Raw genomic sequence first — 72089 nt, 5'->3', positions numbered from 1 at the left:
CAAAATTTAATTTAAAAGAACACATGGTAGCTCGGAAAAGGTTCAAACCTTTGTACAAAATTTTTGTACAGTGGAACCTCTAGGTTTTCCGAGTAGCAACCAACACACCTTAATCTGACTAACCAAGTGAAAGCTACTATCTTCTGATAGTTAGTTAGTACCTAATTGGTTAGTGAAAAACCTGATTTGAAAAATTCTACACGCTTGAAAAGTAAAACTTGATTAACTTTAAATTTATACTTTTCAAAATTCAACTTGTCTCCCCCAAGTCAACTTGACTATTTTTTAACTTGGTGTTAAAAAATTATACTTTTATCTTTGAATTTTGAACCAAACTTAGATATTTTTCAAAATTAGCTGTCTTTTTAATTTGATTACTTTTTACAGTAACTCTACACTATAATTGTTTATCCTTGCTTATTTTTTTTATGAATGCCAAAGGGGGAGGGTTAGGTGGTTAAGTTAGCTAAACCAAACCAAATTGAAAACACTAAAACTAACTTTAAAACTGATGTACCTGTTTTATTTATTTTTGCGTCCTTTCACTAACTTAACCAGGTTGTCATTCCATCAAAAAGGGGGAGATTGTTGGTGCGGGTAGCACTAACAGTCTAACCTAGGTTTTGATGAATGACAAATAGGTTAAGTTAGTTTTGTTGTTATCTGACACTTTGATCGAGTGTGCAGGAGAAGTCCAGACAGGTCGATGGGCTGACCGGATGTCTGGCACGAAGTCCAGCTAGGTCGACGGGCTGACCGGATAGCTGGCGAGAAGTCCAAGAAGGTCGACGGACTGACCGGATGCTTGGCAAGAAGTCCAGCTAGGTCGACGGGCTGACAGGATAGCTGGCAAGAAGTCCAGACGGGTCGAAGGGCTGACCGGACGTCTGGCAAGTAAGTGAGGTAAGTCACTGGAGGGGAGTGACTGCGAGGACACGTTCCCGGGAAGGGAACATTAGGCGTCGATCCGTCTTAGATCCATTTCGGATGTCTAAGTCGAGATCGTGACTAGATTCCAGTCTCGGAAAGACGGAATCTAAGTCATACTATTTGTACTAATTCATACTATTATAAAATGTGCTAACAATCTATTTTGCAGGATATATATTGCCTCAGACTAACTTTGTTTTGCAGGAAAAGGGAGTTTTCTGGAACAAGGTGGTCCGGGCGCCCGGAGGGAATCCGGGTACCCGGAGTTCCGGGCGCCCGGAAGCAAATTATATCCAGGCCAAGTCGTCGCCACGTGGAGCATCTCGATTTGAGCAGCTACGTCACATTCCAGGCGCCCGGAAGGGATCCAGGCGCCCGGAGCAACATATAAAAGAAGCCCCAGACAGGACCTTCAGATGATCTGTTTCACATCTGAGAACTCTGAGATTACTCGCTCTGTTGCTCTACGCTCCAACGACGCTCACAAAGCTCCGACGACACGATCCTGCTCTTTTAAATTCCTTGTCTGTCAGTACAGCTTTGTTTTTCTTTTCATTAGCATCTTTCTGTACTTAAATTGTAATTATCCGAATTGCTAGTGAATTGCCCAACGAAAGTACTCAAGGAGTACGGACCTTCGAGTAGGAATCGTCACAAGCTCCGAACGAAGTAAAAAAATACTGTGTCTACTTTACTTTTCCGCTGCGCTTATACTCGATATTTTCGAATTAATATTCACCCCCCCCCCCTCTATCGAACGATCACGGTCCTACAGAAGGGATTTAAAAGAGAAATTTTATTTTTTAAAATTTCCGGAAACAAATTAGGAAGTTTTAATTTGTTGATTGAAACTTGTCTAATTTGCTTCTTTTTGATGTGACCGGCCATTAAGGTTTTAATTGGGAAATTTTATTTTATTAAATCATGTCAAGGAAATTTAGGAAATTTTAATGTAATTAAATTTCCTAATTTACCAAGGCTAAGGAATATAAAAGAAGGGGTGGGGGTGCCTTCATGGGGACAACCTCTATTATTTTTCTCCCTCTCTTATTCCTTGGTGTGGCCGGCCATCATCCTCTCCCTCTCTTCCTCTTTGTGGTGGCCGAAACTCTCTAAGGCTTGGAGCTCTTGTGGCGGTCGGATACTACTTGGAGAAGAAGAAGAAGAATGAGAGAAAGCTTGCATCCCTTGGAGCTTGGTTGGTGTTTTTCTTCTTCCTTGGTGAAGCTTTCTTGTTTTGGCCGAACCTAGCTAGGAGGAGAAGAAGGTGCTTGGTGGTTTCTCATCTCGGAAGATCGTTGCCCACACAACGTCCGAGGTTAGAAGAGGAATACGGTAGAAGATCAAGAGGTCTTTCTAGAAGGTATAACTAGTAATTTTTCCTTTCCGCATCATGCTAGTTATTTATGGAAATAATACCAAATACAAGAGGCTTACGATTCTAGTATTTCGAATATGTTTTTCGAAGTTGTGTTCTTTTGTTTTATTTTTCCTTGTGATTTGATTGTTCCTTTCGGTTAACCTAAAGTTATTTTAGGAAATTAAATATTAGCTCTCCATAAAAGGTTTTGTCTAGTCGGTGGTGGTTGCTCCCATATCTAAGAAGGTCATGTGCCTCGCCACGTCAGTACTGGGAACCAATTATGGAAATTAATATTTAATGGAATTAATAACTTAAGGTGATTTGGGTCAAACGTGTTAAGTTCCGCAGGAGATCCAAGTCAAAACCTAAAAGAACAAATAAATTAAGTTTTGGATCAAACGTGTTAAGTTCTACAGACGATCCAAAATTTAATTTAAAAGAACACATGGTAGCTAGGAAAAGGTTCAGACCTTTGTACAAAATTTTTGTACAGTGGAACTTCTAGGTTTTCCGAGTAGCAACCAACAATTGGTATCAGAGCTAGGGTTTTGCCTCTGTGTATTTGGTATTAGTTTAATTATGCACATGTCATACATAATTTAGGCAGGTTAATAGTAGGATGCGCTAACTTTATGGATACAAGATCCAACTATTATGGCTTTTAGTTATTATGTGTGTGATTGGACCCTTGGACATGTCAAGGGCATTTATATGTGTGTGCATGATTGTATTAAAAAAATACAGCAAGAGCTGTATTTAGTTTTATTAGGATTTCATTTTTGATTTAGATACATGTACATTCCTTTTATGGAATATAGGATCAAAAATGTAAAATTCTATTTATGTCACGGATCAAATCTTGCAAAGCGTGGAACCTTCTAAGGACCAGAGGCGCAGCGGAACTAGGAGGAAGATGGATGCGACAGCTAGACTCGGTGGCGGTGGCCAAATTTGGCAGCAGCTTGGGATGACAACACACGGAGGACAACTATAGATAAAAGCCATAATAGTTGAAAATTAGATTTTTTATTTATTGCTTTTATATTGTGCTATGTGTGCATGTTTAGTAGGCTAGCATAGTTAAAATTCCTCATTTATAAATAACTAAGTGGGAGAGGGATTTTTAAGTAAATCTCATGGTCTCCATTACTGGTTTGTAAGTGATGTAAACAAGTTTGCGCGTTGGCTCTGAGTGCCTTCCTCCATATCGGATGAGCTTGTTTGTGGATCACTAGAACAGACTTCCATTTTGGATGACTATAGGAAGTTAATTAAGAGCGTGTGATCCTCCCCATCGGAAGAGGCATAATCTTATTAATGGACTTAGTGTCAAGTAATGGTATACACTTAGACACATCTAATAGTATCCTCCCCATCAGAGTCACTGCTATTATTTGTGTGACCGAAGAATACCAACTATTAATTTTATTTGTCAAAAAGTTAGGTTGACAAGATAATAAAATTAATAGGTTAAACCCTCCTTTTACAAATGCTGAATTTGTATACGTCCACACTATCGTGGCATACAATATTCACGGTGTTTTGAGATATTGGTTAATTTAAAATAGTATTGTTTGAGAAATCAATATTATTCTAAATTTAGAGTTCTGACCAAAAGTTATTTGTGATTCTTAGGATGACTTTCAACCCACTGTCCACCATACTTTAACAAAATAGACTTACTGGACCTAATTATATAGATTGGAAAAGGAACCTGGACATTGTTCTTACTGCTGAAAGCTATAAATTTGTACTGACTGAGTCTTACCCTGAAGCACCTACTGGTGAATCTACCCAAGAGGAGATTGAATATCATAGGAAATGGGTAAAAGTAGATGAGATGGCGCGGTGTTACATTTTGGCTTCAATGTCAAATGTATTGCAACATCAGCATCAAGATTTACCAACAGCCTATGATATTATGAACAATCTCAAGGAATTCTTTGGTCATCAGGATAGGGCTTCTAGGCAAGAAGCCATGAGAAAGATAATGACAGCCACCATGCAAGAGGGTACTCCTGTGAGGGATCATATCCTAAAGATGATGGCTTATCTGAACGAGATACAGATCCTTGGAGGAGAAATTGATGGGGAAACCCAGATCGATATGATCCTCCAAACGCTACCTAGAAGTTTTGAGCGATTTGAATTATAATATGAATAAAGGATTTATTCATTAGCGGAACTACCGGCGAACTTCAAGAAGGATTATTTCGTCACAATTCTCAAATTCACTATGTTGAAAATGGTTCTACTTCTAAACCGAGAGGAAAGAAGAAGAAGAAACAAGTCGGCTCAGGAAAGAAAGTGAATAAATCTCAGTCTGATTTAAAGTGGAGTGAAGAAGTCAAGGGCAAGTGCTTCATCTGCAAGCGCTGTGGCATTGGAAGGAGGACTGCATCCTCGTAGGAATCAGAACAACAAGGTATATCTCAAGCTCTAGTTGTTGAAACATGTTTAGCGTGTTATCTACCAAATACGGTGTGTAGATATGGGAGCCATCGATCATGTCTGCAATTCCTCATGGGTTCCAGGAAATCGACGACTAACCGAAGGAGAGATTACTGTCACATGGGCAATGCTACTAAGGTGGCGGGTGTTGCGAGACGTCTACTTATCTTTTAGTAGAAATAGAAATTTGGTTTTAAGAAATTGTCTTTATGTACCCAGTTTTAGAAAGAATTTAATTTCAGTTTCTAAACTGTTTTTAGATGGATATTCAGTTTCTTTCAGTAACGATGTAGTTATTAAAAGAAATAAAGTGATTATCTGTTCTGGTGCATTAGTTGACAATTTGTATACGTTAAATCCAATTTCATCCACAAAGCAAAACATGGAAATTTATAATTCATCTTCTAACTCTAATAAGAGAAAAGAACCTTCGGAAATGAACCAAGCATATCTTTGGCATCTAAGGCTTGGTCATATTAACTTAAGTAGGATTCAGAGGCTTATAGCCGATGGACTTTTGAGTTCATTAGAGTTGGAAAATTTTCCAACTTGTGAATCTTGCTTGGAAGGTAAAATGACCAAGAGGCCGTTCAAGGCCAAGGGGTATAGAGCCAAAGAAGTGTTAGAATTGGTTCATTCTGATTTGTGTGGTCCTATGTCACATGCAAGAGGAGGTTTTGAATATTTTGTCTTTTATAGACGATTATTCAAGATACGGATACATTTACCTAATCCGCCGCCAATGCTTTGATAAGTTCAAAGAATACAAGGTGATGTGGAGAAACGACTAGGTAAAAGTATCAAGACACTACTGGTCTGATCGTGGTGGCGAATACCTCTTAGGAGAGTTTAGGAATTACTTATCGAGGTCGGGATTCAATCCCAATTGTTTGCTTGTAATGGTGTGGCAGAACGAAGGAATAGGACTCTTATGAAGATGGTTAGATCGATGATGAGTTATTCAGAATTACCAAATTCATTTTGGGGATATGCTCTGGAAACAGCAGTGTAGGTTCTGAACTTAGTACCTTCTAAATTAGTTTCTTCTACTCCCACAGAATTGTAGAATGGGCGAAAACCCAATCTAAGACATATTCGGATTTGGGGTAGTCCAGCACATGTGCTGAAACCAGATGCTGATAAGTTAGAATCTCGTACAGAAGTTCGCGTATTTGTGGGATATCCCAAAGGAATGAAAGGAGGTTTATTTTATAGTCCTAAAGACCAGAAGGTCATTGTTAACACCAATGCCCAGTTTTTAGAAGAAGACTATATAATGAATCACAAGCCCAGTAGTAAAGTTGTTTTAAAAGAACTAAAAGAGGGCACGTCCACTTTAGTACCAACAGTACAAGATGAAGTACCACAAGAGACTGCAACACGTGTCACACATGATACACAACCACAGACAGTGCCTCGTCGTAGTGGGAGGGTTGTGAGGCAACCTGAGAGATTCATGTTTTTGGGAGAGTCTTCGGACTTGATCCCGAGTAAACATGAACCTGATCCCCGGACATATGACGAAGCACTCCAAGATATAGATGCAGCATCTTGGCAAAAGGTGATGAATTCTGAAATAGAGTCTATGTACTCTAATAAGGTCCGGGAGCTTGTAGAACCACCTGATGGCGTAAAAGCCGTTGGATGCAAGTGGATCTACAAAAGGAAAAGAGGGACAGACGGGAAGGTAGAAACCTTCAAAGCTAGGCTTGTTGCGAAAGGGTACACTTAGAAAGATGGAATCGATTATGAGGAAACCTTTTCACCGATAATCATGCTTAAGTCTATCCGGATACTCTTATCCATTGCTGCTCATATGGATTATGAGATTTGGCAAATGGATGTCAAGACAGCTTTCCTTAATGGAAGTCTTGAAGAGAACATCCATATAAAGCAACCAGAAGGGTTTATTGAAATAGGAAAAGAGCATCTAGTGTGCAAACTCAATCGGTCCATTTATGGACTGAAGCAAGATTCAAGATCTTGGAACATCCGGTTTAATGAAGTAATCCAGTCATATGAATTTATTCAAAGTCCGGATGAGTCTTGTGTATATAAGAAGTGTAACAGAAACGTGGTGGTATTTCTTGTACTATACGTAGATGATATTTTGTTAATTGGCAACAATGTCAAGGTATTATCAGACGTAAGGGTATGGTTGTCTAAATAATTTGATATGAAGGACTTAGGAGAGTGTGCACACATTCTTGGGATCAAAGTAATAAGGGATCGCAAGAAAAGAATGTTGTGTCTGTCCCAAGCTTCATATATAGATACAATCCTTGCTCGTTTTAGCATGCAGGATTCCAAGAAAGGTTTCTTACCTTTTAGGCATAGAATAGCTCTATCTAAAGAGATGTCTCCAAAGACATCAAAGGAGATAGAAGACATGAAAGCAGTTCCTTATGCTTCGGTTGTAGAAAGCCTTATGTATGCAATGCTATGTACGAGACCTGATATCTGTTTTGTCATGGGCATGGTCAGCAGATATCAGAGTAACCCTGGACTGCGGTAAAGCATATATTAAAGTACCTGAGAAGGACTAGAGATTATATGCTAGTTTACCAAGAAGATGATTTGCTCCCTGTGGGTTATACGGATTCAGATTTCCAATCAGATAGGGACAGTAGGAAGTCTACATCAGGTTATGTGTTTACTTTAGAAGGTGGAGCAATTTCATGGAGGAGTGTTAAGCAGAAATGAGTGTCGGACTCAACCATGGAAGCTGAGTATGTAGCAGCCTCTGAGGCAGCTAAAGAAGCAGTACGCCTCAGGAACTTTCTAATGGACTTAGATGTGATTCCTGGTTTGCCCAAAATCATCACAATTTATTGTGATAATAGCGGTGCAGTTACAAATTCGAAGGAACCATGAGCTCATAAGGCAAGTAAACATATAGAGCGCAAGTACCACCTGATACGAGATATCGTGAAGCGAGGAGAAGTTGTCATCGCCAAGATTGCATCAGCGGATAACCTGGCAGATCCTTTCACTAAGGCCCTTCCGGCAAAAGCTTTCGATCGGCATGTAGAGGGAATGAGAATCAGATGTATGATAGAAGATATGGCAGCTTAGTCATTAGTATAAGTGGGAGATTGTTGGAGTGTATACTGAAAGCCTAAGCTTTGTAAACATTCATTATGAATAAAGAATCACATTTGGTCAAATTGTCTACATTTAGTTGTAGTTGTTCAATTAATTTATATTGTAGATAACATAGTATGTGGTGCCACATGCAGAAGATGATGTTATCAGTACCTTATAAATTATAAACAGTTGCTCACGACCAAAATGGAAAGGAACAAACCATTAGAAGGTCGTAGTGTAATTAGGTATCAGTTTATCTTGACTGTATAATTACACTAGTATACTTAGAGTGTATTGAGTAGGACCATTTGAGGTCGTTTCTTTTATACTGACTTTATAAAGGAACAAAGACCTCAGTTATTATGGAAGTATGTGCTCTTAATCCTAATATAATAACAAGCACATATATTTGATATTTATTTCTTTAATTTATCAATGGGTGAGATATAGTTCGATGAATCAATAAGCCCGATAAGTTGGGAAATGATATCACTTATAGTGTGTGTTGTTGATTATAGAAGGAAACTGTGTCCTAGAGATACTAGGTTGATAATGTCCTCAAGAGGAGCTCATAAGGATTGTCATGTTAAACCCTGCAGGTGGACTTAGTCCGACATGACGATAAGGTTGAGTGGTACTACTCTTGGACTAAGAAATTAATTAAATGAGTTGTCAGTAACTCACTTAATTAGTGGACATTCGATATCTTAAACATAGGGAGACTAACACACTCATAATAAGGAGCCCAAAAATGTAATTTGGAATTGGTGCGGTAGTTTCAATAATAGTTCTTTAGTGGAATGAATTATTATTGATAAAATTAAGTTGTGTGTTCGGGGCGAACACGGGATGCTTAATTTTATCGGGAGACCAAAACCAATTCCTCCTCTCGGTCCCTATCGTAGCCTTTTATTTATAGAGTACTATACTCACCTTCTATACCCACCTAAAGGGGGTCGTCCAAGCTAGCTTAGAATCAAGCTAGGGTCGGCGTAAGCATGGTTTGGGGTGGTCGGCCCTAGCTTGAACCCAAGCTAGAGGGGGCCGACCATAATTAAATTAAAAAGAATTTTAATTTTTATTATGTGGAAGATAAAATTTATTAAAGAGAATTAAAATTAAAATATCTCTCTTAAAAGGATCTACAAAAGATTAAGAGAAAGAGATTAGATCTCTTTCCTTATTTGTAGATTGGAGAGATATTTTATTTTCTCTTTGAAAATTATTCACATGTTTGAAATTTTAAAATTATAGAAATTTTTTTTATCAACCATGAAGGGATTTAAAAGAGAAATTTTATTTTTTAAAATTTCTGGAAACAAATTAGGAAGTTTTAATTTGTTGATTGAAACCTGTCTAATTTGCTTCTTTTTGATGTGGCCGGCCATTAAGGTTTTAATTGGGAAATTTTATTTTATTAAATCATGTCAAGGAAATTAAGGAAATTTTATTGTAATTAAATTTCCTAATTTACCAAGGCTAAGGAATATAAAAGAAGGGGTGGGGGTGCCTTCATGGGGACAACCTCTATTATTTTTCTCCCTCTCTTATTTCTTGGTGTGGCCGGCCATCATCCTCTCCCTATCTTCCTCTTTGTGGTGGCCGAAACTCTCTAAGGCTTGGAGCTCTTGTGGCGGTCGGATACTACTTGGAGAAGAAGAAGAAGAAGGAGAGAAAGCTTGCATCCCTTGGAGCTTGGTTGGTGTTTTTCTTCTTCCTTGGTGAAGCTTTCTTGTTTTGGCCAAACCTAGCTAGGAGGAGAAGAAGGTGCTTGGTGGTTTCTCATCTCGGAAGATCGTTTCCACACAACGTCCGAGGTTAGAAGAGGAATACGGTAGAAGATCAATAGGTTTTTCTAGAAGGTATAACTAGTAATTTTTCCTTTCCGCATCATGCTAGTTATTTATGGAAATAATACCAAATACAAGAGGCTTACGATTCTAGTATTTTGAATATGTTTTTCGAAGTTGTGTTCTTTTGTTTTATTTTTCCTTGTGATTTGATTGTTCCTTTCGGTTAACCTAAAGTTATTTTAGGAAATTAAATATTAGCTTTCCATAAACGGTTTTGTCTAGTCGGTGGTGGTTGCTCCCATATCCAAGAAGGTCATGTGCCTCGCCACGTCAGTACTGGGAACCAATTATGGAAATTAATATTTAATGGAATTAATAACTTAAGGTGATTTGGGTCAAACGTGTTAAGTTCCACAGGAGATCCAAGTCAAAACCTAAAAGAACAAATAAATTAAGTTTTGGATCAAACGTGTTAAGTTCCGCAGGCGATCCAAAATTTAATTTAAAAGAACACATAGTAGCTAGGAAAAGGTTCAGACCTTTGTACAAAATTTTTATACAGTGGAACCTCTAGGTTTTCCGAGTAGCAACCAACAGCCCCAGTATCGAATAAGACAGTTGTACTTTGCTGCAAAATACTAATCTGACCTGAAACAACTGTCGAGGCATTTGCTACGTCCTCTCTGGTCAGTGAGTAGATCCGTGCATTTGTCATAGCTGAGGGGGCTTCTAGTCGTCCCTGGCTGATGTGGGGACCATCTAAAGCGGCCTGCATCTGATGCAACTGTGCTGGCTTGGCTTCGTACTGGATCGGCTGTGGTGGAGGAAAGCTAATCTTGTTCGGGCATTGCTTAGCCATATGCCCTTCCTGTCCACACTCAAAGCATCCTCGTGTGCCCTTACGACAAACTCCAGGGTGGAATTTCCCACAAGTAGCACATTTGGGATAACTAGGCTGTTTGCCCCTGGTTTGCGCTTGTTGCCGGAGTTCCCTTCCGAGAGCCGGGAGCCGTGGCCCCGTGTTTCAGTACCGAACCTCCTCGGTGATTAGAGGACTACTTACTAGTTCTTCTGTGGTTTGTGGCCTATGAACGCCACTGGCTACATTCAGTGCTATGTCCGGCCTCAGCATCTTAAGCATCAGTTGGACCCTTTCTTTTTCGGTGTTGACTAGTTCGGGACACAGACGAGCCAGCCTGTTGAATTTCTTCACGGCCTCCTCAACTGAAAGACTGCCCTGGCGAAATTCAGTGAACTCGTCATAGTGACGGTTCGTGATCCGCATGTGAAAGAACTCCTCAAAGAATTCTGTCATCTGGTCCACTGGGCGCTTCACTTTAATTCTCCCACCACATACGTCGCCCCCTTAGGCAGAATGAGGCACACTTCACCTTCTCGTGTTCGGGCCAAGCTCCATCGTGCTCTCCAGTGTTTTGAACCAGGCTTGAGCATCCCATGGTTCACCGGGCGCTCGGAAGTTCTCGCTTGACTCTCGCCACCGATCGATAGGCTTCTCTCTTTGCTACTGCCGCAGTCGGATCGTGGAACCTCTAAGACTACTGTGTTGCTATGTTTGGTTCCGGGGTATTCTGCCGATTAGCCTTTAAGGTGGCTATCTCCTGTTGTTGCTGTAACTGAGCCACTAATGCTGTAAGGTCTGGGGGAGGCATTGAACTGCCTGCCTCGTGCTGGGGCTCAGTAGCTGGTGCCCTTCTAGCTGGGCGTCCTCGTGCCATTTCTAGAGACATAGAGGACATACATAACTAATACAATCATAATTGCATAACTATTGTTATCATGTCAGGTACTATCATAAATAAACATGCTTTATTGATCTCTAAACATGAAAACAAGGAACATAATTAAAGTGAGAGAGGTTCTTACTTGGAAGCTGCAGGTTCAATGCTGATGTGTGTGGAGGAAGTATGAACACTGCTCTGATACCACTCTGTAATGACCCGCCTCCTACTGACTAGGCTGCGAGGCCGGACCGTCACATTATGCTGTGCTAAACTATTCCATGACCATCACTAAGTCTAGGTGCAGAAGCTGTACTAATTAAAATCTTTGCTAACTGCTACTAAAATATAGAATCTATACTCAAATCACGATTTCTATCATCAACCATATGCTAAGGGTGTAATCTAAGATATACTTGTCATATATTACATCCCATATGGTCAAGGAAATCCAAATAGAGGTTTGCAACTGATATCAGGCCTCCCAATCGATCGGTGGATCGATTGGAGTGGTCTGATCGATCCAGTGATCGATTCAGCTCGCTATTGTGCACGGGGAAACCTCTGGATCGATCAGCTGATCGATCCAGGCTTGTCAATCGATCCAGGGATCGATTCCAAAGCTCTCTGTTCGCGAGGCTAATTCCCTGATCGATCCAGCGATCGATCCCAGGGCCTTTTGTTCGCGACAGAATGCATCTGGATCGATCGGCTGATCGATCCAGGAGCTTACTGTTCGCGGTACGAACTTCTCAATCAATCGGCTGATCGATTAAGAAGCCTCCAATCGATCGGCTGATCGATTGGTGTTTTGATTTCGTACCAGGAGTCTGATTTCAGCACTGTTTCGTGCCTAAATCACACATACAAGTTCTAAAATGGCTGGGAAACATTCTAACCTCAAATATTTAGTATTCTAAGCTTAGCCTAATGCATAGTTCATTAGTTCATGGCAATTAAACATACTAAAGTGCGGAACAAATAAAATGCTAAAGAGTTCCAATGCCTAAAACAAAACTCGCTAGATCCCTAAGATCTTTATTCTAAGTTCCATCCACACACATCTTCATCGCATTGTCCTCCAGCCTCCACTAGTCCATCTTTCCTTTACCTTTATCTACAGTATAAGGAAAAAGTATTTGTAAGCTTTCGCTTAATAAGAAACCATCTACCTCACAAAACATGCATACGATGCAATTTATGCTTTGGAAACATGATATTTGAAATATGTGCTGAACATGCTAAAACATGGCATTCTGGCATACAAAACATAGAATTAAGAAGCTGTTCATGGCAATAAGAGCTAATCATAAACTATCATGTTGTATCAACAGAAAACTAAACTGATACAAAAGCTGAGCTAAGCTAATACTAATCTGATGCTAAAGTTGTACTGAATTCACATAACTATTTTGTGAAGTTTTGAAAACTATATTCATAAGTAGATTAAAATAATAATCATGCTGCTGTTTGGGCCCGACAACTGTACTTGCTGTGCGCGCATCCCTAACTAACCCGGGGTTGCAAGTTCCAAGTTTGGTAGGGTTTACTAGGTTATCTAAACCTAGGGACGACTGTGGGAGCCCAACCCAATGAATATCTGATCCAGTACAGTGCCACTGCTAAAAGTAAAATATTGAACATAAGCTAATTATTCTTGTCTTGCTCTTACTAGGTTGTCTAAACCTAGAACTAGGTTGTCTGAACCTAGAGGCGACTGTGGGAGCCCACCCATTGGACATCTAGTCCTGTAAAAGCTGAAGCAAGACTAAATAAGCTGTAAAAATGCTTCTATTGCATTTATCTAAGCTATTAAAATGCCTAGGATGGCATTTAACTAAGCTAAGCATTTAATCAAACGCTTGGTGTGCGCTAATGCACACCCTATTACTGAAAATCTGCATATGACTAAACTAATGCATAAAACATACGAAGAGCTACTTATACTACAGGTGAGGGGTTTCTTACATCCTGTGCTAAATTTCCTTACGATCTGATCGCTAGGTTTCCGGTGGAGAAGATCCCTTCGTCGATCTCCTCGTGTCTATGTGTTCCTCTCGCGGAGAGGAGCGTCCTCGTGTCGGAGTCGTCGCCAGAAAGTACTCCTATGGCCCTAGGGACGGAACCCTAGGTTCTTCCTTGGACTTGGGCGCCGAGAGGTGAGGAAGGGAGAGGGGTCGACAGGAGAGGGTTTTAGGAAGAGAAGAGTTGCGTTTAAAACAATTCCCCACTTAATAATCTTCCTATTTATATTAAGTGGTTAATTCACCCAACTTAAATATAAATATAATTGATTCCCTCTTCTTCCAGCACGGCCCTGCTGGGTTCACTTTGTTACTAGAGTCCGCTATAAGTCGTAGGACCCAATAGGTCTCGGGTTCAATTCCCGCGTAGGCTATTTTACGATTCCATTAATTTTTACTAATTCCGCTACTCTAAAAATTCTGTAAAAATATCCTAAAATTCTAAAAAAATACTAAGATATTTCTAAATATTATTTTGAGAATTTTCGGGCATTACAGGTGGTTGTTCCCATATCCAAGAAGGCCATGTGCCTCGCCACGTCAGTACTGGGAACCAATTATGGAAATTAATATTTAATGGAATTAATAACTTAGGTGATTTGGATCGAACGTATTAAGTTCCTCAGGAGATCCAAGTCAAAAACTAAAAGAACAAATAAATTAAACTTTGGATCAAACATGTTAAGTTCCGCAGGCGATCCAAGTTTAATTTAAAAGAACACATGGTAGCTAGGAAAAGGTTCAGATCTTTGTACAAAATTTTTGTACAGTAGAACTATTAGGTTTTCCGAGTAGCAACCAACAATTGGTATCAGAGCTAGGGTTTTGCCTCTGTGTATTTGGTATTAGTTTAATTATGCACATGTCATACATAATTTACGCAGGTTAATAGTAGGATGTGCTAACTTTGTGGATGTAGGATCCAACTATTATGGCTTATAGTTTTATGTGTGTGATTGGACCCTTGACATGTCAAGGGCATTTATATGTGTGTGCATGATTGTATTATAAAATACAACAGGAGCTGTATTTAGTTTTATTAGGATTTTATTTTTGATCTAGATACATGTATATTCCTTTTATGGAATATAGGATCAAAAATATAAAATTCTATTTATGTCGCGGATCGAATCTTGCAAAGCGTGGAACCTTCTGAGGACCAGAGGCTCAGCGGAACTAGGAGCAAGATGGATGCGACAGCTAGACCCGGTGGCGGTGGCCAAATATGGCAGCAGCTTGGGATGACAACACACGGAGGACAACTATAGATAAAAGTCATAATAGTTGAAAATTAGATTTTCTATTTATTGCTTTATATTGTGTTGTGTGTGCATGTTAGTATACATGTTTAGTACGCTAGCATAGTTAAAATTCCTAATTTATAAATAACTAAGTGGGAAAGAGATTTTTAAGTAAATCCCATGGTCTCTATTATTGGTTTGTAAGTGATGCAAATAAGCTTGCGTGTTGGCTCTGAGTGCCTTCCTCCATATCGGATGAGCTTGTTTGTGGATCACTAGAACAGACTTCCATTTTGGATGACTATAGGAAGTTAATTAAGAGCGTGTGATCTTCCCCATCGGAAGGGACACAATCTTATTAATGAACTTAGTGTCAAGTAATGGTATACACTTAGGCACATCTAATAGTATCCTCCCCATCGGAGTCACTGTTGTTATTTGTGTGACCAAAAGACACCAACTATTAATTTTATTTGTCAAAAAGTTAGGTTGACAAGATAATAAAATTAATGGATTAAAACACTCCTTTTACAAATGTTGAATTTGTATACGTCCACACTATCGTGGCATACAAAATTCACGGTGTTTTGAGGTGTTGGTTAATTTAAAATAGTATTGTTTGAGGAATCAATATTATTCTAAATTTAGAGTTCTGACCAAAAGTTATTTGTGATTCTTAGGATGACTTTCAACCTACTGTCCATCATACTACAACAGAATAGACTTACTGGTCCTAATTACATAGATTGGAAAAGGAATCTCGACATTGTTCTTATTGCTGAAAGCTATAAATTTGTACTGACTGAGCCTTGCCCTGAAGCATCCACTGGTGAATCTACCCAAGAGGAGATTGAATATCATAGGAAATGGGTAAAAGTAGATGAGATGGCGCGGTGTTACATTTTGGCTTCAATGTCAAATGTATTGCAACATCAGCATCAAGATTTACCAACAGCTTATGATATTATGAACAATCTCAAGGAACTCTTTGGTCATCAGGATAGGGCTTCTAGGCAAGAAGCCATGAGAAAGATAATGACAGCCACCATGCAAGAGGGTAATCCTGTGAGAGATTATATCCTAAAGATGATGGCTTATCTGAACGAGATACAGATCCTTGGAGGAGAAATTGATGGGGAAACCCAGATCGATATGATCCTCCAAACGCTACCTAGAAGTTTTGAGCAGTTCCGCCTGTATTATAATATGAATAAAAGGATATATTCTTTAGCGGAACTACTGACAGAACTACAAGCAGCAGAAGGGTTATTTCATCACAATTCTCAGATTCACTATGCTAAAAATGGTTCTACTTCTAAACCGAAAGGAAAGAAGAAGAAGAAACAAGTTAGCTCAGCAAAGAAGGTGAATAAATCTCAGAGTACAGGATCTAAAGCTGGAGTGAAGAAGCCGAAGGGCAAGTGCTTCATCTGCAAGCAGTCAGGGCATTGGAAGGCGGACTGTCCTCGTAGGAATCCGAAGAACAAAGGTATATCTCATGCTCTAGTTGTTGAAACATATTTAGCAGTGTTATCTACCAGCACCTGGTGTGTAGATACGGGAGCCACTGATCATGTCTGCAATTCCTTGTAGGGGTTCCAGGAAACCCGACGACTAACTGAAGGAGAGATTACAGTCTACATGGGCAATGCTACTAAGGTGGCGGCTGTTGCAGTGGGAGATGTCTACTTATCTTTTAATAGGAATAGAAATTTGGTTTTAAGAAATTGTCTTTATGTACCCAGTTTTAGAAAGAATTTAATTTTAGTTTCTAAACTGTTTTTAGGTGGATATTCAGTTTCTTTCAGTAACGATGTAGTTATTAAAAGAAATAAAGTGATTATCTGTTCTGGTGCATTAGTTGGCAATTTGTATACGTTAAATCCAATTTCTTCCACAAAGCAAAACATAGAAATTTATAATTCATCTTCTTACTCTAATAAGAGAAAAGAACCTTCGGAAATGAACCAAGCATATCTTTGGCATCTAAGGCTTGGTCATATTAACTTAAGTAGGATTCAGAGGCTTATAGCCGATGGACTTTTGAGTTCATTAGAGTTGGAAAATTTTTTAACTTGTGAATCTTGCTTGGAAGGTAAAATGACCAAGAGGCCGTTCAAGGCCAAGGGGTATAGAGCCAAAGAAGTGTTAGAATTGGTTCATTCTGATTTGTGTGGTCCTATGTCTGTCCAGGCAAGAGGAGGTTTTGAATATTTTGTCTCTTTTATAGACGATTATTCAAGATACGGATACATTTACCTAATGCGCTGCAAGTCCGATTGCTTTGATAAGTTCAAAGAATACAAGGCTGATGTGGAGAAACGACTAGGTAAAAGTATCAAGACACTACGGTCTGATCGTGGTGGCGAATACCTCTTAGGAGAGTTTAGGAATTACATATCAGAGGTCGGGATTCAATCCCAATTGTCTGCACCTGGTACACCCCAACAGAATAGTGTGGCAGAACGAAGGAATAGGACTCTTATGGAGATGGTTAGATCAATGATGAGTTATTCAGAATTACCAAATTTGTTTTGGGGATATGCTCTGGAAACAGCAGTGTACGTTCTGAACTTAGTACCTTCTAAATCAGTTTCTTCTACTCCCACAAAATTGTAGAATGGGCGAAAGCCGAGTCTAAGACATTCAGATTTGGGGAAGTCCAACACATGTGCTGAAACCAGATGCTGATAAGTTAGAATCTCGTACAGAAGTTCGCGTGTTTGTGGGGTATCCCAGAGGAACGAAAGGTGATTTATTTTATAGTCCTAAAGACCAGAAGGTCATTGTTAACACCAATGCCCAGTTTTTAGAACAAGACTATATAATGAATCACAAACCCAGTAGTAAAGTTGTTTTAAAAGAACTAAAAGAGGGCACGTCCACTTTAGTACCAACAGTACAAGATGAAGTACCACAAGAGACTGCAACACGTGTCACACATGATACACAACCACAGACAGTGCCTCGTTGTAGTGGGAGGGTTGTGAGGCAACCTGAGAGATTCATGTTTTTGGGAGAGTCTTCGGACTTGATCCCGAGTAAACATGAACCTGATCCCCGGACATATGACGAAGCACTCCAAGATATAGATGCAGCATCTTGGCAAAAGGCAATGAATTCTGAAATAGAGTCTATGTACTCTAATAAGGTCTCGGAGCTTGTAGAACCACCTAATGGCGTAAAAGCCGTTGGATGCAAGTGGATCTACAAAAGGAAAAGAGGGACAGACGGGAAGGTAGAAACCTTCAAAGGTAGGCTTGTTGCGAAAGGGTACACTCAAAAAGAGGGAATCGATTATGTGGAAACTTTTTCACCGGTAGTCATGCTTAAGTCTATCCGGATACTCTTATCCATTGCTGCTCATATGGATTATGAGATTTGGCAAATGGATGTCAAGACAGCTTTCCTTAATGGAAGTCTTGAAGAGAACATCCATATGAAGCAACCAGAAGGGTTCATTGAAAAAGGCAAAGAGCATCTAGTGTGCAAGCTCAATCGGTCCATTTATGGACTGAAGCAAGCTTCAAGGTCTTGGAATATCCGGTTTAATGAAGTAATCCAGTCATTTAGATTTATTCAGTGTCCGGATGAGTCTTGTGTATACAAGAAGTGTAACGGAAACGTGGTGGTATTTCTTGTACTATACGTAGATGATATTTTGTTAATTGGCAACAATGTCAAGGTATTATCAGACGTAAGGATATGGTTGTCCAAACAATTTGATATGAAGGACTTAGAAGATTGTGCACACATTCTAGGGATCAAAGTTGTAAGGGATCGCAAGAAAAGAATGTTGTGTCTCTCCCAAGCTTCATATATAGATACAGTTCTTGCTCGTTTTAGCATGCAGGATTCCAAGAAAGGTTTCTTACCTTTTAGGCATGGAATAGCTCTATCTAAAGAGATGTCTCCAAAGACATCAAAGGAGATAGAAGACATGAAAGCAGTTCCTTATGTTCGGCTGTAGGAAGCCTTATGTATGCAATGCTATGTACGAGACCTGATATCTGTTTTGCTGTACAATTTGACTATCGGATGTGACAGATTGGCTTATCAGTAAAGCATATATTAAAGTACCGAGAAGGACTAGAGATTATATGTTAGTTTACCAAGCAGATGACCTGTGGGTTACACTGATTCATATTTCCAATCGAGATAGGGACAAGTAAGTCTACATCGGGCTATATGTTTACTTTAGGAGGTGGAGCCATTTCATGGAGGAGTGTTAAGGAGAAACGTTTTGGACTCAACCATGGAAGTTGAGTGCAGCTAAAGAAGCGGTATGGCTCAGAAACTTTCTAATGGACTTAGATGTGATTCCTGGTTTGCCCAAAATCATCACAATTTATTGTGATAATAGCGGTGCAGTTGCAAACTCGAAGGAACCACGAGCTCATAAGGCAAGTAAACATATAGAGCGCAAGTTCCACCTGATACGAGATATCGTGAAGCGAGGAGAAGTTGTCATCGCCAAGATTGCATCAGCGGATAACCTGGCAGATCCTTTCACTAAGGCCCTTCCGGCGAAAGCTTTCGATCGGCATGTGGAGGGAATGAGAATCAGATGTATGGTAGAAGATATGACAGCTTAGTTATTAGTATAAGTGGGAGATTGTTGGAGTGTATACTGAAAGCCTAAGCTTTTGTAAACATTTATTTTCAATAAAGAATCACATTTGGTCAAATTATCTACATTTGTTTGTAGTTGTTCAATTAACTTATATTGTAGATAACATAGTATGTGGTGTCACATTCAGAAGATGATGTTATCAGTACCTTATAAATTATAAACAGTAGCTCATGACCAAAAAGGAAAGGAACAAACCATTGGAAGGTCGTAGTGTAATTAGGAATTAGTTTATCTTAACTATATAATTACACTAGTACACTTAGAGTGTATTGAGTAGGACCATCAGAGGTCGTTTCTTTTATACTGACTTTATAAAGGAACAAAGACCTCAGTTATTATAGAAGTGTGTGCTCTTAATCCTAATATAATAACAAACACATATATTTGATATTTATTTCTTTAATTTATCAATGGGTGAGATTTAGTTCGATAAATCAATAAGCCCGATAAGTTGGGAAATGATATCACTTATAGTGTGTGTTATTGATTATAGAAGGAAACTGTGTCCTAGATATCTAGGTTGATAATGTCCCCAAGATGAGCTCATAAGGATTGTCATGTTAAACCCTGCAGGTGGACTTAGTCCGACATGACGATAAGGTTGAGTGGTACTATTCTTGGATTAAGATATTAATTAAATGAGTTGTCAGTAACTCACTTAATTAGTGGACATTTGACATCTTAAACATAGGGAGACTAACACACTCATAATAAGAAGGAGCCCAAAAATGTAATTTGGGATTGGTGCGGTAGTTCAATAATCGTTCTCTAGTGGAATGAATTATTATTGATAAAATTAAGTTGTGTGTTCGGGGCGAACACGGGATGCTTAATTTTATCGGGAGACCAAAACCAATTCCTCCTCTCGGTCCCTATCGTAGCCTCTTATTTATAGAGTACTATATCCACCTATATCCACCTTCATACCCATGATAAGGGGGCCGACCAAGCTAGCTTGTGGTTCAAGCTAGGGCCGGCCAAGCCTTGATTCATGGGTGGCCGGCCCTAGCTTGAACCCAAGCTTAGGTGGCCGGCCCCCATTAAATTAAAAAGAATTTTATTTTTTAATTTTTCTTATGTGGAAGATTTAATTTATTGGAGAGAATTAAAATTAAAATATCTCTTTTAAAAGGATCTACAAAAGATTAAAGAAAGAGATTAGATCTCTTTCCTTATTTGTAGATTGGAAAGATATTTTATTTTTTCTCTTTGTAAATTATTCACATGTTGAAAAATAAAATTATAGAAATTTCTTTTTATCAACCATGAAGGGATTTTTGAAGAGAAAATTTATTTTTTAAAATTTCCGGAAACAAATTAGGAAGTTTTAATTTGTTGATTGAAACTCTCCTAATTTGCCCTTTTGATTGTGGCCGGCCATTGTATGGATAAAGAGGAAGTTTTATTTAATTCTTCCAATTAATTAATGTCAAGGAAAGTTAAGGAAATTTTATTATAATTAAATTTCCTTATTTGCCAAGGCTAAGGAATATAAAAGAGGGGGTTGGGGTGCCTTTATGAGACACAACTTCTATTATTCTCTCTCTCTTTTTCCTTGGTGTTGTGGCCGGCCATCCTCTCTCCCTCTCTTCCTCTTTGTGGTGGTCGAAACCCTTCTTGGCTTGGAGCTCTTGTGGTGGCTGGATACTACTTGGAGAAGAAGAAGAAGAAGAAGGAGAGAAAGTTTGCATCCCTTGGAGCTTGGTTGGTGTTTTTTTTCTTCATCCTTGGTAAAGCTTTTGTTTTGGCCGAACCTAGATAGGAGGAGAAGTAGGTGCTTTGGTGGTTTCTCATCTCGGAAGATCGTTGCCCACACAACGTCTGAGGTTAGAAGAGGAATACGGTAGAAGATCAAGAGGTCTTTCTAAAAGGTATAACTAGTAATTTTTTCTTTCCGCATCATACTAGTTATTTTTGGAAATAATACCAAATACAAGAGGCTTACGATTCTAGTATTTCGAATTTATTTTCGATGTAGTGTTCTTATGTTTTCTTCTTTTCCTTGTGATTTGATTGTTCCTTTCGGTTAACCTAAAGTTATTTTAGGAAATTAAATATTAGCTTTCCTTAAAAGGTTTTGTCTAGTCAGTGGTGGTTGTTCCCATATCCAAGAAGGTCATGCGCCTCGCCACGTCAGTACTGGGAACCAATTATGGAAATTAATATTTAATGGAATTAATAACTTAGGTGATTTGGATCGAACGTGTTAAGTTCCGCAGGAGATCCAAGTCAAAACCTAAAAGAACAAATAAATTAAACTTTGGATCAAACGTGTTAAGTTCCGCAGGCGATCCAAGTTTAATTTAAAAGAACACATGATAGCTAGGAAAAGGTTCAGACCTTTGTACAAAATTTTTGTACAGTAAAACCATTAGGTTTTCCGAGTAGCAACCAACAATACGCCTTCAGAGAGCCCCCATAAATGATGTGCTACTTTGTTGAGGTGGATCAGTAGCGATTGATCAAAGTCCAGATCCTGTAATTATCCAAGATTAGAAAATCCTCTTGCTCGAGTTTCTAGAATAATCGATTGATCTTTTCAATATGTCCCATGACTCTATGAATTAGGTGATACTCTATTTCTTAGATCGCCTCCCTTTGCTCATTCCGTTGCACATCGTGACGAGACATTATGTATATCATCCATGCATCTGGAATTGAAAATAATAATGTCAGTACAAAACTGACAAACCAGTAACAAAACTGATTAAATTCAATTCACACATATGCATAGAACCAATACACAGAATATTTAAGCAGTAAAAAAAATTCTTTATATGAGGAGCTCCAGTCGATGGACACACTAGACTGGTTGATTTGTTATTAATTTGTTATTCAACTAACAGTTGATTTGGAATACCATATCTTGAGCATTAGCTTGTTTTATTATCCTCATTAGAACTAATCTAATTGGACAGGGATGCTCTATGTTAAGATATTGTTGAACTTAAGCCCATTTAGTCAATCTCAGACTTTTTGATCAAACCCAAATTCGTTTGATCAAACCTAGGTCTGTGGATTAAATTTTGCCCATTTGATCTAATCTGACCTATGAGAACATATCTGATCTATTTGATCAAATCTGATCCATTAGAATAAATCTTACCCATTTGATCCCATCTGCACCCAAGGTCAAGCCCAATTATTTCCATATACATTGCAATGATAGAAGAAAAAATATACATTAATATTTTTTCCTTTACAAATATAATTCTGCCATGCAAATAAAAAAATCATGTTTTTTATATGCAATTTTTTTTTTATTTGCCAACAACGAAACCTAAATTTTTGTTTCTATTTTTTTTTTTTTGGCAATTTACTAAACAATGCACCTAAGTTTTTGAATTTACCAAAAGACACATGCTATTTTGGTATTTAGCAAAGGATGCATCTTTCTAAGTGCACTTTCTATTTTACCCTTCTGGTAATCTGACTTTTTCTACTATTTTTCAGGGGTAATTCCTAATTTAGTCCCTCATTATTTGACGTGGTGCTGATTTAGTCCCTCATTTTTCAATTGACCAAATTTAGCCCTCTAATTTTCGAACGTCTTCCCAAATCAATCTTTCTGTCCAAATCTCTGTTAAAATAGACGGGGTGACTTGTTTAACCGGTGGAAGTGACCAGTTACTTTTAGATCTTGCGCTGTTTTCCCTAATTCTGGAGTTGCCCTAGAAATCGACTCACGCGTTGTTCATCGATGCAAGGAGAGGTAGCGTATTTTGTCAAGCTTTTGTCATTCTTTCTCCTCGCTGCTTCCATTTCACCCTCCTCAAGGTCTCCCCCCCCCCCCTCCCCTCCCACCTCTCTTTGTTATTTTGATTTTAGCTTATCATTCATACAGATACAACTACGCAAGTACAGCCAGATCAAAAACCCCTCCTTTGGTACATACTGGAGATTTTGGAGCAACTCTGACAAGTGAGGGCAACTTTTGTTGTGTGTTTGCTCTTCACGACAGGTATGCTCCTCCAATTCTATAACATAGAAAACAAATGGTTTCCGACAATAGCATTTCCAAACTTCGTTTGTTGAGATTATGTAAAGTAAAATATAAACTTCATTCACTCAATTTGTATTTGAATGAAATTGAATTTGTAAATGATTCTAGTCATGCTCAAAGATATGAAGGGTAATGTAATTCCATTATTTTCTTTTCCAAGCAGAGTGATAAAAAGCTAGTGAAGAACTCAAGCTAAGCTTTCATACATTGTAGAGTATTTTTATTCTCCATGAAGTAGATTTGTTGATATCACACTCACTCTCCCCTTATTTAATGACTCAACGTAGTAAAACTTGCTTGGATCACACTCCAAATTATGGTAAGATATACACAAATGAAGTACTTAATGTTTTTCTAATTTACTATGTCATAATTTTCATTAATTCATTGAGTTATTAATTATTAATTGTGCATATTTTTCTAGGACTTTGTGGTGAACCAGATTTCCTTACAATTAAGTTTTATTATAATGGGGAGATGAAATCTAGTCTTCAAGACAAAAAATATATCGGTGGACAATTCGATTATTTTGATTATGTTGATAGGGATATTTTAGGGATGATTGAATTGTGGGGCTATGCGGAGGATATAGGCTATAAAGACAAGCAATCTATCAAATTTTGGCATAAATTTGGAGAAACATTGAAAGATGGAAAATATTTGGAAACTGACACAGATGTTTTGGATATTATCCCCCATATTCCTAGTAATTATGAGATTGAAATATACATTGAGCAGAATGATGGTCAGACGGGGTTGGGGAGCATACTGATTGGGATGGGGAAAGATGTCAGGGAATCTGAGATAGATAATATCAACAAAGCTGTTGATGAATTTGAAGAAAGTGATTATGATTTTGATGAAAATGATAGGTTGTTTGAAACTTTTGTGGATTATGATGTAGGAGTCAGTAAAGAGAAAGACATGACTAGTGATGGATACATTTCTGATGAGTTGCTTCATATGATGCAACAACATGAAGGGGATGTTGATTGTGTGAATGATGATGGTTTTGGAAATCCATTAACTTCTGATGATGAGGATGAAATACGAGATTTCCCTATTTATGATAAAAATACTGATTCCGAAAACCCACAATTGAAGCTTGTGCTGATTTTTAATTCGAAGAAAGAAGCAAAATTTGCAATTGAAAGTTATTGCATCAGAAAAGGAATGTCAGTTATGTTCGTAAAGAATGATGGCAAGAGACTTAGAGCAAAATGTAGAAACAATGATTGTGGATGGTTAATTCATGTTTCGATGATGACCAACGACACGTGTTGGCAAGTTAAAACTTTCGAAGAGAAACACAACAATTGTGTTTGGACGATTGAAAATAAATGCATTACCTCAAGTTGGTTAGGGAAAACATTTGTCAAAAAATTCATGACAAATCCCAAGTTAGGAAGCCTTGAGTTCAAGAATGAGATTCGTGAATCGATGAATGCAGAGATTTCTAGGAAAGTGGCTTACCTAGCGAAGAGAAAGGCATTGAGTTTGGTCGAGGGAAGTGTTGAGGAGCAGTTTGGTAAAATTAGAAATTATTGTGCTGAGTTGATACGGACTGATAGAGATGCCACCGTCATTTTGAAGTTAACTGAGGATGAAGTTAGATCGAGGTTTCAAAGAATGTATGTTTGCTTTTCTGCATGCAAGTTAGGATTCCAGGATACATGTAGGTCTGTCATTGGTGTTGATGGTTGTTTTCTGAAATCAAAAACAGGTGGACAGTTATTGTCAGCTGTTGGATTGGATCCAAATAATAATCTATTTCCAATATGTTATGCCTTAGTTGAGGGAGAAACAAAAGATACTTGGATGTGGTTTTTGCGGTTGTTAGTTGTTGACATAAACTTAGGAAATGACTGTGCATGGACATTTATGTCAGACAAACAGAAAGGATTGATTCCTTCTTTGGACAGTTTATTTCTGAATGCTGTGCACAGATTTTGTGTACGACATATGCATAGCAACATGAAAAATGATGGATATAAAAGTGTAGCCATTAAAAATGCTTTGTGGGATGCTACAAAGGCGACAACAGTTCAAGAATTTCGTAAGAGGATGCAAGAGTTGAAGGAGATTGATCGTAATGCATATAAGTGGTTGCAAAAAAGCATGAGAATCATTGGAGTAAGGCATTTTTAAGCACTATCCCCAAATGTGATATATTGTTAAATAATATGTGTGAGTGCTTCAATAGTTTGATTTTGGATGCAAGAGAGAAATCAATAATTGAAATGTTTGAAGCAATCAGAAATTTGTTGATGCGGTGATTTCAGTTAAATCGTGAGAAGGATGAAAAATGGAATACAAGAAACTGTCCAAGGATACGAGCTATCTTAGCTAAAATTTCTTTGGAGGCTGCCAAACTTATTCCTATGAAATCAGATGATATGCGCTTCCAAATTAAGGCAACAAGCAATCAAGAGCAGCACACGGTGGTGTTGGAGTGTATACTGAAAGCCTAAGCTTTGTAAACATTCATTATGAATAAAGAATCACATTTGGTCTAATTGTCTATATTTGTTTGTAGTTGTTCATTTAATTTATATTGTAGATAACATAGTATGTGGTGTCACATACAGAAGATGATGTTATCATTATAAAGTAGCTTACGACTAAAATGGAAAGGAACAAACCATTAGAAGGTCGTAGTGTAATTAGGTATTAGTTTATCTTGACTATATAATTACACTAGTACACTCAAAGTGTATTGAGTAGGACCATTAGAGGTCGTTTCTTTTATACTGACTTTGTAAAGGAACAAAGACCTCAGTTATTATGGAAGTGTGTGCTCTTAATCCTAATATAATAACAAGCACATATTGATATTTATTTCTTTAATTTATCAATGGGTGAGATTTAGTTCGATGAATCAATAAACCCGATAAGTTGGGAAATAGTATCACTTATAGTGTGTGTTGTTGATTATAGAAGGAAACTGTGTCCTAGAGATACTAGGTTGATAATGTCCTCAAGAGGAGCTCATAAAGATTGTCATGTTAAACCCTGCAGGTAGACTTAGTCCGACATGATAATAAGGTTGAGTGGTACTACTCTTGGATTTAGATATTAATTAAATGAGTTGTCAGTAACTCACTTAATTAGTGGACATTCGATGTCTTAAACACAGGGAGACTAACACACTCATAATAAGAAGGAGCCCAAAATGTAATTTGGGATTGGTGCGTAGTTCAATGATAGTTCTCTAGTGGAATGAATTATCATTGATAAAATTAAGTTGTGTGTTCGGGCGAACACGGTTAATTTTATCGGGAGACCAAAACCAATTCCTCCTCTCGGTCCCTATCATAGCCTCTTATTTGTAGAGTTCTATACCCACCTCCTATACCCACCCAATAGGGGCCGGCCAAGCTAGCTTGGGAACAAGCTAGGGCCGGCCTTTGGGTGGCCGGCCCTAGCTTGAACCCAAGCTAGTAGGGCCGGCCAAATTAAATTAAAAAAGAAATTTAATTTTAATTTTTATTATTATGTGGAAGATATAATTTAAAGAGAATTAAAATTAAAATATCTCTCTTGTAAAAGATCTACAAAAGATTAAAGAAAGAGATTAAATCTCTTTCCTTATTTGTAGATTGGAGAGATGTTTTATTTTCTCTTTAAAAAATTATTCACATGTTGATAAAATTAAAATTATAGAAATTTCCTTTTATCAACCATGAAGAGATTTTAAAGAGAAATTTTATTTTTTTAAATTTCCGGAAATAAATTAGGAAGTTTTAATTGTTGATTAAAACTTGTCCAATTTGTTCTCCAATGATGTGGCCGGCCATGTGATTGTAATTTGGGAAATTTTATTTTATTTTTCTCAATTAAATCATATCAAGGAAATTGAGGAAAATTTATTGTAATTAAATTTCCTAATTTGCCTAGGCCAAGGAATATAAAAGAAGGGGTGAGGGTGCCTTCATGAGACATAACATCTATTATTTCTCTCCCTCTTTTGTTCCTTGGTGTGGCCGGCCAACCTCTCCCTCTCTTCCTCTTGTGGTGGCCGAATCTCCCTCTTCCATTGGAGCTCTTGTGGTGGCCGGATACTACTCGGAGAAGAAGAAGAAGAAGGAGAGAAAGCTAGCATCTCTTGGACCTTGGTTAGTATTTTGGTTTTCCTCCTTGGTGAAGTTTTTCCTTTGTGGCCGAACCTTGCTGGAGGAGAAGAAGGTGGTTGGTGTTTTCTCATCTTGGTAGATCGTTGCCCACACAACGTCCGAGGTTAGAAGAGGAATACGGTAGAAGATCAAGAGGTCTTTTTAGAAGGTATAACTAGTAGTTTTTCCTTTTCCGCATCATGCTAGTTATTTATGGAAATAATACCAAATACAAGAGGCTTACGTTCTAGTATTTCGAATATGTTTTTCGATGTTGTGTTCTTTTGTTTCTTTCTTTTCCTTGTGATTTGATTGTTCTCTTTGGTTAACCTAAAGTTATTTTAGGAAATTAAATATTAGCTTTCTATTAAAGGTTTTGTCTAGTCGGTGGTGGTTGCTCCCATATCCAAAAAGGCCATGTGCCTCGCCACGTCAGTACTGGGAACCTTTTATGGAAATTAATATTTAATGGAATTAATAACTTAAGGAGACTAGGGTCGAACGTGTTAAGTTTCGTAGGAGATCCAAGTCAAAACCTAAAAGAACAAATAGATTAAGTTTTGGATCAAACGTGTTAAGTTCCGCAGGCGATCCAAAATTTAATTTAAAAGAACACATGGTAGCTAGGAAAAGGTTCAGATCTTTGTACAAAATTTTTGTACAGTGGAACCTATAGGTTTTCCGAGTAGCAACCAACAATTGGTATCAGAGCTAGGGTTTTGCCTCTGTGTATTTGGTATTAGGTTAATTATGCACATGTCATACATAATTTAGGCAGGTTAATAGTAGGATGTGCTAACTTTGTGGATGCAGGATCCAACTATTATGGCTTTTAGTTATTATGTGTGTGATTGGACCCTTGGACATGTCAAGGGCATTTATCTGTGTGTGCATGATTGTATTCAAATACAGCAGGAGTTGTATTTAGTTTTATTAGGATTTTATTTTTGATCTAGATACATGTACATTCCTTTTATGGAATATAGGATCAAAATGTAAAATTCTATTTATGTCGCGGATCGAATCTTGCAAAGCGTGGAACCTTCTAAGGACCAGAGGCGCAGCGGAACTAGGAGCAAGATGGATGCGACAGCTAGATCCGGTGGCAGTGGCCAAATATGGCAGCAGCTTGGGATGACAACACACGGAGGACAACTAGATATAAAAGCCATAATAGTTGAAAATTAGATTTTCTATTTATTGCTTTTATATTGTGCTATGTGTGCATGTTAGTTTACAAGTTAAGTAGGCTAGCATAGTTAAAATTCCTCATTTATAAATAACTAAGTGGGAGAGGGATTTTTAAGTAAATCCCATGGTCTCCATTACTGGTTTGTAAGTGATGCAAACAAGCTTGCGCGTTGGCTCTGAGTGCCTTCCTCCATAACGGATGACCTTGTTTGCGGATCACTAGAACAAACTTCCATTTTTGGATGACTATAGGAAGTTAATTAAGAGCGTGTGATCTTCCCCAACGGAAGGGGCATAATCTTATTAATGGACTTAGTGTTAAGTAATGGGATACACTTAGACACATCTAATAGTATCCTCCCCAACGGAGTCACTGCTATTATTTGTGTGACCAAATAATACCAACTATTAATTTTATTTGTCAAAAAGTTAGGTTGACAAGATAATAAAATTAATGGGTTAAAACCCTCCTTTTACAAATGTTGAATTTGTATACGTCCACACTAACGTGGCATACAAAATTCACGGTATTATGAGGTGTTGGTTAATTTAAAATAGTATTGTTTGAGGAATCAATATTATTCTAAATTTAGAGTTCTGACCAAAAGTTATTTGTGATTCTTAGGATGACTTTCAATCCACTGTCCATCATACTTCAACAAAATAGACTTACTGGACCTAATTACATAGATTGGAAAAGGAACCTGGACATTGTTCTGACTGCTGAAAGCTATAAATTTGTACTGACTGAACCTTGTCCTGATGCACCCACTGGTGAATCTACCCAAGAGGAGATTGAATATCATAAGAGATGGGTAAAGGCAGATGAGATGGCGCGGTGTTACATTTTGGCTTCAATGTCAAATGTATTGCAACATCAGCATCAAGATTTACCAACAGCTTATGATATTATGAACAATCTCAAAGAGCTCTTTGGTCATCAGGATAGGGCTTCTAGACAAGAAGCTATGAGAAAGATAATGACAGCCACCATGCAAGAGGGTACTCCTGTAAGGGATCATATCCTAAAGATGATGGCTTATCTGAACGAGATACGATCCTTGGAGGAGAAATTGATGGGAAACCCGGATCGATATGATCCTCCAACGCTACCTAGAAGTTTTGAGCAGTTCCCTGAATTATAATATGAATAAAAGGATTTATTCATTAGGGAAACTACTGACAAAGCAGCAGAAGGATTATTTCGTCACAATTCTCAAATTCACTTTGCTAAAAATGGTTCTACTTCTAAACCAAAGGAAAGAAGAAGAAGAAACAAGTCGGCTCAAGAAAGAAGGTGAATAAATCTCGAGTCTTGGATTTAAAGTCGAGTGAAGAAGTCAAGGGCAATGCTTCATCCGCAAAGGTGGCATTGGAAGGCTGATCCTCGTAGGAACCAAAACAAAGGTATATCTCATGCTCTAGTTGTTGAAACATGTTTAGCGGTGTTATCTACGCACCTTGTGTGTAGATACGGGAGCCACTGATCATGTCTGCAATTCCTTGCAGGGGTTCCAGGAAACCCGACGACTATCTGAAGGGGAGATTACCGTCTACATGGGCAATGCTACTAAGGTGGCAGCTGTTGCAGTGGGAGACATCTACTTGTCTTTTAGTAGAAATAGAAATTTGGTTTTAAGAAATTGTCTTTATGTACCCAGTTTTAGAAAGAATTTAATTTCAGTTTCTAAACTGTTTTTAGATGGATATTCAGTTTCTTTTAGTAACGATGTAGTTATTAAAAGAAATAAAGTGATTATCTGTTCTGGTGCATTAGTTGGCAATTTGTATATTTTAAATCAAATTTCTTCCACAAAGCAAAACATGGAAATTTATAACTCATCTTCTAATTCTAATAAGAGAAAAGAACCTTCAGAAATGAACCAAGCATATCTTTGGCATCTAAGACTTGGTCATATTAACTTAAGTAGGATTCAGAGGCTTATAGCCGATGGACTTTTGAGTTCATTAGAGTTGGAAAATTTTCCAACTTGTGAATCTTGCTTAGAAGGAAAAATGACCAAGAGGCCGTTCAAGGCCAAGGGGTATAGAGCCAAAGAAGTGTTAGAATTGGTTCACTCTGATTTGTGTGGTCCTATGTCTGTCCAGGCAAGAGGAGGTTTTGAATATTTTGTCTCTTTTATAGATGATTATTCAAGATATGGATATATTTACCTAATGCGCCGCAAGTCCGAGTGCTTTGATAATTCAAAGAATACAAGGCTGATGTGGAAAAACGATTAGGTAAAAGTATCAAGACACTACGATCTGATCGTGGTGGCGAATACCTCTTAGGAGAGTCTAGGAATTACTTATCAGAAGCCGGGATTCAATCCCAATTGTCTGCACCTGGAACACCCCAACAGAATGGTGTAACAGAACGAAGGAATAGGACTCTTATGGAGATGGTTAGATCAATGATGAATTATTCAGAATTACCAAATTCGTTTTGGGGATATGCTCTGAAAAAAGCAGTATACGTTCTGAACTTAGTACCTTCTAAATCAGTTTCTTCTACTCCCATAGAATTGTGGAATGGGCGAAAACCCAGTCTAAGACATATTCGGATTTGGGGTAGTCCAGCACATGTGCTAAAATCAGATGCTGATAAGTTAGAATCTCGTACAGAAGTTCGCGTATTTGTGGGATATCCCAAAGGAACGAAAGGAGGTTTATTTTATAGTTCTAACAGACCAGAAGGTCATTGTTAGCACCAATGCCCAGTTTTTAGAAGAAGACTATATAATGGATCACAAGCCCAGTAGTAAAATTATTTTAGAAGAACTTAGAGAGGACATGTCTACTTCAGTACCAACAGTACAAGATGAAGTACCACAAGAGATTGCAACACGTGTCACACATGATACACAACCACAGACTGTGCCTCGTCGTAGTGGGAGGGTTGTGAGGCAGCCTGAGAGATTCATGTTTTTGGGAGAGTCTTCGGACTTGATCCCGGGTAAACATGAACCTGATCCCCGGACATATGACGAAGCACTCCAAGATATAGATGCAGCATCTTGGCAAAAGGTAATGAATTCTGAAATAGAGTCTATGTACTCTAATAAGGTCTGGGAGCTTGTAGAACCACCTGATGGTGTAAAAGCCGTTGGATGCAAGTGGATCTACAAAAGGAAAAGAGAGACAAACGGGAAGGTAGAAACCTTCAAAGCTAGGCTTGTTGCGAAAGGGTACACTCAGAAAGAGAGAATCGATTATGAGGAAACCTTTTCACCGGTAGCCATGCTTAAGTCTATCCGGATACTTTTATTGTCGCTCATATGGATTATGAGATTTGGCAAATGGATGTCAAGACAGACTTTCCTTAATGGAAGTCTTGAAGAGAACATCCATATGAAGCAAACAGAAGGGTTCATTGAAAAGGCAAAAGCATCTAGTGTGCAAGCTCAATCGGTCCATTTATGGACTGAAGCAAGCTTCAAGGTCTTGGAACATCCGGTTTAATGAAGTAATCCAGTCATATGGATTTATTCAAAGTCCGGATGAGTCTTGTGTATATAAGAAGTGTAACGGAAACGTGGTGGTATTTCTTGTACTATACATAGATGATATTTTGTTAATTGGCAACAATGTCAAGGTATTATCAGACGTAAGGGTATGGTTGTCCAAACAATTTGATATGAAGGACTTAGGAGATTGTGCACACATTCTTGGGATCAAAGTTAAAAGGGATAGTAAGAAAAGAATGTTGTGTCTGTCCCAAGCTTCATATATAGATACAATCCTTGCTCGTTTTAGTATGCAGGATTCCAAGAAAGGTTTCATACATTTTAGACATGGAGTAGCTCTATCTAAAGAGATGTCTCCAAAGACGTCAAAAGAGATAGAGGACATGAAAGCAGTTCCTTATGCTTCGGCTGTAGGAAGCCTAATGTATGCAATGCTATGTACGAGACCTGATATCTGTTTTGCCGTGGGCATGGTCAGCAGATATCAGAGTAATCCTGGACAAGGAGATTGGACTGCGGTAAAGCATATATTAAAGTACCTGAGAAGGACTAGAGATTATATGCTAGTTTACCAAGCAGACGATCTGCTCCCTGTGGGTTACACGGATTCAGATTTCCAATCAGATAGGGATAACAGTAAGTCTACATCAGGCTATGTGTTTACTTTAGGAGGTGGAGCCATTTCATGGAGGTTGTTAAGCAGAAATACGTTTCGGACTCAACCATGGAAGCTGAATATGTAGCAACCTCTGAGGCAGCTAAAAAAGCAGTATGGCTCAGGAATTTTCTAATGGACTTAGATGTGATTCCTGGTTTGCCCAAAATCATCACAATTTATTGTGATAATAGCGGTGCAGTTGCAAACTCGAAGGAACCACGAGCTCATAAGGCAAGTAAACATATAGAGCGCAAGTACCACCTGATACGAGATATCGTGAAGCGAGGAGAAGTTGTCATCGCCAAGATTGCATCGGCGGATAACTGGCGAGATCCTTTCACTAAGGCCCTTCAGAAAGCTTTTGATCGAAGGAATGGGAATTAGATGTATGGTAGAAGATATGGCGCTTAGTCATTAGTATAAGTGGGAGATTGTTGGAGTGTATCAAAGCCTAAGCTTTGTAAACATTCATTATGAATAAAGAATCACATTTGGTCTAATTGTCTATATTTGTTTGTAGTTGTTCATTTAATTTATATTGTAGATAACATAGTATGTGGTGTCACATACAGAAGATGATGTTATCAGTACCTTATAAATTATAAACAGAAGCACACGACTAAAATGGAAAGGAACAAACCATTAGAAGGTCGTAGTGTAATTAGGTATTAGTTTATCTTGACTATATAATTACACTAGTACACTCAAAGTGTATTGAGTAGGACCATTAGAGGTCGTTTCTTTTATACTGACTTTGTAAAGGAACAAAGACCTCAGTTATTATGGAAGTGTGTGCTCTTAATCCTAATATAATAACAAGCACATATGTTTGATATTTATTTCTTTAATTTATCAATGGGTGAGATTTAGTTCGATGAATCAATAAACCCGATAAGTTGGGAAATGGTATCACTTATAGTGTGTGTTGTTGATTATAGAAGGAAACTGTGTCCTAGAGATACTAGGTTGATAATGTCCTCAAGAGGAGCTCATAAAGATTGTCATGTTAAACCCTGCAGGTAGACTTAGTCCGACATGATAATAAGGTTGAGTGGTACTACTCTTGGATTTAGATATTAATTAAATGAGTTGTCAGTAACTCACTTAATTAGTGGACATTCGATGTCTTAAACACAGGGAGACTAACACACTCATAATAAGAAGGAGCCCAAAAATGTAATTTGGGATTGGTGCGGTAGTTCAATGATAGTTCTCTAGTGGAATGAATTATCATTGATAAAATTAAGTTGTGTGTTCGGGGCGAACACGGGATGCTTAATTTTATCAGGAGACCAAAACCAATTCCTCCTCTCGGTCCCTATCGTAGCCTCTTATTTGTAGAGTTCTATACCCACCTATACCCACCTTTATACCCACCCAATAGGGGCCGGCCAAGCTAGCTTGGGAACAAGCTAGGGTCGGCCTAGGTATAAAATTGGGTGGCCGGCCCTAGCTTGAACCCAAGCTAGTAGGGCCGGCCAAATTAAATTAAAAAAGAAATTTAATTTTAATTTTTATTATTATGTGGAAGATATAATTTAAAGTGTAATACCCCAGATCTGAGATTCTGGTTAAGTATGACTTAAAAGGTTAGATGGTACTATCCATATCACCAAGGTGCACCTTCCTTTTCGGAAGCCCAAACTTAAGAACTCCAAAGTTAAGCGTGCTTGGCTTGGAGAAATCTGAGGATGGGTGACCTCCTGGGAAGTTTTCCATGGTGGAGTAAGAAAATTCAAAACCGAACCGAACCATAACTCCACAGACCACCGGAGGTCCTTTCAGCGTGCTTTGTCCTCACTCGCACGCACCATGGAAAACTTCACAGGAGGTCACCCATCCTCAGATTTCTCCAAGCCAAGCACGCTTAACTTTGGAGTTCTTAAGTTTGGGCTTCCGAAAAGGAAGGTGCACCTTGGTGATATGGATAGTACCATCTAACCTTTTAAGTCATACTTAACCAGAATCTCAGATCCGGGGTATTACAATCACCCCCACTTAAAGACACAACGTCCTCGTTGTGTAACCACAAATCACACTACAAACAAATCCCAGAATCTCCCTCGCTAGGTGGTGCCCTGGGTGCTCCTACCACAGGCGCACTCACGGTCACACTACAAACAAATTTATGTAGAAAGTTTCTGAAAGGAAAATGGAAAGTTTGTTGTTGAACTTTCTTTTCATCATGAATTCCAACTCGTACATTATCCGTATATGATGCAAGAAGACTTTCACACAGGTTGACACAGTTGGTTTTTATATGAATGGTTATTGTAATAGATCTTGGGAGTCCATTCTTGATTTGTGTAAAATGCTTTGTAGGGTACTTGACTTCTCCCATATAAAGGGTCACGGTACTCCTGGAAGGGCCACTAGGTAATGACTTCACCCTTTTGCTCTCATATATAATGCAAGAAGCTAATTTTGATCAAAGAGGATTATTGATAATCAATTAGATGTTTTTATAATGAATTTAAATCATAAAAAATAATACTTATTATTATGTTTCAACTATTCTTCTGGTAATTTTAATTTTATCATCTTTAAATATCCTAGTCAAATTAAAATATGATAGTTTAGAAATGTTATCTTTATGAAGAAGAATATTACTAGTATTCAAATTCCTATGAATATGAATAATTTTGAGTCTTGTTAAGTCGTGATGGAGATAAAGGTGGTCTCGAGCAATTCTAACTATGATATTGGATTGCGTTTTCTGCATGCCAAGATTCTTCATCATCAGCAACAATGGGAAATACGATGCATGGAGATGTTCACGCCCACAGCTTCCATCTCGTATTTCCCTTCCAGTCTTTCATCCATTATAATCTGGACATGGTTAAGATTCATATCCCGCATAAAAGTATCAACAACGGACTCAACATCTTCACCACTTTCAAATTCAGATTTCACAGTTTTTTGCATGCGAACCTGGTAGGGGGCATATAGTTGGCAGCCCATCTAACATATGGGAAAATACATCTGGACCATTTTGGTCATTAAAATTTATGTTAACTGTGTAGGATTATAGGATCGAAACAAACCGCGTGCGCTAAATCTCATGTTGAAACTTTTCTTTTCAGTTTAAAAAACTTATCGGACAACTAAGTATGCAGCGGAAAAATTAAGTAAGAAAAATACAGCGGAAAATAAGTACGCATTTATTTTTACTTAGTTCGAAACCTTCAACGACTTTTATTTCAAGGCCCATGACTCCTTAGGATGTATTCGATGGGTAATCCACTAAAAAATCGAACCTTAGTTGCAAATGAAGAAAGTGTAACAAGCTATACTTATGCAAGAATAATAGTAAATAACTTTTAAAAAACATTACCAACACTTGTATTAGTTGAAGCTCGAAGCTCTAGGTCGGTGTTGTTCTGACTGTAGCAATCAAGCCTAGTAGAGTAACAACACAACAATAGTATGAAGACAACACAACAGGAAGGACTTGAAAGCTCGTGAAAAATTGATGTAGAAAGAACTGGGTGAACCCCTCTTTTGTATTGTATTGGAGGTGGCTCCAATGAAGGGTGCCTCCATGAACTCTGATATGATCCCTAGAGTTCTTGGAGGCACTTTCAATCGTCTGAGGGTGCCTCCGACGATTCAACCTGAGGCGCCTCTAGCACTGATTTTATCCTCGTAATTTATCCATTCTAGGGTGCCTACAGCCATTCGAAGCACCTCCAGTACATTGCTCAAGGCTCCTCTAGTTAGCTGAGGCACCTTGAGTATTGTTCATCCCAACTTCAATTTTCCTCAAGCTCTTGTAAAACAAGTTAGTCCAAACTAAAAGAAGTATCTGTAAAATAAAGTTAGCACAGACAATAAAATTATAAATTAGATCTGTCTAACATTACAAAGATCTAGTTTTGGTCTCAGCTTAGATTTTTAACATGTATCTAAGTTGGGCCAGTGTCTATAGTTCCACTGGGACTCGTTCTCACTAGATCTCTCTCTTTCAGTGACTTACCTTACTTATCATTTATAGAATCACTTGATTCTTGTTTGATCCACCATATCTTCTTGCCAGAATCTCCATTTGGACTTCAGCCAATTGTTATGTCCTACAGACTCAACTAAAATTCTTGCCAGATATCAGGTCCTCTCTTGACCTATCTGTACTTCCTGCAGTTAGCAGGTCTTCCTGATCTAATTGAACTTTAGTTTGGTGTTAGGTTCTCTAGACCCATCAATTTCTTTACTCTACACACTTGGTAAATACATTAATTCACATATAATTTAACTTTAATTATTTATCATACATCAAAATCTAAGTTTGATTATTAATGTTAATTGCACCAACAAATATAAAGCTCATGGGCCTTTCTTGATACAAATTGTATTGCTGGTAATCAAAGTGATTAGCCTCTTGTAGGCAAGTGGCAGCAAGTCTGTGGACTAGTAGGGATGTTACTTTCATAATTAATGACCAGCATAAAGATAGTCTTGCCCAGTTACTTCCCACCGCATGTAGTACTCCTCTTGAAAGAAGGTAGTAGGTTGCTCGTCAACTTGCACGACTCCACTATCAGTTTGCTATGGCTCAACCTGTTCTAGCCAGCTTGCTCGACACATTGTCCACCTCCCCCATATGATCATGAAGTCGCGCGCTGGAACAAAGTTTGGGGGTAAACGAAGGAAATAAAGTGACCTTAAATATCTTTTTCGTCTTCTCCCAATTAGTGATCTTGGCCTTGCATTGTCTATTATGTGCTCGTCGCAACTGCTCCCACCCCGCTGAGGCTCAACCTTTGAATTTGATGATAATCAATTTCACTTTCACATGATCGGACATTTTCTTATAATAAAAAATTTTCTTCACTTCGTTAATTTAATCAATAAATTCTTCTTTTTGTGACGTACCATAAAATCCAAGTAAATCAATTAAAAAATTGAGGTCTCCATATCGTTCCTCTCGATCATGACGTTCTCAGAATTTGGCATGATTATCATATAGGTTTGCGAAAATGGAATCATAATCAAGATTAGAAATTTCACAATTTTCAAAATCCTGTGCCACTAGCTATAGATATTGGGTTAATTCTATGATATGCCTGTGTAAGATCATCACACTACGATTACAAAGTGGGGCTTCCTCTTAATGAAATATACAAGGTGCAGTTTTCATGGTCTAGTAAATAATATTCTTTCAAAGATGCATAACAGCATCATAAAACATTATCTTACTTTGCTCAATTGTCGTGTAAAGTTTTTCAACCTAGTGATATCCTTGCTAAACTCTCACAAAACGTTATCATAAACATTACAGGTTTCTATAAATCTTATTGCCAATTTTCTCAGTTATTGAATTTGATCCACACTTGCATGACAAAACTTGACACACTCAGCATACAATTATTCATGCACAACCAAATGGCTAGACGAGTATATCACAATCGACAAACAGCTCTAATGATAAATGTCTATTTGGATTGTACCACACATCACATTCCACTTTTCATGTCTTACCTACATTAACAAACAGCTCTAATGATAAATGTCTATTTGGATTGTACCACACATCACATTCCACTTTTCATGTCTTACCTACCTTCTAATGTTGTGTTGGATGCATCGTTGATGGATATCGGATATTGCATTCCTATTGAAGAATAAGATGAGTCTAAAGCAGCAACAAAACCAGGTTGTTTAGGTTCTGGTATAGGACTGTCACTACCCAACATAATAACTACCAAGGGCATTGTCGGCCTATCTTGTGGTCGCTCTTGAACGCATAAAAGACCTATCTTTATGCACCGCATGACCTCAGCTACTGAAAATGAATGGTCAATTGATTCATCAGCGATTTGTAAGCTTTTATCTTCTTTCCACAAGCTCCATATCTACAAATACAATTATTGTAGTTACTAATCAGCACAAATTTCAAATGTGAATAGCATTATTTTCAAACTTACGTGCCCTAAAAGGTTCAGGTAGTTTGAATTATAAACTTCTCTGTTCTTTTTGCCACTAACGATCTCAAGTAGCAATACACCGAAACTAAATACGTCTGATTTTATTGAGAAAGTTCCATTCATTGCATATTCAGGAGACATGTATCCACTGCATTATTAACTTCAAAATTAGATATTTTTTATAATGAATTTAAATCATAAAAAATAAAATAATACTTACTATGTTCCAACGACTTTTCTTGTATTTATTTCCGGTTCATCACCTCCAAATATTCTTGCCAACCCAAAATCTGATATTTTAGGAATGTTATCTTTGTCAAGAAGAATATTACTAGTCTTCAAATCTCTATGGATGATTTTGAGTCTTGAGTCATGATGGAGATAAAGGAGGCCTCGAGCTATTCCGACTATAATATTGTATCGCGTTTTCCAATCCAACAACATTCGCTTTGCTTCATGAGAGAATTTTACAAATTTCAAGTGAAAAGTGGCTAGGTGGTAACATTTTGTATTTAAATTTCAATAAAAGGCAAGCTTTAGAAGGAGACTAGGTATGATAATATTAAAAGGCAATATTGTGTGAGTAGAAAAGAGCAACTAACCGAACAAGAATGCATCTAAACTTCCGTTGGGCATGTACTCGTAGATTAGCATCCTCTCCCCTTTTTGAATGCAGCAACCAAGAAGGCGAACCAGGTTTTGATGCTGTAGCTTAGCAATTATCACTACTTCATTTTTGAACTCAGTGATGCCTTGTGTGGATGTTTTGGATAGTCTTTTTACTGCTATCTCTTGTCCATCAACCAACTTCCCCTGAAATATATATCATCATATTTCACATTGTTTTGTCGGTGTTCTAGGTCTATATACATTCTTACATAGTCATGGTTAATTATACCTTGTACACTGGACCGAATCCACCTTGACCGAGTTTGTTCTCTGCTGAAAAATTATTTGTCGCAGCTAAAACTGTGTCCAAGTCAAACAAAGGCAAGTCCAGATCCTTCTCTTCTAATTCTTTAACAACGCTGCTCTCTGCATGAAATGACAAAGATCTGTCATGGCATTGAAGAAGCAATCAGAAGGCAGATAGTATCAATAATACTTCTCTTCCTGCGTCTGCCAACACAGCGTGCAATGCAAACACAGCATGCAATGCAAACTAGGAGAAAAATGAGCAACGCTGCAGGAACACCAATATATATCGCAGTTAAGTGACCACTCCGCGCAGATGATTGATTTGAAGTCTGGACTGTTCGGATAAAAAAAAAAATTAAAAACAAATATTTGTAAAATCTTTTAATATTTAGCATGATGTAAAATTGCCATTAACGAAAATTTTTCTAAGAGCGTCCTTGAATGATTGACATCTCTTGTGTAGGCCACAGAGGGAAAATTTAACATTACGGTGGGTGGTAACCGATAAGGGGAAAATTACACCCTACCTGTACAGATAATGTTCCCATCGCTCACATTGGTGTGGTGGTCCCTACTGACCCCTGGTGGTCCCTACTGACCCCGAGTGAGCCTCACGGTTCACTCATTCAATGTGAGGGGTGGGGGATTCCCAAGCTAGGATTTCGTAGACCACTTTTTATGGTCCAAGAGATGTGCCGCTCTTATTTGTGGTCGGATCGTGGTCGCGATCCGGTCGTAATTTGTTGCGATCCCTTCTAGGGTTCATCGTCCCTAGTAGGTTATAGTTTTTGTTGAGAGCGAGCGGCCGGAGGCGCCCGGAGGACACCTTCACTCGGCGCCCAGTAATCTGGCCACTTATCCACCACCGGAGGCCTCCAGGCGGCCTCTGGCCGCCCGCTCCGAACAAAAACTATAACATGATGGGGACGATGAACCCTAGAATAGATCGCAACCAATTACGATCGGATCGCGATCATGATCTAACCACAAATAGGAGTGAGACATTTTCTGGATCATAAAAAGGTGGTCCAGGAGATCTTCGATCGGGATTCCCATGCAACGAGAGTGTAAAGTTTGAACCACAGGTGACATTGGCATGTTATGCCAGGACTGCTTATAAGTTGTTTGGATTTACCTTGTGGCCGATTTGTGTTGCCCGGTTGTTCGCCTCCGCGACTAACCGGACTGGCACCTCCGCGACTAACCGGACTAGCTGGTGGTTCACCTCCGCGACTAACCGGACTGGCTGGTGGTACGCGACTGGATGACGGTTCAACTGCGGTAAATGGTGGTTCACGTCCGAGATAAGGTGGCATCGAGGGGTTAGAATTCGCCAGCAGCCTGACATGCAAATCTTTTCTTCCCATCAGCCTGACATATATATACAAATCTTCTCCTCCAAGACTACTGTTGTATAATTTGAGATCAGTGATATTGCCTACCCACATTATGCACCCGCTCTCACTTTCATCGAGGCTAGAGATTTCACAGGCTGTACAAGAGCAATTCATCAAGCATGATTCGTGGCACTGGTCTTGGCTCAATCTTCTTTCCATCACTACTGATGTCGTTGTGTCCGATAGCTTCGAACCAGGCATTCGAAAGAACACATCTGTCACATTCCCACAATTCGATGGAAATTTTCTCAAGCAACCATACGGTGTATTCCCTGGCTTCCAAGACTCTGAGTTATTTACAAGAAAGCCTGGTAGACATCTACACATCTGTACGGGCGGAGCATTGGGACTGCCGACGGCAATGACGCCGCAGATAGACATCATGTCGCACGAATCCGTTGGCACGTTCCAGGTAACATTCCACGCCCTTGCGCCGTCGACCCAAACACGACGTTGTAACACACCCGAGTGGTCAATGACCAACACTGAGATGGTCGAAGGATGGAGAAGGTTGAATGAGTAGATGACTTGGTGAGGGTCGACCACAAACGTTGCGTTGAAAAGTTTTGGATCACTCATTCCTTGTCCACCACTAAAATGAAGGCCGTTCCATGGGCCCCCTCGCCAATGACGTTGCTGCGTTCCAGACCATAGGAACAATTGGGGGTCACCTTGCAGGTCAATGCCCAAGGTGTAGTCACCGGGCGACGGGTCGTCGGCGCTCGCCCATGATGTGAGGTTGCGGTTGAGTCTGGTGGTAAGGTCCCAGCCCAGCTTCATGCCGGGGAGGAGTGTGTCGGTCGGAAAGTCGAAGCTCTGCCATGCAAAGCTGTCGGGCTCATCGTTGCCCGCCTCCCTGACGGCGAAGTTCCCGTCGTCGAAGAGCGTCGCCTCGGGGTTCGTGAGTCTGGTCATAGTCGAGGAGGACCAGATGGTGGTCGAGTTATTACTGGCGATGACAAGCATACCTTCGCCAGAGAGCGAAAGGCGTCCTGATCGACCATCGATCGGGCGCAAACGGTTGGCGACCCACACAGGTGTTTGTGAGATGTTGCGGTACCATATCCCGATGTAGCGACGGCCGGAGCCGGCAGGGCTGAAAAATCCCAGTTCGAAGCGGCCATCGGAGGAGATCAAAGATGCTCCATCGTCGTAAAGAGGTTGGCCTGGAATCAAGAGGTTGCCAGCTTCGATGGTGGGGGAGATGAAACCAGCAAGGAGGAGATGGAGAAGGAAAATGGAAAGTCTGCAGCTGCTGACCCTTCTAAACTGCATCATCAATTCGAATTCCCACTCCTACCCAATCAGTACGTGATGCAAAAAGTTAACTTTGATCGAAGAGGAAAGAACAGTTGCAAAATAAGTCAGTTGCGTTGGAATTTAGTTGTGTCGGTGGACCAATGATTTGTCTCTCTTCTCTCGACAAACCTTTAACGCAAAGCCACACATTTAGTCAAGACAACATCTCTGAGGTTAATTCGACACTGCCCCTACCCCTCATAAAGGGAGTGGGCTCCACTGACTCCCGGGTGGGCCCCTCCCACTCCCTTTGAGGTTTGAGGGGGCTGCGACATGGTCGAATTAATCTTTGAACGGAGGTAGCCACACAGTGTCTTCCAACTTCCAACGACTCTTTGTCTAGAAAAAGTAATTGGACCAGGAGACAAATGTAAACAATTAACTGAAATTTATCAAATGACACCAGTAGATTTAGAAAATTATCAAAGGCTACATCATACTATGATAATTACTAAGGAACCACTTATTTGGTTGCCCAAAGTTTTTTTTTCCTTCTCTCTTATGCAATATCTCTCTTTTTTTCACGTATAATTATTATGGTGTTGATTTAAAAAAAAATAGCAGTACAACTTAATTATATTATTTTTTCTTCCAAGGATCTAAATGAGCACTACCACATGCTTCGTTTGATTTAGACCATATCTAATGTGGATTTGATTTCCTAAAGACTAGGATCGTATTTTAGCAAATTCTTCTAATAACATTTTATTATCTCATGAGAGGTTGAAATACGCAATAAAAGATGATGTGGTGATAAGGAGGGGTTCATCTTGTGGAAGGTTATTGTCACGGTGGAGGTCAAAGTTAAGGCGGTCAACATGCTGACGTCATCAGCCGATCGGGCAAGATGGTCGCCCGACCGGGTGGAGAAAGGTCTGATCCGACATCACCTTTGGCTCGGCAATCAGCTGAGCATCTGACGCTAAATAAAGGAACAAACGCCAAGTATACATAGAAGCGGTCGAGCGACTATCCTGCTCGACCTCACGTCAATACCCAGAGTAGAACGGCGGAGCGGAGTTACGACCAAGCAAACCACACAGGAACAACAATATTACGGCCGAGCGGCTATCCTGCTCGGTCAGGCAGCGAGTTCATCAAGCGTACAGTGGAAGTAAAGGCCGAGCGGCTATCCCGCTCGACCAGGCAACAGACTCATTAGTCGAACAGACAATAGAGACCGAGCCGAGCGGCTGTCCCGCTTGGCCCAGTAAAAGACACACCACACCAGCTGGTGACATCCTTTTGGGAGCTAGCACTGCTGACAGGCGGCGTGGTCGGCGGCATGGTCGGAAGCTTCCACTGTCACTTCAGAGATATGCTCGGCTCATTAAGGTATTGTGTTAGGGACACTTTACTGACACGTCTTTTCAGGGAAAGCTTTGAGAAGCGTGCACGCGCGCTACAGGAGCTTTATATAAAGGGGGTATAGGCTTCAGCGAAGGTATGTGCACTACTGTTGCTGCTACTATTCAATTACTTCTGTGTTTAGCTACTTCCATACATCGTCAGTGACTGACTTGAGCGTCGAAGGGCTAATGCCGGGGACCCCTTCCCTGGCTTGGCACTGATGTAGTTGTGGTTGCAGGTCCGACGGAGTCTACGCACGGTCAGCAGGAGCGCCACATCCCCAGCATCCGTCGCCTCGACTTTCGGACAGGATCATATTTGGCGTTGTCTGTGGGAACGTAGCATGCATCCAAGCAGAGAAGATGGAAGACACTAGACGACTTCACACTATGACACTCACCCAGGAAGAGCTCGACTTGCTCATGTAAGCCCGAGAGCAGAAAATAGTCGAGCAACAACAACAAAAGGAATTAGCCGATCGGCATGCGTAGCAAGCAACGTCGGCAGCAGGAGGCCGAGTGGCACAAGAGGACAGCCCGGAGCAAATTTCTATCTAGGAGCAGAATTAGATTGCCGACCGGCACACATGATGAGGCATCGCCCGCTCCGATCCCCTTCCATCGGGCTCTATTCCAAATGCCCTCGGAGATAGCCCAAGCGAATCAAAAGAGGGGATCTTCTTCAGATGATGCGACCGTTCGGGACGCATGAAAAGGCAAGGCTCCCCTAGGTAAGACGTCTCCCGAACGGATCAACCGACAGTTCTCTGAGGAGATCTTGAGGGATCTGCTGCCCAGAAACTACACCCCTCTAGTGATCAGGACCTACAACGGATCGATCGATCCAGATGACCACCTGGATAGGTTCGACAATGAAGCCACGCTCCATCAGTACACAGATGGAGTAAAGTGTGGAGTCTTTCTCACCACTCTCTCTGGCTCAGTACAACGCTGGTTCAGGAGGCTACCAAATGGATCAATACCCAGCTTCAAGGACTTCCGAGTTGCCTTCCTACATCATTTCGCTAGTAGTCGACGCTACCAGAAGACGAGTGTCAGCCTCTTCTCCCTGAAGTAGGGACCCAAGGAAATGCTCCGAGCCTATATTCAACGTTTCAATCAGGTAGTCATGGACATCCCCTCGGTCTCATCCGAGACAATGATGAACGCCTTCGCTCATGGGCTCGTCGAGGGACACTTCTTCCAATCGCTCATCAGAAAAGTCACCCAGGGACTTCGACCACATGCTCAAGAAGGCCAACAAGTATATCAACATGGAAGAAGCTTAAGCAGCCAGAAAGAAGGAGGCGCTGAACGAACCCTCGGCGCCTATCGAGCTCCGACCAACGAGCAACTACCAGCCGCTCAGGGCACCAAGGGCCGAAGGAGTAGTGCGGCCTCACTAGGAAACGAGGACACATGTCGTGCAGCATGTGACTTCTGGTCGGCCGAAGGTGTCAAAGGACAATGTATTGTTGGTGCGGTTAGCACTAACGATTTAACCTAAGTTTTGATGAATGACAAATCAGGTTAAGTTAGTTTGTTGTTGTCTGACACTTTGATCAAGTGTGTGGGAGAAGTCCAGACAGGTCGACGGGCTGACCGAATGTCTGGCACGAAGCCCAGCTAGGTCGACGGGCTGACCGGATAGCTGGCACAAAGTCCAAGCGGGTCGACGGGCTGACCGGACGCTTAGGCACAAAGTCCAGCTAGGTCGACGGGTTGACCGGATAGCTGGCACGAAGTCCAGACGGGTCGACGGGAGACGGGTCGACGGGCTGACCGGACGTCTGGCAGGTAAGTGAGGTAAGTCACTGGAGGGGAGTGACTGCGAGGACGCGTTCCTGGGAAGGGAACATTAGGCGTCGATCCGACTTAGATCCATTTCGGATATCTAAGTCGAGATCGTGACTAGATTCCGGTCTCGGAAAGACGGAATCTAAGTCATATTTTTTCTATTACTTTGTTGAACTTTAATTGTGCTAACAATCTGTTTTACAGGATATAGATTTGCCTCGGACTAACTCTATTTTGCAAGAGAAGGAGTTCCTGGAAATAGGAGGTCCGGGCGCTCGGAAGGGATCCGGGCGCCCCGAGGTCCAGGCGCCCGGAAGGGATCCGAGCGCCCGGAGGTAAGTTTTATCCAAACTCGCGCGTCGCCACGTGGAGCTTGCTGGTTGGACCTGCCACGTCCCACCAGGGCGCCCGGAAGGGATCCAGGGCGCCCCGAGCCTCATATAAAAGGAGGGTCAGAGGGGAGCTTCAAAATAACAACGAAAAGAAAGTCTTCTACTGCTTGCTCTACTGCTCTGCGCTCCTGCGACGCTAACAAAGATCCGACAATACGCTCCTTTCCTTTTCTTTAATTCTTGTCGGTATTTGCTTTATTTTCATTAGCATTCCTGTACTTTAAATTGTAATCATTTTCGAACTGCTAGTGATTGTCCAACAAAAGTACTCACGGAGTATGAACCTTCGAGTAGGAGTCGTCACAGGTTCCGAACGAAGTAAAAAACACCGTGTTCAGTTTGTCTAAGTTTTTTATTATTCCGCTGCGCTTAACTCTTATTAACGTTGTTTTTCGAATCGATATTCACCCCCCCCTCTATCGACGTTTCACAATCCAACATGTATGGACGCCTATGTTTTACTCTTTCCACCAGTCGGCGTCACACAACACACATGATTGCCACGGTCTAACACCAATCGTCAATCGACCGGCTCCAAGGGGATACTGTCGCCGAACCCCTTCTCCCGATCGACGACACAGGCACCAATCCACCGGGTGGCAAGAGGACGCGAGAAGATTGCCCGAGCGGCACCATCAACACCAACGGAGGGAGAACGCCGGTCCCTCTCGAACCTCGGATGATCGAAATAGACCTTCCGCTCAGGAGGAAGAGAACAGAAGCAATGCCGCCCGAGGAGAAATAAACATAATCGCTGGTGGGCCGACCGACGAAGACTCCAACCGAGCTAGGAAGTCATACGCTCGGCGGCTGGAGATCCATGGAGTAGGATGCAGCCGGAAGAAGACAGAAGGGTCTGAGATCAACTTCAAACCTAGAGACTTAGAGGGAGTGGAAGTCCCTCATGACGATGCCTTGATCATCCGCTCGGTAATTACCAACTATACTATTCACTAGATTTTTGTTGATATAGGGAGCTCGGTGAATATTATCTTCAAGAAGACGTTCGATCAGCTGCTGATCGATCGAGGCGAGCTACTGCTAATGATAACCCCACTCCATGCCTTATTCAGATTGCGAAAGTCGATACAATTCTGCCATTTGTTGTCCGACTTGGAGACCAACACCACATTAGCGAGCCAGCTCAGGAATTGGACTTCCGTATATGACCGACCTCCAGCAGTTTCTCTATCTCTACTCGAATGATTAGGTTTTGCTCCGCGCTGAAGTCCCTTTTCTTTTGCTTCACCGGCCGGGTGTCCAGTCGGATATGAAGCTCGTGCTGCGCCATGCTCGATGAGATTCCGGGGAGCGTCTGAGGTAGGCGACTAGCTCTGCCTTCTTCTCGCTCTCTAGATCGGCGGTAATGAAGGTGGTTGCTTCCGATCGACTCAGGTGGATCTGGGCCTCCTCCTTTTCTTCATACACCAGCGTAGGAGGCTCCTCTGTGACAACGTTCACCCCCAAGCACGGATTTTTTCGAGCAGCCTTTACTTCTTCTCTGACCATCTCGACGTATAGCATCGTCGAGCTGCCAATTGTGTAAAATACCGAAAAACGACGAATAATAATAAGGAAAATTTTCAGAATTTTTTGGAAATTTTTCGGAGCTCATATGTATGAGTTTACGGGGATAAAAACGGGGCCCGAGAAAGCCTGTTTAGGCTACCCATTTAAGCAAGGAAAAGATTTATTTATTTATTTATTTATTTATTTATTTATTTTCTATCCTCTTTTTCTTATTTATTTTCTTTTCCTCCCGCCGTTCCTTCTTCTTCTCCACGCGCCCGACGCCGATCCCCTTGCCCTAACTGCTCCCAACCGGCGCCACAAAATCGCTGCACACCTTGCAAATAAGCCATCGCTGAGCCCATCCCGATCCTCTCCTCCACACGGCGCGGAATCTTCGTCTTCCCTGATCCTCGCCCGAAAAACCCAAACTCCGAAGCCCTAGCCGCTGTGAGGTCTGAGCCCCCTCCCCACTGCCACCGGCGATGCCAAGCACCTTTGCATAGTGCCGCTGACATCCCTTCTGCCCTAGCGTCGGCTGCCACCACTGTGCCTACTGATGCCGCCGTCTCTCGACCCCAGCGTCGGCCTTCTCCACTTGACCGTGCCCTAGTCCTCCTTCTCGCCGGCACCCGAGTACCACCGCCGGTGTTCTCCTGTGCCCTATCATTGTCGCCGACTGCCAGAGTTGATCCAGCGCGTCTTGTGACACCGCCGATCCCTTGCCTCTGCCCTAGCCTCCAATCGCGTGCCCTATTTGATCTTGGAGGTAAGTTTGGTTGGAATTAGGTTATTGTTTGATAGTAATCTCCACTCTTGATCTTAATCCTCTCCTTGCTGCTAATCTAGGTCACGGATTGGTGAGGTTTTGTGTATTGTGGGGTGTTTTTGATTCCGGCAGCAACCCCATCCTACAGCATCTTGTTCCAGCACCAACAATGGCTAGGTAGTGAGGTAAGGAGTAGAGAATTGTATCCTTGTTGTAGATTCTGTGTTGTTTGGACTATTGTGATGATAGATTTGATTTAGATATGAAGTAGAACTGGCTGTGGGGATTGTTATTGGTGTTGGACAGCAACTCCATCTAGCTATTCTCTTTGATTTCAATAGCAAGAACGACTGAGAGGTTGAGGTAAGATGAGTAGATTTTGTTCTTGAATCAGGTTATTGTTGGTTTTGGATATTCTGTTCTTGAACCGAACAGCGTAGTTTGTTCCTAGTATGAGTTGGATTCTGGGTTAGGTTTATGTGATTGTTGATTAGGGTTTTGCCCTAATTTAGTGTAAGAGATTTTTGTTTAGCTATTTATAGGAGTGCAGCTAAATAAAATATTTATTTATTGGTGACTCAGGGTTTTGACGCGAGACGAGTATCTCGACGTCGAATTTGGACCGATTGGACTTTTCCTATTGGAGGCGGGTACTTTGACTTATGTCTTTTGATATGCATAATAATGTTTTTAACATATAGCAATGATTATGTTCTCATTTGCTTCGATTGATCACTACCCGACCTGTTACATGCTTGTTTGGTTATTATTATGCACATCATGTTATTATTGACCTGATCATACATGCTTATAGGGGTAGTGACACATCCATGTTATATATTATGTTCAGGACCTAGGGTTTATTTGATACCCTATCTGATCTGTGTACCTTCCATTTGATACATTGTCCTGTGGTACACACTTTGTATTTATTTATATGGTTATTGTTATGCTGTTCATGATATTACCATGTTTAGTGTCATGCATCATCTTGCATGATTGCATGCTGTGCGATTGTCTGCTCCATTATTGTTGAGCACATCACAGTTACATGTATCTGTACACACCACTACTCATGGGTTAGTGGTATATCAAATAGGTGTGTGGCAGTTCTGCTGTTTGGCTCCGTTGGTCTGGTGGCTCAGCGTGGTAGCCGGCAGACAGTTTCGCTCTGTTTGGCTCTGTTGGTTTAGTGTAGCAGCGTGGTAGCCGGCAGGCAGTTGGACTTTGTTTGGCTCCGTTGGTCCACTCATGGGTAGTGTGACGCAGCGTGGTAACCGGGAGATGAGAGCATTGCGCTCCCCCATTTATTATTTTGGGGTAGGAGTATGTGTGTACTCCGACAGCATCCCGTCCACTCGGTCACTCATCAGGGGCAGTGATGTCAGAGTGCACGGTTGTCACAGCCCTACCCACTCGGACTTACCATTGTGTGTGAGATGGCTGACTGGCGTCAGGGGTGACCATGTCATTGGCATCATATGCATGATGCATTTATTGCTTGTGTTTGCTGCATTTACTTGCTGCATTTATATAGATGCATATGATTGACATGCATACATGATTATGACACTCTCGGTCTGATGACCCTGTTGTACTTGTACCATGGTCCTGGTTAGTACAGTTTTCTCCTGTTTTGTTTCAGTTGCATTTATCCTTCTTATATCAGGAAACTGTACGCATGATTAGTGTTGTCTGTTATTTTCTTTATTATGCATATCAGTTGTTACCCGCTGAGTGTTGGACTCACACCCTCCTCCGTTGTTATTTTCAGGTTGATGTTGTCCGGAGAGAGTTCCAGTCGCTAGTCCTCTGCAGACCACGAGAATATTGTTGGTCTTTTGGTCTTCTTACTTAGATTATACTAAACTTGTTTTGTTTGATGGTATGGACATTGTATGGATTTTGTGATGTCGATGGATTTGGTTTGGATTTGCTTTTACTACATGCTTGCCTAGATGGCAGAAGAGGTAAGTTGATTTTATCATCGGATTTGAGCTTTATGAGTATAGTGGAGTAGGAATATGTTTTGTGCTTTATGAGTGTAATTGAGTAGGGTTGTTTTTGAGTCATATTATCACTGTTACAGTTTGTTAAATTATTAACTGCGTGGATGTCTGTGTTATTGTTTGTTTATTATTGTTATTATTTCAGCCGCATGTGGCTGAGGTATATAGTGATATAGAAAGTTTCAGATTGTCCGCCGTACAGGCGAGATGCTGCCGAAATTTCTTCGGACAGTGACTCCCCCGGGGCGTAACAATTTAGTGGTATCAGAGCAGGTATACGATACTTGCTATGTGTTTCAGATTTTCGAGATTTATCTGATACCAATTTAGTGGTATCAGAGCACAGTTTTACGATCTTTGTTTTCGTATTTTGGATATTTGGGATAACCTGATACCAATTTATTTGGTATCAGAGCGCCAAGTTTGGCGATACTTGTTGCTTTTCGTGTTACGAATTTTTGAGATTTAACTGATACCAATTTATTGGTATCAGAGCGGGTTATGTTACCTGCTTTTGGTGTTCTGGATATTTGGGTTAGCCCAAGTTTCCGAGTCAAACTGGGTAGTTATTTTGGATTGCACGGATTTTCCATTATGTATATGTTATGGATTTCCGTTTCGGATTTATATGGATTTTCGGTGATTTTCATGTTCGGAATTTTGAGGTCAGAAGTTGGGGACTGGACAGCGATGGAACATCTCCAGACGACATATAGGTATGATGTTTAATTTTATAGTTTATGATATGTATTAGCATTCTTTATTTAGTACCTGTCTGGTTGTTGTAACACATATTACATGTGATGGGTTAACCATTGAGCATGGTTGACCTTAATAGAGATCAAGGATTATAGTCTCTGGTGATTCTTCATATCATACCATCAGTAGTTTTAGCTTCTGTTACTACTAGTAGGAGATGGAGGCACATACCAGCCTCTGCTATTGTTAGCTGGGTAATGGATGATACCTACATATTCCTGTTAACTTAGCCAATAGAGTTTTTATACTCATATCTTTTGGATATTAGGGTACCTGATACGATGAAAATTGGTCATTGGGGAGTTATCATGTTTAATCATTGTTGAGAATGGTTTGAGGTTGAGGGATATTGTGAGATCAGATATTGTGATGTGTTGATTTCTAATGATTTATGAGAGTAAATGTTATGTGGTTGTCTGATGATCTATTACTAGATATTTGTTTTGATGATCTATTAGTGGATAACTATTTTGATGATCTATTATTTGGGTTGTTGTTGATGGTGACATAGTGAGTGTCATGTATGATATTCACAGGTTTGATGATTATAGTTGGTGATTAGATTATAAATCGGGTGCTAGAGAGTTTACGGTTGAGTGTGCCTATGAGATTTTAATAAATCTGGTTAGTTGTGGTTAGTTAACAGGATGATAAAATTGATATTTGCTTCCTCTGATATTGGACTATGTGGATAAATAATGATTTGATTTTTTGAATGCTAACTTGCTCTCATGGGGAGTAGAGACTTATTCATCTGATATTATTGTTAGGATGTATACTAAAAGTCTAGCTTTTGGTATAAACATTTATATGGTGTCACACACAGAGGATCATGTTATCAGTACCTTATAAATTATAAACAGTAGCTCACGACCAAAATGGAAAGGAACAAACCATTGGAAGGTCGTAGTGTAATTAGGTATTAGTTTATCTTAACTATATAATTACACTAGTACACTTAGAGTGTATTGAGTAGGACCATTTGAGGTCGTTTCTTTTATACTGACTTTATAAAGGAACAAAGACCTCAGTTATTATGGAAGTGTGTGCTCTTAATCCTAATATAATAACAAGCACATATATTTGATATTTATTTCTTTAATTTATCAATGGGTGAGATTTAGTTCGATAAATCAATAAACCCGATAAGTTGGGAAATGATATTACTTATAGTGTGTGTTGTTGATTATAGAAGGAAACTGTGTCCTAGTAATCTAGGTTGAGAATGTCCCCAAGAGGAGCTCATAAGGATTGTCATGTTAAATCCTGCAGGTGGACTTAGTCCGACATGACGATAAGGTTGAGTGGTACTACTTTTGGACTAAGATATTAATTAAATGAGTTGTCAGTAACTCACTTAATTAGTGGACATTCTTAAACACAGGGAGACTAACACACTCATAATAAGAAGGAGCCCAAAATGTAATTTGGGATTGGTGCGGTAGTTCAATAATAGTTCTCTAGTGGAATGAATTATTATTGATAAAATTAAGTTGTGTGTTCGGGGCGAACACGGAATGCTTAATTTTATCGGGAGACCAAAACCAATTCCTCCTCTCGGTCCCTACCGTAGCCTCTTGTATATAGAGATTTATACCCACCACATACCCACCTTCTTACCCATCCAAAGGGGTCGGCCAAGCTAGCTTGGAACCCAAGCTAGGGCCAGCCATGACCAAATGGATGAGCCAAGTTGGTGGCCGACCAAAGCTTGGGTCCTAAGCTTAGGTGGCCGGCCACTAGAATATTAAAAGGGATTTTTATTAAAATTATTTCTTATGTGGATATCAAGGTTTTTAAAAGAGAGTTTAAAAATTAAAAATTTCCTTTTATAGCTTTCTACAAAAGATTAAGAGAAGAGATTAATCTCTTTCCTTATTTGTAGATTAAAAGGATGGTTTTAATTTTTGGTAAAAACTTTCCTTTTTTGTAAATCATCTACATGTTTAAAAGAGAGTTTAAAATTTGAAATCTTTCCTTATTTGTTGATTAAAAGGTGGATTTTAAATTTTAAGAAAACTTCCCTTTTTAACCATGTTCATGATTTAAAAGAAAGTTTAAAAATTAAATATTCCCTTTTATAAGTTTCTACAAAAGATTAAGAAAAGATTTGATATCTTTCCTTATTTGTAGATTAAAAGAGATTTTAATTTTTAGAGATAACTTTCTTTTTATCCACATGTTTAAAAGAAAGATTTTAATTTATTAAATTTCCTTTTTATAAACCAATCATGAAGGGATAAAATTATTGGAGAAATTTTTTATAAATTTCCGGAAGCAAATAAGGAAGTTTTAATTTGTGTTTAAAATTTTATTTGCTTGGAGATTTTATTAAGTGGTCGGCCATTGTAAATTGAAAAGAGAAAATTGTTTTTAATTAAATAAAATTTTCTTTTCAATGGTAAAAGAATTAAGGAAGTTTTTATTAAATTTTCCTTATTTTCCAAAACCAAGGATTATAAAAGAAGAGGTAGAGGAGCCTTCATGGGGGAACAACCTCTATTCTTTTCCTCCCTCTCTTCCTAGGTTTTGGTGGCCGGCCCTATTTCTCTCCTCTCCTCTTGTTGGCCGAAACCTATCTTCTTGGTGGAGCTCTTGTTTGTGGCCGGATCAAGGAAGGAGAAGAAGAAGAGAAAGCAAGCCTCATCTCTAGCATCCTTTGGAGCATTGGTGGTGGCCGAAATTCTTCATCCTTGAAGAAATTTATTGTGGCCGAAATCTAGAAGAAAGAAGGAAGGTGGAAAGGTGGTTCTCATCTCGGAAGATCGTTGCCCACACAACGCCCGAGGTTAGAAGAGGAATACGGTAGAAGATCAAGAGGTCTTTCTAAAAGGAATAACTAGTATTTTTCCTTTTCGCATCATACTAGTTATTTTTGGAAATAATACCAAATACAAGAGGCATGCGATTCTAGTATTTTGAATTTGTTTTCGATGTTGTGTTCTTTGTTTTTTTCTTTTCCTTGTGATTTGATTGTTCCTTTCGGTTAACCTAGAGTTATTTTAGGAAATTAAATATTAGCTTTCCTTAAAAGGTTTTGTCAAGTCGGTGGTGGATGCTCCCATATCCAAGAAGGTCATGTGCCTCGCCACGTCAGTACTGGAAGCCAATTTTGAAAATTAATATTTAATGGAATTAATAACCTAGGTGATTTGGATCGAACGTGTTAAGTTCCGCAGGAGATCCAAGTCAAAACCTAAAAGAACAAATAGATTAAATTTTGGATCAAACGTGTTAAGTTCCGCAGGCGATCCAAGTTTAATTTAAAAGAACACATGATAGCTAGGAAAAGGTTCAGACCTTTGTACAAAATTTTTGTACAGTGGAACCATTAGGTTTTTCGAGTAGCAACCAACAATTATGTGGGCTGATATTTTTGAGGATAAAATGAGAGTGTCTTGATGTTCTTGAATTCTGGGTTTTTCTTTTGGGTCGTACACATTTATACATATGATATTATGTGGGTTGACATTTTCTAGTTTGAGTTGATGTAATTAGTGTTGAATTGACCCATGAACTGATTTAGTTATTTGACAATTTATTTGAGGGTCAAGTTGTTACTTGCTCTGGTGTCTATAAAGATGGATCCCTTCGGATAGTTCTGTATGGATTATGGATCAATGAACTGGTAGGATTTTTGTTGTGCTTCCTTTGGTTGTCATAGTTGAAAATTTTTCCGGGTCTGCTGAGTGGATACGTTGACCGTTGTGTTTGTTTATACAAGAAATTCATTTCTCTTCTCAAATATATATAATCTTATTAAAATTTCCATGAAGCAAAATGACTCTAAACAGTGTATGAGTCGGGAAAACTGAGCAATATTCTAAAGATGTACTAAACCTATGTTTAGTATAAGATGGTTTCGAATTTGCATGGATTTCATTCAAGTATTACAATTATAATGGATACATGTATGGAACATGATATCCGGTTGATTATGATTGGATTGGTTTGTGAATCCTGGCAAAATTTTTGATCATATAACTCCATATGAATGATTAGTAATGGTTTCAGATATTGAGGATATAAATTTTATTGAAGTATTAAATGTAACCAATTTTTCATCAATGTCAAGGCTGGATGAAAATGGTTGAGTATTGTGTCAAATTTGGATAACATAGAAGGTAAAATAGGAAATGTCAGGTTGATTGGATTAAGTATGTTGATTTTTGCATATCTATGAGGTGTGTACATATGATTATTATGTGTTGTAGGAGTTCTTGATAGACGGTTTAAATTGCACGTAGTGGGTGTATACTTGTCCAGTTATGATTATTGTGGGTTTCTAGTAGATTATACCCGAGTGGTTAGGCATACATGTCTGATTGTTTATTGGAGGTATTTCGTCGATTAAATCTATGTTGTGAAATGTGCACATGCGTTTGAATGTTTTATTGGAGGTATCTTATCGATTTAATCTGAGTTGTGATATGTGCAAATGTGTTCGGTTTAATATTCGAGGTATCTTGTGGATTATGTTTATTCTGTGTGTACACTCGTGTTTATTATGATTTGTTGGAAGTATCACACTGATTTATACCTGTGTTATGAGTGTGTTGGGTGTGTACTAATTAGAGGATCATGTTGATTATACCCTAGTTGTGTGTGCACGTGTGTCAGGTGCATTATTGGTAGTCTCATGATGATTCTACCTATGTTGAGTGTTTATCATTATGTCTTTGGTTGTACACCTTGTCAACTACTTCTTCTACTAGTGAGTGACCCACAATGACGTGGAGAGAGTTGACAAGGGATTTGATATTCTTATTAGGTTGTTATACCCTTGGCTGCCCACAATAATATGGGGTAGAGTGATCTCGTGCAGTCTCTAGTTGGATAGTCAGGTGTCTTGGTCACTTGTGGGATGTTTGTGGTTTAGCGTTGCTCCCATGTATTATGGATTGCTTGTAGCGGAGTATTGCCCCATGTATACATTGTAGATACATATTACGGATTTGGTTGTGGTGGAGCGTTGCTCCCGCATATTGAGGATTTCTTGTGGTAGAGTGTTGCTCTCACATATGTGGTATTTTCACATTGGTGGATCTATTCTTTGGTGATTTATATTATTGGTGATTGGATTTCAGATTTATTGTCAGAGATCTAATGGTTAGGAATGTCTTTAGTACAGACGTTGTGAGTCCTTGATTTTTCCATTAGAGCTTGCGGAGTTTTAGATGTTTTCAGGGACTCGATGATTTCTGGTATTTCTAGGATGTTTGGATCGGTTTTCATTGTCCTTGTCGACAATGTTGTAATCTATTTTTTTGATCCAAGCTCGATACCCCCATCTTTTCACTTGAGGTATGTGATTTAATTTACCGTTCAGCATTTATACGCTTTACCTGTTGTTAGTATTTGCTGATGGTAGATACCGAAATTTGGGGACCAAATTTTTATTAGTGGGGGAGAATGTAAAATACCGAAAAATGATGAATAATAATAAGGAAAATTTTCGAAATTTTTTGGAAATTTTTCGAGAATTTTTCGGAGCTCATATGGATGAGTTTACGGGGATAAAAACGGGGCTCGAGAAAGCCTGTTTATGCTACCCATTTAAGCGAGGAAAAGATTTATTTATTTATTTATTTTCTATTCTCTTTTTCTTATTTATTTTCTTTTCCTCCCGACGTTCCTTCTTCTTCTCCACGCGCCCGACGCCGATCCCCTTGCCCTAACTGTTCCCAACCGGCGCCACAAAATCGCTGCACGCCTTGCAAATAAGCCATCGCCGAGCCCATCCCGATCCTCTCCTCCACACGGCGTCGAGTCTTTGTCTTCCCCGATCCTCGCCCGAAAAACTCAAACGCCGAAGCCCTAGCCGCTGTGAGGTCTGAGCCCCCTCCCCACTGCCGCCAGCAATGCCAAGCACCTTTGCACAGTGCCGCCGACCTCCCTTCTGCCCTAGCGTCGGCTGCCACCACTGTGCCTACCGATGCCGCCGTCTCTCGACCCCAGCGTCGGCCTTCTCCACTTGATCATGCCCTAGTCCTCCTTCTCGCCGGCACCCGAGTACCACCGCCGGTGTTCTCCTGTGCCCTATCACTGTCGCCGACTGCCAGAGTTGATCCAGCGTGCCTTATGACACCGCCGATCCCTTGCCTCTGCCCTAGCCTCCAGCCGCGTGCCCTATTTGATCTTGGAGGTAAGTTTGGTTGGAATTAGGTTATTGTTTGATAGTAATCTCCACTCTTGATCTTGATCTTGATCCTCTCCTTGCTGCTAATCTAGGTCACGGATTGGTGAGGTTTTGTGTATTGTGGGGTGTTTTTGATTCCGGCATCAACCCCATCCTACAACATCTTGTTCCAACACCAACAGTGGCTAGGTTGTGAGGTAAGGAGTAGAGAATTGTATACTTGTTGTAGATGCTATTTGTTTGTGTTGGTTGCTACTCGGAAAGCCTATAGGTTCCACTGTACAAAAATTTTGTACAAAGGTCTGAACCTTTTCCTAGCTACCATGTGTTCTTTTAAATTAAATTTTGGATCTCCTGCGGAACTTAACACGTTTGATCCAAAACTTAATCTATTTGTTCTTTTAGGTTTTGACTTGGATCTCCTGCGGAACTTAACACGTTCGACCCAAGTCTCCTTAAGTTATTAATTCCATTAAATATTAATTTCCATAAAAGGTTACCAGTACTGACGTGGCGAGGCACATGGCCTTCTTGGATATGGGAGCAACCACCACCGACTAGACAAAACCTTTAATAGAAAGCTAATATTTAATTTCCTAAAATAACTTTAGGTTAACCAAAGAAAACAATCAAATCACAAGGAAAAGAAAGAAACAAAAGAACACAACTTCGAAAAAACATATTCGAAATACTAGAACGTAAGCCTCTTGTATTTGGTATTATTTCCATAAATAACTAGCATGATGCGGAAATAGAAATTACTAGTTATACCTTGTAGAAAAAACCTCTTGATCTTCTACCGTATTCCTCTTCTAACCTCGGACGTTGTGTGGGCAACGATCTATCGAGATGAGAAACCACCAACCACCTTCTTCTCCTCCAAGCAAGGTTCGGCCACAAAGGAAGAACTTTACCAAAGAAGAAAATCAAAATACTAACCAAGCTCCAAGAGATGCTAGCTTTCTCTCCTTCTTCTTCTTCTTCTCCAAGTAGTATCCGGCCACCACAAGAACTCCAAGAGAGATGAAGTATTCGGCCACCACAAGAGGAAGAGAGGGAGAGGGTAATGGCCGGCCACAACACCAAGGAAAAAGGGAGAGAAAACAATAGAGGTTGTGTCTTGTGAAGGCACCCTCACCCCTTCTTTTATATTCCTTGGCCTAGGCAAATTAGGAAATAAATTTTCCTTAATTTCCTTGACATGATTTAATTGAGAGAAATAAAATAAAATTTCCCCAATTAATTTGTGATGGCCGGCCACATCATTGGAATACAAAAGAGGACAAGTTTTAATCAACAATTAAAACTTCCTAATTTGTTTCCGGAAATTTTAAAAAATAAAATTTCTCTTTAAAATCTCTTCATGGTTAATAAAAGGAAATATCTATAATTTTAATTTTATTAACATGTGAATAATTTTAAAGAGAAAATAAAACATCTCTCCAATCTACAAATAAGGAAAGAGATCTAATCTCTTTCTTTAATCTTTTGTAGATCTTTTACAAGAGAGATATTTTAATTTTAATTCTCTTTAAAATATATCTTCCACATAATAATAAAAATTAAAATTAAATTTCTTTTTAATTTTATTTGGCCGGCCCTACTAGCTTGGGTTCAAGCTAGGCCACCCAAATTTATACCTAGGTCGGCCCTAGCTTGGTCGGCCCCCTTTGAGTGGGTATACAAGGTGGGTATAGGTGGGTATAGTACTCTATAAATAAGAGGCTACGATAGGGACCGAGAGGAGGAATTGGTTTTGGTCTCCCGATAAAATTAAGCATCCCGTGTTCGCCCCGAACACACAACTTAATTTTATCAATGATAATTCATTCCACTAGAGAACTATCATTGAACTACCGCACCAATCCCAAATTACATTTTTGGGCTCCTTCTTATTATGAGTGTGTTAGTCTCCCTGTGTTTAAGATATCGAATGTCCACTAATTAAGTGAGTTACTGACAACTCATTTAATTAATGTCTAAGTCCAAGAGTAGTACCACTCAACCTTATCGTCATGTCGTCCACCTGCAGGGTTTAACATGACAATCCTTATGAGCTCCTCTTGGGGACATTATCAACCTAGTATCTCTAGGACACAGTTTCCTTTTATAATCAACAACTCACACTATAAGTGATATCATTTCCCAATTTATCGGGCTTATTGATTCATCGAACTAAATCTCACCCATTGATAAATTAAAGAAATAAATATCAAATATATGTGCTTGTTATTATATTAGGATTAAGAGCACACACTTCCATAATAACCGAGGTCTTTGTTCCTTTATAAAGTCAGTATAAAAGAAACGACCCCAAATGGTCCTACTCAATACACTCTGAGTGTACTAGTGTAATTATATAGTCAAGATAAACTAATACCTAATTACACTACGACCTTCTAATGGTTTGTTCCTTTCCATTCTGGTCGTGAGCTTCTGTTTATAATTTATAAGGTACTGATAACATCATCTTCTGTATGTGACACCACATACTATGTTATCTACAATATAAATTAAATGAACAACTACAAACAAATGTAGATAACTAGACCAAATGTGATTCTTTATTCATAATGAATGTTTACAAAGCTTAAGCTTTCAGTATACACTCCAACAATCTCCCACTTATACTAATGACTAAGCTGCCATATCTTCTACCATACATCTGATTCACATTCCTTCCACATGCCGATCGAAAGCTTTCGCCGGAAGGGCCTTAGTGAAAGGATCTGCCAGGTTATCCGCTGATGCAATCTTGGCGATGACAACTTCTCCTCGCTTCACAATATCTCGTATCAGGTGGTACTTGCGCTCTATATGTTTACTCGCCTTATGAGCTCGTGGTTCCTTCGAGTTACATCGCTATTATCACAATAAATTGTGATGATCTTGGGCAAACCAGAATCACATCTAAGTCCATTAGAAAGTTCCCGAGCCTACTTCTTTAGCCGCCTCAGAGGTGCTACATACTCGGCTTCCATGGTTGAGTCCGACGCTGTTTAACACTCCTCCATGAAATGGCTCCACCTCCTAAAGTAAACACATAGCTGATGTAGACTTACTATTGTCCCTATCGATTGGAAATCAAATGTAACCCACAGGGAGCAAATCATCCGCTTGGTATACTAGCATATAATCCTAGTCCTTCTCGGTACTTTAATATATGCTTTACCGAAGCAATGTCCTTGTCCAGGGTTACTCTAATGATCATGCCTACGGCAAAACAAATATCGGTCTCGTACATAGCATTGCATACATTAGGCTTCCTACACCGAAGCAGAACCGCTTTCATGTCCTCTATCTCTTTTGATGTCTTTGGAGACATCTCTTTAGATAAAGCTACTCCATGTCTAAAAGGTAAGAAACCTTTCTTGGAATCCTGCATGCTAAAACGAGCAAGGATTGTATCTATATATGAAGCTTGGGATAGACACAACATTCTTTTCTTACGATCCCTTATAACTTTGATCCCAAGAATGTGTGCACATTCTCCTAAGTCCTTCATATCAAATTGTTTGGACAACCATACCCTTACGTCTGATAATACCTTGACATTGTTGCCAATTAACAAAATATCATCTACATATAGTACAAGAAATACCACCACGTTTCCGTTACACTTCTTATATACACAAGACTCATCCTGACTTTGAATAAATCCATATGACTGGATTACTTCATTAAATCGGATGTTCCAAGACCTTGAAGCTTGCTTCAGTCCATAAATGGACCGATTGAGCTTGCACACTAGATGCTCTTTGCCTTTTTCAATGAACCCTTCTGGTTGCTTCATATGGATGTTCTCTTCAAGACTTCCATTAAGGAAAGCTGTCTTGACATCCATTTGCCAAATCTCATAATCCATATGAGCAGCAATGGATAAGAGTATCCGGATAGACTTAAGCATGGCTACCGGTGAAAAGGTCTCCTCATAATCGATTCCCTCTTTTTGAGTGTACCCTTTCGCAACAAGCCTAGCTTTGAAGGTCTCTACCTTCCCGTCTGTCCCTCTTTTCCTTTTGTAGATCCACTTGCATCCAACGGCTTTTACACCATCAGGTGGTTCTACAAGCTCCCAGACTTTATTAGAGTACATAGACTCTATTTCAGAATTCATTGCCTTTTGCCAAGATGCTGCATCTATATCTTGGAGTGCTTCGTCGTATGTTCGTGGATCAGGTTCATGTTTACCCGGGACCAAGTTTGAAGATTCTCCCAAAAACATGAATCTTTCAGGCTGCCTTACAACCCTCCCACTACGACGAGGCACTGTCTGTGGTTGTGTATCATGTGTGACACGTGTTGCAGTCTCTTGTGGTACTTCATCTTGTACTGTTGGTACTGAAGTAGACATGTCCTCTCTAAGTTCTTCTAAAACAACTTTACTACTGGGCTTGTGATCCATTATATAGTTTTCTTCTAAAAACTGGGCATTGGTGCTAACAATGACCTTCTGGTCTTTAGGACTATAAAATAAACCACCTTTCGTTCCTTTGGGATATCCTACAAACACGCGAACTTCTGTACGAGATTCTAACTTATCAGCATCTGGTTTCAGCACATGTGCTGGACTACCCCAAATCCGAATATGTCTTAGACTGGGTTTTCGCCCATTCCACAATTCTATGGGAGTAGAAGAAACTGATTTAGAAGGTACTAAGTTCAGAACATACACTGCTGTTTCCAGAGCATATCCCCAAAACGAATTTGGTAATTCTGAATAACTCATCATCGATCTAACCATCTCCATAAGAGTTCTATTCCTTTGTTCTGCTACACCATTCTGTTGGGGTGTTCTAGGTGTAGACAATTGGGATTGAATCCGACCTCCGATAAGTAATTCCTAAACTCTCCTAAGAGGTATTCGCCACCACGATCAGATCGTAGTGTCTTGATACTTTTACCTAATCGTTTCTCCACATCAGCCTTGTATTCTTTGAACTTATCAAAGCACTCGGACTTGCGGCGCATTAGGTAAATATATCCGTATCTTGAATAATCGTCTATGAAAGAGACAAAATATTCAAAACCTCCTCTTGCCTGGACAGACATAGGACCACACAAATCAGAGTGAACCAACTCTAACACTTCTTTGGCTCTATACCCCTTGGCCTTAAAAGGCCTCTTGGTCATTTTACCTTCCAAGCAAGATTCACAAGTTGGAAAATTTTCCAACTCTAATGAACTCAAAAGTCCATCGGCTATAAGCCTCTGAATCCTACTTAAGTTAATATGACCAAGCCTTAGATGCCAAAGATATGCTTGGTTCATTTCTGAAGGTTCTTTTCTCTTATTAGAGTTAGAAGATGAGTTATAAATTTCCATGTTTTGCTTTGTGGAAGAAATTGGATTTAAAGTATACAAATTGCCAACTAATGCACCAGAACAGATAATCACTTTATTTCTTTTAATAACTACATCGTTACTGAAAGAAACTGAATATCCATCTAAAAATAGTTTAGAAACTGAAATTAAATTCTTTCTAAAACTGGGTACATAAAGACAATTTCTTAAAACCAAATTTCTATTTCTACTAAAAGACAAGTAGACGTCTCCCACTGCAACAGCTGCCACCTTAGTAGCATTGCCCATGTAGACGGTAATCTCCCCTTCAGATAGTCGTCGGGTTTCCTGGAACCCCTGCAAGGAATTGCAGACATGATCAGTGGCTCCCGTATCTACACACCAGGTGCTGGTAGATAACACCGCTAAACATGTTTCAACAACTAGAGCATGAGATATACCTTTGTTTTGGTTCATACGAGGACAGTCCGCCTTCCAATGTCCTTCCTGCTTGCAGATGAAGCATTTGCCCTTCGGCTTCTTCACTCCAGCTTTAAATCCCGTACTCTGAGATTTATTCACTTTCTTTGCTGAACCAGCTTGTTTCTTCTTCTTCTTTCCTTTCGGTTTAGAAGTAGAACCATTTTCAGCATAGTGAATTTGAGCATTGTGACGAAATAATCCTTCTGCTGCTTGAAGTTCTGTCAGTAGTTCCGCTAATGAATAAACCCTCTTATTCATATTATAGTTCAGGCGAAACTGCTCAAAACTTCTAGGTAGCGTTTGGAGGATCATATCGATTTCCCCATCAATTTCTCCTCCAAGGATCAGTATCTCGTTCGGATAAGCCATCATCTTTAGGATATGATCCCTTACGGGAGTACCCTCTTGCATGGTGGCCGTCATTATCTTTCTCATGACTTCTTGCCTAGAAGCCCTATCCCGATGACCAAAGAGTTCCTTGAGATTGTTCATAATATCATAGGTCGTTGGTAAATCTTGATGTTGCAATACATTTGACATTGAAGCCAAATGTAACACCGCGCCATCATCTGCTCTTACCCATTTCCTATGATATTCAATCTCCTCTTGGGTAGATTCACCAGATGGGTGCATCGCCTTTCGATCGACATATTTATAGCTTTCGTGAGAAGAACAATGTCCAGGTTTCTTTTCCAATCTATGTAGTTTGGTCCAGTAAGTCTATTCTGTTGAAGTATGATGGACAGTGGGTTGAAAGACATCCTAAGAATCACAAATAACTTTTGGTCAGAACTCTAAATTTAGAATAATATTGATTCCTCAAACAATACTATTTCAAATTAACCAACACCTTAAAACACCGTGAATTTTGTATGCCACGTTAGTGTGGACGTATACAAATTCAACATTTGTAAAAGGAGGGTTTTATCCCATTAATTTTATTATCTTGTCAACCTAACTTTTTGACAAATAAAATTAATAGTTGGTATCTTTTGGTCACACAAATAATAGCAGTGACTCCGTTGGGGAGGATACTATTAGATGTGTCTAAGTGTACACCATTACTTGACACTAAGTCCATTAATAAGATTATGCCCCTTCTGTTGGGGAAGATCACACGCTCTTAATTAATTTCCTATAGTCATCCAAAAGTGGAAGTCTGTTCTAGTGATCCACAAACAAGCTCATCCGTTATGGAGGAAGGCACTCAGAGCCAACGCGCAAGCTTGTTTGCATCACTTACAAACCAGTAATGGAGACCATGGGATTTATCTAAAAATCCCTCTCCCACTTAGTTATTTATAAATGAGGAATTTTAACTATGCTAGCCTACTACACTTGTAAACTAACATTCACACACAGCATAATATAAAAGCAATAATTAGACAATTTAATTTTCAACTATTATGGCTTTTATCTCTAATTGTCCTCCGTGTGTTGTCATCCCAAGCTGCTGCCATATTTGGCCACTGCCTCCGGATCTAGCTGTCGCATCCATCTTGCTCCTAGTTCCGCTGCGCCTCTGGTCCTTAGAAGGTTCCACGCTTTGCAAGATTCGATCCGCGACATAAATAGAATTTTACAATTTTGATCCTATATTCCATAAAAGGAATGTACATGTATCTAGATCAAAAATAAAATCCTAATAAAACTAAATACAGCTCCTGCTGTATTTTAATACAATCATGCACACACATATAAATTGCCCTTGACATGTCCAAGGGTCCAATCACACACATAATTAACTAAAAGCCATAATAGTTGGATCCTGCATCCACAAAGTTAGCACATCCTACTATTATCCTGCCCAAATTATGTATGACATGTGCATAATTAAACTAAATACCAAATACACAGAGGCAAAACCCTAGCTCTGATACCAATTGTTGGTTGCTACTCGGAAAGCCTATAGGTTCCACTGTACAAAAATTTGTACAAAGGTTTGAACCTTTTCCTAGCTACCATGTGTTCTTTTAAATTAAATTTTGGATCTCTGAACTTAACACATTTGATCCAAAACTTAATCTATTTGTTCTTTTAGGTTTTGACTTGGATCTCCTGTGGAACTTAACACGTTCGACCCAAGTCTCCTTAAGTTATTAATTCCATTAATTATTAATTTCCATAAAAGGTTACCAAGATCGACGTGGCGAGGCACATGGCCTTCTTGGATATGGGAGCAACCACCACCGACTAGACAAAACCTTTAATAGAAAGCTAATATTTAATTTCCTAAAATAACTTTAGGTTAACCAAAGAGAACAATCAAATCACAAGGAAAAGAAAGAAACAAAAGAACACAACTTCGAAAAAACATATTCGAAATACTAGAACGTAAGCCTCTTGTATTTGGTATTATTTCCATAAATAACTAGCATGATGCGGAAATAGAAATTACTAGTTATACCTTGTAGAAAAAAACCTCTTGATCTTCTACCGTATTCCTCTTCTAACCTCGGACGTTGTGTGGGCAACGATCTACCGAGATGAGAAACCACCAACCACCTTCTTCTCCTCCAAGCAAGGTTCGGCCACAAAGGAAGAACTTTACCAAAGAAGAAAATCAAAATACTAACCAAGCTCCAAGAGATGCTAGCTTTCTCTCCTTCTTCTTCTTCTTCTCCAAGTAGTATCCGGCCACCACAAGAACTCCAAGAGAGATGAAGTATTCGGCCACCACAAGAGGAAGAGAGGGAGAGGGTAATGGCCGGCCACAACACCAAGGAAAAAGGGAGAGAAAACAATAGAGGTTGTGTCTTGTGAAGGCACCCTCACCCCTTCTTTTATATTCCTTGGCCTAGGCAAATTAGGAAATAAATTTTCCTTAATTTCCTTGACATGATTTAATTGAGAGAAATAAAATAAAATTTCCCCAATTAATTTGTGATGGCCGGCCACATCATTGGAATACAAAAGAGGACAAGTTTTAATCAACAATTAAAACTTCCTAATTTGTTTCCGGAAATTTTAAAAAATAAAATTTCTCTTTAAAATCTCTTCATGGTTAATAAAAGGAAATATCTATAATTTTAATTTTATTAACATGTGAATAATTTTAAAGAGAAAATAAAACATCTCTCCAATCTACAAATAAGGAAAGAGATCTAATCTCTTTCTTTAATCTTTTGTAGATCTTTTACAAGAGAGATATTTTAATTTTAATTCTCTTTAAAATATATCTTCCACATAATAATAAAAATTAAAATTAAATTTCTTTTTAATTTTATTTGGCCGGCCCTACTAGCTTGGGTTCAAGCTAGGGCCGGCCACCCCAAAATATACCTAGGCCGGCCCTAGCTTGATTCCCAAGCTAGCTTGGCCGGCCCCCTTTGGGTGGGTATAGAAGGTGGGTATAGGTGGGTATAGTACTCTATAAATAAGAGGCTACGATAGGGACCGAGAGGAGGAATTGGTTTTGGTCTCCCGATAAAATTAAGCATCCCGTGTTCGCCCCGAACACACAACTTAATTTTATCAATGATAATTCATTCCACTAGAGAACTATCATTGAACTACCGCACCAATCCCAAATTACATTTTTGGGCTCCTTCTTATTATGAGTGTGTTAGTCTCCCTGTGTTTAAGATATCGAATGTCCACTAATTAAGTGAGTTCCTGACAACTCATTTAATTAATATCTAAGTCCAAGAGTAGTACCACTCAACCTTATCGTCATGTCGGACTAAGTCCACCTGCAGGGTTTAACATGACAATCCTTATGAGCTCCTCTTGGGGACATTATCAACCTAGTATCTCTAGGACACAGTTTCCTTTTATAATCAACAACTCACACTATAAGTGATATCATTTCCCAATTTATCGGGCTTATTGATTCATCGAACTAAATCTCACCCATTGATAAATTAAAGAAATAAATATCAAATATATGTGCTTGTTATTATATTAGGATTAAGAGCACACACTTCCATAATAACCGAGGTCTTTGTTCCTTTATAAAGTCAGTATAAAAGAAACGACCCCAAATGGTCCTACTCAATACACTCTGAGTGTACTAGTGTAATTATATAGTCAAGATAAACTAATACCTAATTACACTACGACCTTCTAATGGTTTGTTCCTTTCCATTCTGGTCGTGAGCTTCTGTTTATAATTTATAAGGTACTGATAACATCATCTTCTGTATGTGACACCACATACTATGTTATCTACAATATAAATTAAATGAACAACTACAAACAAATGTAGATAACTAGACCAAATGTGATTCTTTATTCATAATGAATGTTTACAAAGCTTAGGCTTTCAGTATACACTCCAACAGTTTGGACTATTGTGATGATAGATTTGATTTAGATATGAAGTAGAACTGGCTGTGGGGATTATTCTTGGTGCTGGATAGCAACTCCATCTAGCTATTCTCTTTGATTTCAGTAGCAAGAACGACTGAGAGGTTGAGGTAAGATGAGTAGATTTTGTTCTTGAATCAGGTTATTGTTGGTTTTGGATATTCTGTTCTTGATTCGAACAGTGTAGTTTGTTCCTAGTATGAGTTGGATTCTGGGTCAGGTTTATGTGATTGTTGATTAGGGTTTTGCCCTAATTTAGTGTAAGAGATTTTTATTTAGCTATTTATAGGAGTGTAGCTAAATAAAATATTTATTTATTGGTGACTCAGGGTTTTGACGCGAGACGAGTATCTCGACGTCGGATTTGGACCGATTGGACTTTTTCTATTGGAGGCGGGTACTTTGACTTATGTCTTTTGATATGCATAATAATGTTTTTAACATATAGCAATGATTATGTTCTCATTTGCTTCGGTTGATCACTACCCGACCTGTTACATGCTTGTTTGGTTATTATTATGCACATCATGTTATTATTGACCTGATCATACATGCTTATAGGGGTAGTGACACATCCATGTTATATATTATATTCAGGACCTAGGGTTTATTTGATACCCTATCTGATCTGTGTACCTTTCATTTGATACATTGTCCTGTGGTACACACTTTGTATTTATTTATATGGTTATTGTTATGCTGTTCATGATATTACCATGTTTAGTGTCATGCATCATCTTGCATGATTGCATGCTGTGCGATTGTCTACTACATTATTGTTGAGCACATCGCCAGTTACATGTATCTGTACACACCACCACTCATGGGTTAGTGGTATATCAGATAGGTGTGTGGCATTTCTGCTGTTTGTCTTCGTTGGTCTGGTGACTCAGCGTGGTAGCCGACAGACAGTTCCGCTCTGTTTGGCTCCGTTGATTTAGTGTAGCAGCGTGGTAGCTGGCAGGCAGTTGGACTTTGTTTGGCTCCGTTGGTCCGCTCATGGGTAGTGTGACGCAGCGTAGTAACCGGCAGAGATTCCTCCCCGTCATCGTGTACCGGGATATGAGAGCATTGCGCTCCCCCATTTATTATTTTGGGGTAGGAGTATGTGTGTACTCCGACAGCATCCCGTCCACTCGGTCACTCATCAGGGGCAGTGATGTCAGAGTGCACGGTTGTCACAGCCCTACCCACTCGGACTCACTATTGTGTGTGAGATAGATGACTGGCGTCAGGGGTGACTATGTCATTGGCATCATATGCATGATGCATTTATTGCTTGTGTTTGCTGCATTTACTTGCTGCATTTATATGGATGCATATGATTGACATGCATACAGGATTATGACACTCTCGGTCTGACGACCCTGTTGTACTTGCACCTTGGTCCTGGTTAGTACAGTTTTCTCCTGTTTTGTTTCAGTTGCATTTATCCTTCTTGTATCAGGAGACTGTATGCATGATTAGTGCTGCCTGTTATTTTCTTTATTATGCATATCAGTTGTTACCCGCTGAGTGTTGGACTCACACCATCCTCCGTTGTTATTTTCAGGTTGATGCTGTCCGAAGAGAGTTACAGTCGCTAGTCCCCTGCAGACCACGAGGATATTGTTGGTCTTTTGGTCTTCTTACTTAGATTATGCTAAACTTGTTTTGTTTGATGGTATGGACATTGTATGGATTTTATGATGTCGATGGATTTGGTTTGGATTTGCTTTTACTATATGCCTGCCTAGATGGCAGAAGAGGTAAGTTGATTTTATCGTTAGATTTGAGCTTTATGAGTATAGTAGAGTAGGAATATGTTTTGTGCTTTATGAGTGTAGTTGAGTAGGGTTGTTTTTGAGTCATATTATCACTGTTACAGTTTGTTAAATTATTAATTGCGTGGATGTCTGTGTTATTGTTTATTTATTATTATTATTATTCCAGCCGCATGTGGCTGAGGTATATGGTGATGTAGAAAGTTTCAGATTGTCCGCCGTACAGGGGAGATGCTGCCGAAATTTCTTCGGACAGTGACTCCCCCGGGGCGTGACAAATTGATCACCTTTGACTTCTCCCACCCTGTTGTCCACCGAGAATTTGATCTTCTGGCAGTAGGTAGACACCAGCGCACGGAATTCGTTGAGAGCCGGTCGGCCCAGGATGACGTTGTAGGTCGAAGGTGCGTCCACTACGATGAAGTTTGTGATCCTTGTCCTCTTCAGGGGCTCCTTTCCAAGTGAGATGGCCAGCTTGGTCTGGCCGATCGACAATACTTCATTTCTCGTGAAGTCATAGAGCGGGGTTGTCATTGGCAGCAACTCGCTCCGGTTGATTTGCAATTGATCAAACACCTTCTTAAATATGATGTTCACCAAACTCCCTATATCAATAAAAGTTTAATGAATTGCATAATTAGCAATTACTGTTGGATCGAGAAATTCGCTAGAGGGGAGTGTTAGGACCTTCGGATGCGGCTAGAGAGGGGGGTGTGAATAGCCGACCTCAAATTATCGTTTCTTCCTACAATTTAGGTTAGCGCAGCGGAAATACAATGTAGAAACGAAAGTGGAGAAGATCAAACCTCAAACACGATGATGTAACGAGGTTCGGAGATGATACTCCTACTCCTCGGCGTGTCCGTAAGGTGGACGAAGCCTATCAATCCGTCGATGGATGAGACCCCGAAAAACCGGCTAATAGAAACTCCTTCTGGGTGGAGAAACCTCGCCACAAACTTCTTGCAACAGCAAGATAGGAGTACAAAGATACAGCACAATACAAAGGCAGTAAGAATGTAAAAACACAGCTTGCCTTCTCGTCGACTGGATGAAGCAGCAACTTCACGAAACACCTACAACAGCAGGAACCAGCCGAAGGAAGCTTCCGCGAAGCTTCAGGAAAATGAGAGCTCAGCAAAGCTCTGATTGTAGTAAGTTCAGAAAGAAAAGAGAGGCTTCTTTTATACTGTAGAGGCCCTCGACCCTTTTATATCCCTGAACCTGCGAACCTGTGAAGAAGGCAGAAGACACAGCAGAAATCTAGCCGTTGTGACTCAACGGCTAGAGCTGGACCGATCAGGCTCCACCCTGATCGGTCCAGACCTTCTCTGATAGGTCTGTGGACCAATCAGGACCTATGCTGATCGGTCCCCAGACCGATCAGCACGCTTCACAGAGAGTTGCCGAACTCTCTGATCAGTCTGTGGACCGATCAGGACTCAGGTGGATCGGTCCACAGACCGATCCCCGCTTTCTTTTCCTGATCTTCTTCGCTTCTGTATGATTACTGATCGGTCACCAGACCAATCAGGTAATTCACAGAAACACACTGTTTGGTTACTGATCGGTCACTAGACCGATCAGTCAACCAGCGTATCACTGGATCGGTCACCAGACCAATCCAGGTTTAGAGCTCCCACCCTAAACCCTACCTGGTCCCGAGAACGAGCTACCGAGCCCTCTCCGACTTCATCCGGTCCAGAGAACGAGCTACCGAGCCCTCTCTGACCTAGTCCAGAGAACGAGCTACCGAACCCTCTCCAACTCTGTCTGGTCCAGAGAACGAGCTCCCGAGCCCTCTCTGACTTAGTCCGGAGAACGAGCTGCCGAGCCCTCTCTTACTACGTCTGGTTCAGAGAACGAGCTCCCGAGCCCTCTTTGACCTAGTCCGGAGAACGAGCTGCCGAGCCCTCTCCGACTTCCCATGCCAAGCTTCCATACTTGGACTTCTCCCGTGCCAAGCTCCCTGCTTGGACTTTTCCATGCCAAGTCTCCATACTTGGACTTTTCCCGAATCAGGTCAACTCAAGTCGGGTCAACCAGGTCAACCTCGACCAAAGGTTCTTTTCCCGTGCCAAGCTCCCTATTCTTGTCAAACATCAAGATACAACTTTTCTATTCTCGTCAAACATCAAAATACAACTCGAGTCAGGTTAACTCGAGTCTGGTCAACCAGGTCAACCTTGACCTAAGGTTGCACCAACAATCTCCCCCTTTTTGATGTTTGACAAAAACCATAATCAAGTTAGGTTAACCCGATAACCTAACTTAGGTTTTCCAATGTTCTTCCTTGAACATTCTCCCCAAACTCTAATGTTCTTCCTTGAACATCCTTTGGACATTCTCCCATTCTCCCCCTTTTTGACACACATCAAAAAGAGTGAATCAAGGTCAAGAGTGTCTTCCCAATGAAAGTCTCATACCTTTCATTGAAACCCTTAATTTCCCCCTTGATACTAAAGTCAATAATCAACTTAGTGATAATCCCATATCACTCATCGAGTAAAAACTCCCCCTAAAAGTCAACTCCCGCTTTACCAATAGGTAAAACTCCCCCTAAAGGTCAACTCCCCCTTGACCATTGCACCAACAATGTCTTGGAGAGTTTCAACCCTTTAGAAATCTAAAACACAACTTCCACAGCTGAAATTTCAGACAATCAGTCGAAAATCAGCATTTTGGCACGCTCTGATTGGTCACCAGACCGATCAGAACTCCTCTGGATCGGTCACCAGACCGATCAGACTTCCCTGGATCGGTCCATTGACCGATCCACACTACTCTGGACCGATCAGGCTCTTCTCTGATCGGTCCACAACTCTCTGATAAGAGTTCTATTTTTTTTTTCTTTCCCGAAACTCAGAAACCCCTAAAAAATTACAGAAGATTCCAAAAATTATAAAATTTTGAGGATACATTCCTCATAACATATACTATCATGGAAAAATAGTTTTCTATGAAAATAACTTCCATTTTCAAATCTTGATACAAAGTTTAAAAACTTTGAAATAGTTCAAGTTTACCTCAACTTTGTATCAACTTGCTCAATGATGAATGCTATCACTAGAAAAGCTTCATCAAGGTTTTTCAAATCAATTTTGAAATGATTTTAAACCATTCAATTTAGGACCATAATCTTAGGGCTAAATGTACATGACTTGTACACAAGCTTTCCCTATGAACCTCCATTTTGAATTAGGCACATCTAGGTACAAGAACTATGCACCTTGATCCTAACTCATGATCCTAATATCTCACACACATCTAAAGTGTATCAAACACATCCAAGTCAATTT

General features: G+C 39.8%; 1 protein-coding gene across 3 annotated transcripts; it reads right to left on the bottom strand.

Moving 5' to 3' along the window:
- Nucleotides 1–38007: 38007 nt before the first annotated feature.
- LOC122040696 (G-type lectin S-receptor-like serine/threonine-protein kinase At4g27290) lies at nt 38008–42303 on the bottom strand. 3 transcript variants are annotated; one of them, XM_042600122.1, is made up of 8 exons: nt 40670–42302; nt 39722–39868; nt 39515–39651; nt 39219–39429; nt 38837–39068; nt 38617–38764; nt 38249–38544; nt 38009–38170 (listed from the first exon to the last, which is right to left on the bottom strand). In XM_042600122.1, exons 1-8 carry the CDS (start codon nt 42207–42209, stop codon nt 38167–38169), a joined length of 2715 nt encoding a protein of 904 aa, XP_042456056.1. In that variant the 5' UTR covers nt 42210–42302; the 3' UTR covers nt 38009–38166. The 3 variants fall into 3 exon arrangements, with proteins under 3 accessions (XP_042456058.1, XP_042456056.1, XP_042456057.1); XM_042600123.1 differs by having other exon boundaries at nt 38009–38544; nt 40670–40875; nt 40981–42302; XM_042600124.1 differs by lacking the exon at nt 39722–39868 and having other exon boundaries at nt 38008–38544; nt 40670–42303.
- Between the last annotated feature and the right edge of the window lie 29786 nt (nt 42304–72089).

This window comes from Zingiber officinale, chromosome 2A (genome assembly GCF_018446385.1).
Source record: "Zingiber officinale cultivar Zhangliang chromosome 2A, Zo_v1.1, whole genome shotgun sequence".
NCBI classification, from domain to species: domain Eukaryota; kingdom Viridiplantae; phylum Streptophyta; class Magnoliopsida; order Zingiberales; family Zingiberaceae; genus Zingiber; species Zingiber officinale.
Note: the sequence above shows the minus strand (reverse complement) of the source record. Positions and strands in the feature narration are given on the sequence as shown.

What these genes read in the sequence shown, in the direction of transcription:
- LOC122040696 (XM_042600122.1), bottom strand. Translation starts at nt 42,209, where the DNA reads ATGATGCAGTTTAGAAGGGTCAGCAGCTGCAGACTTTCCATTTTCCTT. An exon ending in GATTCGGTCCAGTGTACAAG is followed by an intron (nt 39,430 to 39,514) that starts GTATAATTAACC and finishes TATATATTTCAG; the next exon opens with GGGAAGTTGGTTGATGGACA. An exon ending in TTTAGATGCATTCTTGTTCG is followed by an intron (nt 39,069 to 39,218) that starts GTTAGTTGCTCT and finishes TCTCTCATGAAG; the next exon opens with CAAAGCGAATGTTGTTGGAT.